Source organism: Ipomoea nil, unplaced genomic scaffold (assembly GCF_001879475.1).
Source record: "Ipomoea nil cultivar Tokyo-kokei standard unplaced genomic scaffold, Asagao_1.1 scaffold3065, whole genome shotgun sequence".
NCBI lineage: Eukaryota > Viridiplantae > Streptophyta > Magnoliopsida > Solanales > Convolvulaceae > Ipomoea > Ipomoea nil.
The window spans coordinates 1,466,325-1,531,762 of NW_017619493.1; the positions used below are offsets into that span (position 1 = coordinate 1,466,325).

General features: G+C 40.1%; 4 protein-coding genes across 4 annotated transcripts; 1 reads left to right on the top strand and 3 right to left on the bottom strand.

The window, feature by feature from the left end:
• Positions 1-10,960: 10,960 nt before the first annotated feature.
• Positions 10,961-12,178, bottom strand: LOC109164455 (uncharacterized mitochondrial protein AtMg00810-like). Its single transcript, XM_019312989.1, has one exon. The coding sequence runs from the start codon at positions 12,176-12,178 to the stop codon at positions 10,961-10,963; it is 1,218 nt and encodes a 405-aa protein (XP_019168534.1).
• Positions 12,179-15,021: 2,843 nt separating this feature from the next.
• LOC109164457 lies at positions 15,022-15,534 on the bottom strand. The gene has a single exon (XM_019312990.1). It carries the CDS (start codon positions 15,532-15,534, stop codon positions 15,022-15,024), a length of 513 nt encoding a protein of 170 aa, XP_019168535.1.
• Positions 15,535-55,361: 39,827 nt separating this feature from the next.
• Positions 55,362-57,469, bottom strand: LOC109164458 (putative F-box protein At3g58860). Its single transcript, XM_019312991.1, has 4 exons — positions 56,258-57,469; positions 55,925-56,116; positions 55,704-55,836; positions 55,362-55,453 (listed from the first exon to the last, which is right to left on the bottom strand). Exons 1-4 carry the CDS (start codon positions 57,467-57,469, stop codon positions 55,362-55,364), a joined length of 1,629 nt encoding a protein of 542 aa, XP_019168536.1.
• A 2,213-nt stretch (positions 57,470-59,682) lies between these two features.
• On the top strand, positions 59,683-60,508 carry LOC109164459 (jmjC domain-containing protein 7-like; the record flags this gene model as incomplete). The annotated part of the gene is made up of 2 exons (XM_019312992.1): positions 59,683-60,329; positions 60,484-60,508. Coding segments are annotated over exons 1-2 (672 nt in total), but the record flags the coding sequence as incomplete, so codon positions are not given.
• Between the last annotated feature and the right edge of the window lie 4,930 nt (positions 60,509-65,438).

Consider the following 65,438-nt stretch of genomic DNA (forward strand, 5'->3'; position numbering starts at 1 on the left):
TTGGTGCAAGTGGGTCTTCCACAAAAAATGGAAAGCTTATGGGTCAATTGAACGACACAAAGCTAAGTTAGTAACAATAGGATTTAATCAGGTACCTGGACAATATTTTTTTTGCATATTTAGTCTGGTGGTTAAGGCTACTATGGTTAGATTACTTTTTTCATTAGCTTTATCTTCTGGTTGGGTTATTAGACAGCTTGATGTTTACAATGCTTTTCTGAATGGAAACCTATCTGAAACTTTGTACATGAAGCAACCGCCTGGCTATATTTTTTTCTCAATTCCCCAACCATCTCTGTCTGCTCAAACGATCCTTGTATGGTTTAAAGCAAGCTCCTGGAGCATGGTTTAACTGTTTGCATTCATTTTTACTATCTGTTAGGTTTCCGGCTTCAAAGACAGATGTGTCTCTATTTTATTACTCATAAAATTCTGCTTATGTGTATCTTTTGGTATATGTTGATGATATTCTTGTGATGGGTAGTGATCAGAATCTAGTGACTCAGTTACTATCAAAACTGTCCTACTTTCAAGACTAGGAATCTTTGTGAACCAGGTTTTTTTACTTGGCATTGAAACTGTTAAATGTGATGATAGATTATTACTGTCTCAACAAAAGTAGATGAATGAAATCTTGAAACGTGCTGGGATGGCAGAGTGCAAACCACTATCTACTCCTATTTCTACTTCAAAGTCTGTTCCATTTTGTGCAAATTTGTATGATGATCCAATATAGTACAAGAGCCTGGCTGGAGCACTGTAATATCTCAGCATCACACGGCCTCATATGTCCTTTGTAGTCAATAAGCTCTATCAACACGTGCATGCTCCTACGGTTTCACATTGGGAACAACTAAAACGTGTATTGAGGTATGTTAAAGGGACAATCACGTTTGGACTGCGTATGAGGCAACCACTGACAAGAGAACTTCATGCCTTTTCTGGTTATGATTGGGTTGGTTCCCTAGAAGATCGAAAATCTACTAGTGGCTATGTTGTGTTTCTTGGGACCAATCTTGTATTGTGGGTCTGCAAGAAATAAAGAACTGTTTCCAGGTCTTCCACTGAAGCAGAATACAAAGCTCTAGCAGATATTTGTGCTGAAGTAATATGGATCCTATCGTTACTTAGAGAGATCAATGTCCTAGGTATTTCTACTCCAAAATTATTGTGTGACAATCTTGGAGGTACATATATGTGTGCAAATCCTATCTTCCATGTCCGCACAAAACACGTGGAAATTGATTATGATCTTGTTAGAGATAGAGTTGTTTCAGGTGATATTCAAGTCAACTTTATCTCAACCAAGGATCAACTTGTAGACATCTTCACGAAAGCTTTACCTAGTCCTAAGATTTTCTTTTCTTAGAGACAAGATACATGTTTCTAGTGTACCCTGTGCTTGAGGGGTAGTATTAGAACTCTATGTATTTGAGTTAGATTATATTATAACTCCCTATCCTAGTCTTCATGTGATTCTCTCTTGTATATATTCTCATAATATGTACCCATTGAAATTCAACTTATTCAATACAATTGATACAATTCTTATCCCAGCAACTGCATTTGTCGCCTTAAACTAGCCCTCATCGTAGAGTCATAGGGGGTAAGCCTGTGCAATAAATCCCTCTTCATAAGCTTCGAGAAGAATTTCTCTGAGTGACTTAACACACCACAACAAAAGCAGAAGGTACTCAATCTTTCATAATTGAAAGATACCCACTAGAACGTACCGTCTTTACGAAACAACTTCATCCTCCACTTCAACGATGCCTGGACATCTACATTCACCTTAATAAGGTAGAAAATTCTCCAGGTCCTCAGAAACGGAAGACCCAACATAACCTCCTATACGAGCAATAAAATCCTGAGACGCATAGATAGCAGAGTGATCATGAACTTGGACCCAAAACGTAATCGTATCCAACTCAACGTCTTCTGGTCACACCCCAGGAGGGACTTTCTTGCAGACAAAAGTATGGTTCTCGAAAGACCATGTGTAACACCCCAGATTTTTGAAAATTTTTAAAGCTTATATAATAAAGGTATTACTATTATTAATACCGAAATAGAGCATACTAAACATCAGAGTTTGGGGTGCTATGCCACATCTGAGCTGGAGAACTCAGATGCACAAGCTATACTAACTAAATATCCTCAAAGCAATGTCAGTACATCATCATGGCGCTCCGGAGTCTACTCATCTGTGCCTGAAAGCCAAATATATCTGTTCAGCGAATAATGCTGGTAACCCACTCCAACGCGTTGAAATACAATATAGGTATATATATAAATATATAGATATAGGAAAACCATTTCGAAGCAGGAAGATATATACTTAGGAGACTCTAGCTTTAAAACCAGGAATAGACTCAAAAAGTAGGGACAAGCATATTCAACAGATATAATCATGCATATAAAGATACTAGCATATATCCTAAGGTCACAAGGTTATTTCACGTCATTCATATCTTATCCAATCATCATCTCAAACACATCAACACACTTTGGTGGTGCCGTAGGACCCTTCACGCGCCCATACACGAAGCGCCAGTGCATATAGCTCTAGCACGGCCCGAAGCACCCTGCCTGTTCCGCAGCACAAGGGGTCGATCGCAACCGACCGATGAACCGCAGCTCATCATAATGTTTGATCACAACCAAACAGTGGACCGCAGCCCAAAAGTGTATTTATGATCGCAACCAGATTATGAACCACAGCTCATGTAAAACGTTTGATCGCAACCAAACGGTGGACCGCAGGCCTATATAATATTTATATACCTGACCGATCGCAACCGGCCTAGTTAACAGTTGGTATGGTTCTCAACCCATCCAACTGCCTGTATAGCTAATTTGATCGCAACCAAATTGGGGTATCATGCACACATAACACATAGCAAGCACATGCAACCCACAGTAGCACATTGGGAAAGGGGAGAGAAAACGTATAATAAACTTATGCGTGGTCATCCACATACTAGGAATAATCCTAAGGGGTTCATGCATCTTTCACCTAGGCCAACGGGATACCAATTCAACTAACATGCAATGCATAAGACTCTTTTATCCTACGAATGGTACTCGAAACATCAAACTAAACTCAGGCACGATAAAAGGAGTCCGTTGGGACACCACGAGGGTCGGGGAAACATCAAACGGGGAAACCACCATCCCACATTGGGATTTTCCAGCGGGTGGAGGACCACCCGCCGGCTGCCCGCTGCTGGCGACGCCCAATAGGGGTAGCGGGTAGGTGGCGGGTTCCCCTACCCCCACTGACTCTTTTTCAATACTTGGGTCCCGGGATCTTTTGTGCAACCCGAAACCATTCTTAGACACTTTTAAACGCAAACGACGACTCCACGTAGTCAAATAATGGATCAAAATCAAGAATCATGTTGAACATATCCTAACATGACTTCTAACCATAATCAACACCCGAACATGCGAATTCCCACCCAAATATACCAAGAATATCACCATATGAGATTCACGATTTAACCTAGGGCTCTAATCATATTTAAATCACAAAATCATACTTTATCTTTAAAATCAAGAATATCAAGTTTTATCAAGAATCAACACACAATTATCAAGATCCTATTATAATCATCAAGATTATCAAGATCAACACATAAGATCATCTCATCAACATCAAGATCATATCATAATCATCATAAAAGATTTATCAAGACACAAGCATAGAGAGGAAGCCAAAGAAGAAGATTATAGCAAAGAAAATAGGCTTTGTTGAGACATGGGTTACCTCTTAGCCTTAATTAGAATCCTTGGCTATAAAGGTTCTTTCTCTAAGATCTGTTCTTCTTGATTTCTGCTAGGGGAATTCTTGGGAATTCTTGTGTGGTGAAAGCTATTGTGGTGTGAGTTTTAGGTGCCTCCTATGTCCTTTTATATATCTAAGAGTCCTAATTAGGGTCTGAATGATATGGATTTACTAATTCTATTTCTTATAGGACTATGGGTTTGGATTAGGGATACGGGTCCATGGTCCATGGTGGACCCTTCCTAGTTAATTAATGGATTTTAATTCTCTTTTTAGGGTAAGCAATTAAATAATTAGTTTGGGTTAGAGGCCGTAACACGGGGTGTTACACCATGGGCCATCATCCACCACCCGATGCATACCTTTGGATGGGGAAACAGGAATAGAAAAAGGTTATCATTGAGAGGCAAGATCCGCACCCCCATAACCGGACGCCACACCAAAGCCATAACCTGTTGCATATGACCGAACTATAACTTATTCTAGATCTTTTTGTCACAATTAGTGTTCTAAACCATTACGCGATCCTCACAAAATTTCAAATAATGTTGAAAATGTTTTTGGAGTTATGCCCCTAAGATTTTGAATGAAAAGTTATGTTGGTATTTAGGTGAAGTTTCTCAAGTAATTTGATATTTCATCAAAATTTGAGTACTACTGACTCTGTTACAATGTAGTATATGTTTTCAAATAGTGTTAAAAATGTTTTTGGAGTTATATATGTCACTAAGATTTTTGATAAGTGTTAAAATGTGCTGCTTTTATGGGGTATTTAGGAGTAATACTTTGCTTGATTAGAGTCATTTAGGCCTTTAATGTTTAGAGTAGCTTAATTTGACTAAAGTTAGGCATAAGAACTAGTTTTGGTTACATTTGTTGTAAATAGCAAAATATTGACAATTTTACCTCATTTCGGCGACAGTTCGGAAGAAATATCATATCTGGAGCTAGGAGTGTCCTATCGAGGTGATTCAGGTGGCCATGGACCGGCATCGAAAGATCTACAACTTTAATGAACACCACGAAGGCTAATTCGGACGTTTAGGCAGTCAAAATCAGCAAAAACCGTGTCAGGATTCCAAGTCACGCGAGGCGTCACGGCGTGACGCCTTAGTAAATGGGAAATAATGAGCTTCTTGGTGAGTTTTTATATTGAAATTTTAGATCTAGATCTATCATTCTTCATTCTTCCTCTTTCAATAATTCTCTCTCTAGAATTTTAGATTAGATTAGGGTAGTTTTCTATCCATCTTCTCTCTAGATGTTAGCCTAGATATCTATCAACTTTGTAAAGAGAAGTGAAGATCCAAGCTCTCATCTCCCTTGCAATATCTTCACCTCTAATACATTGGATTGACAATCTACCTTTGCAATCTTGGGTAAACTCTTGATCTATTTTATTGCTCTATTTTGATGATGTTTATCTTGCATATGTTTAGATTGTTGATCTTGAGCATGTGTGGCTAAATTCTAGAGATTAGGATTGTTGTGCATATTGCATTTGTGATGTTTAGCTTGATTTGATTTGTGACATTGTGGTGATTGAATGTTGTTGTCTTGAATGTCTTGTTGGAAGATGAGTGTTTATAATGACTCTTGTGTGTGATTGCAACACATGCTTGTGGGTTTAGAAATGATTATGTTGTCAAGAGATTGAGACATGATCCTAGACTCATTCTCTTGCAATTCCCGTCCTAGATCCGAGAGGGCAAGGCCCGGAAAGGAATGTAGGCAAGGTGTTTGTTAAAATGCCCCATAGAAGATATGAGCACCTGGGTGTCATATCTATCTATGGGAGGTGGCTACGCACTAGCATGCCATTCCTCTTGACTTGTGTCACAACATGTAATTAACACCCAACCTTTGGACTAGCTAATCACAGATTGAAATTAACACACACAATCCTAATCTGCTTTTCTTTCTTTTGGTTTAATTTCATTTATGCCTTTCTTATCTTTCCTTGTCTACTTCGTATCCGTTAATGCAATTCCGTTCCACACACTTTCCTAGCTTCCTTATGCACTTGTGTGCTTGTGTTTGACAACGCAATACCCAATTCCAAATTGTCCATCCTTATAGAACGACACTCGGAGATTTCACATCTTCGTTCACACTATTCCACCACCTTATTGCTAAATTGCATTCCGTCAATTTTGGATGAAAAGTTATGTTGGTATTTAGGTCAAGTTTCTCAAGTAATTTTAAATTTTATCAAAATTGGAGTACTACTGACTCTGTTACAATGTAGTATTTGTATTCAAATAATGTTGAAAGTGTTTTTGGAGTTATGCCACTAAGACTTTGAATGACAAGTTAGTTGGTATTTAGGTCAAGTTTCTTAAGTAATTTGAAATTTCATCAAAATTTGAGTACTATTGACTCTGTTACAATATATTATTTGTTCATAGTTACTTTCTCAACGTATTGAAGCACAAAAAGTCAATATTGCCCCCACTGGAGTTCAAATCCATGACCTCCCATATACAAAACCACTTCGTGCCACTTAAACCTGGCAATTATGGACACGACCCTTTAACACGACACAAAACCGGATACAAAAATAACGGGTTAGTGTTTAGCCTTAACGTGTGCCGGGTCGTTAACGGGTTGACCCGTTAAGACCCCTTATGTTTCGTGTCCTAACGGGTCAACTCGTTAAACCTATTAAGAACTCGTTTAACCCGTTAATATTATCATGTTAACCGTTAACACGAACCCGTTTACAGAATCTTGTTTATAACCCGCTAAGAATTATTGTCATTTAGGTAAGAACCATTGTCATGAATGAGATTACAAAATATATTATGAACATGACTAAGGATCAATTTACTATATTAAACCAAGATGCTACACCAATTGTTGATGCTTAACAATTTGAAATTTGAATTTATTTTGTGTTTAACTTTATTCTAAAAATTAGTATGTACTCCTTTAATTATATATGCTTTTTGGATGTTATTTTATCATTTTACGAATGTTATGAATTGAATATTTTTAGTTTGTTTGATGGATTGAATTAAGGATGTCAATTGCACCCGCATTCGACGGAGAACCCAATTCCCCGCCCCTACGGGGACGGGGATGGGAATAGAAATAAAGGATCGGGGATGGGGATGGGGGCAATTTTGAATACCCCACCGGGGAAGGGGAGTACTCTCCCCGCTACGCCCCGTCCCCGATATATATATATATATATATATATATATATATATATATATATATATATATATATATATATATATATATATATATATATATATATATGTATGTATATATATATATATATATGTATGTATATATATATATATATGTATATATATATACATACATATATATATATATACATATATATATATATATATATATATATATATATATATATATATACACATATATATATATATATATATATATATATATATATGTATATATATATATATGTGTATATATATATATATATATATATATATATATATATATATATATATATATATATATATATATATTGGGGAAGAGATCAGGTGCATTTGAGGCTTCCCGTGCGATTGTGCGGGTGGATGCACATTAAGCATTAATCTGACGCACTTAAAGTGCACAACACACACACATTAAACACACAAACAAAACACCTTCAGAACACAACCTCATGCATGTTAAGCACAAGCCTCACGCATGTTAAGTACAAGTCTCACGCATGTTAAGCACAGGCCTGACACATGTTAAGCACAAAAACACACGCATCTTAAGTTTTAAAAACAACTCACATTAAGTACACACTCACGCACATTAAGTACAAAACTCACGCACCTTAAGCACACGACTCACGCACATTAAGCATAAAACTCATGCACTTTAAAGTTTCAACAACAACTCACATTAAGTACACACTCACGCACATTAAGCACAAAACTCACGCACATTAAACATTACACACTCACGCATATTAATCACAAATCCCACGCACATTAAGCACAAGACTCACGCACATTAAGTACAAAACTCGTGCACATTAATTACCCACACAACCGCACGGGAAACACTTAAATGCACCTGAACCTATATGTATGTATGTATGTATAGCCATACAACACACACATATGTATTACTTTGTATACAATATATATAATTTTAGAAGAATTCTTGTGATTGTATGTCATGCTTATGAAATGCATATTTAAATAACATGTTTAATTGTAAAATATTGAATTCTACTTTAAATTGGGGAAGAATATATATGCGTTATTTATTTAAATGTTTTTAATGTTTAATTTTAAATTTGTTTATAACTAACGAATGGGGTGGGGATTCCTCGTCCCCGAATAATCCTCGTAGGGATGGTGATGGGGGGATTTTTCCCCGGGACGGGGACGGAGAATGGGAAGAAAGTCGGGGGCAGGAATGGTGGGAACGTCCCCCGCCCCCACCCCGCCCCGTTGACATCCCTAGATTGGATTGTTGGTTTCGTTTTTTGTTTATATAACTTAACTTTAAATTTTAGTTTTTTAAATATATTTATAGAAATAGCGGGTTTAAACGGGTTTCGTGTCGACACGACTTGAAACCTGTTAACAAAACGTGTCTATCGTGTCAGCCCGTTAACAAATCGTGTTCATATTAAAAATTTGAAGCCGTTAACCATAACATGCCGTGTCCGTGTTTAGCCTTATCGTGTTTGTGTCGTTATCATATCGACCCGTTAACGGACTCGTATACACGAATTGTCAGGTCTAGTGCCACTAGACCACAAGGTCATTGGCAAATTTCAGCAAAATTTATTAACATTAAATATTAATGAAATTTAACAAAATAAATAGAGGTCAGAAGAATTCAATTAAGACTTCCAATTTAGTAAGGACCCATTTTCGCTTCTTGTGGGTAAAACATTGCTGTTTATTGTAGCATAATTTTCTCCATAATACACATATCATTAACTATTGTTGCTTCACTTAGATCGACGAACGCAATTGCGAACTCAATTTAATAAGTACCTGTTTTTTCTTTCATGTGCATAGAATATTACTTTCCAGTGTTCACACTTTGAACGTAGACATTAATAGATGACAAATTCAATTTGATTTTTGCTTTTGTTGCTCAAACTATCTCTATGGCCACAAATAGGGCTCTGGAAGCAATATCTTATTGGTTAAAATATCAATAGAAAATGATGGTGAAAACTGAAAAGGACATAGAAGAAGAAGTTAAATTATGATGGTAAAAGGAAAAATAAAAACCTATATGTGACATTCACTGCTAAAAATTATAGAATATTCGACCACCTGAAAGTGATCTTAAATCAAGTTGATACTAAAAAGTGGTCGGAGATAGCAACAAAGGTTTTTCCGGATACCAAAAGTGGTCAGAACAAGACTTTAGACTTGATTTAAGATCACTTTTAGGTGGTCGGAAATTCCATAATTTCCAGTAGTGATTATTAAAAAAAATTATTAATTTAAACAAAACTGTGATTCCATATTGCAACCAAAATTGTGTTTATATATGTTCACTAAGAATTTATACATAAGCATAGTTGTCTTTTTTGATTACTTTATAATAAGATCAACAAATTTACTAAGATGTACAATGGATAAATATGATTCAAGACGGAGTAATATCAAAGATGCATGGCGGCAAACGATCACCATTTCCCAACTATAACTTATTCTAAGTCATATTACAATGTTTGGTACGGTCACATACTGATATTAACAAATTGAGATTGTTTGTGATAAGTTCTATGCATGTATCTAGGTCAAGTTTTCCAAGATTTACATTACTAAGGGTGTGTTTGGTTTGCACATGGGAATCGGGATCAGAATGGTTATCAAATACGTACTTGGTAATAATAATGAATTTTAGTAAAAGTATTTTGCATGTTTGGTGGTAGGGTGGAATGAGAATGGTTATCAATAATGTTGTTTAGTTATGTATGATCGTATAATGGGAATAAAGATTTTCCAAATACAAGAACACAAAATCAAGACAATTGATTCTAATATAAAGATATTCCAAACACCAATATGAACAAAAAACAAAAAAACTAAAAGCACTAATCAAAGTGGATGGGAAGGAATAAGGGAATGAAAGGGGATGATACCCTTATTTTATTTGGGTATCAATTTTTCAGTTAATGGGGTATTTGAAACTCATAGTAGTGTTCTAAAAGCCTATCAACCAAACAATACCAATCACTTTGATACCCATTCCTTATAACTAAACCTGTCAACTAAACACACCCTAAGTGATCAATTCAAATTAATTTTTGTTTCCATAACCCAAATTGTTTTAGTGGTTACAAATAACACTTAGGAAGCAACATCCTGTTGATTTAAAACTCAATTGAAAATTAAGGTGAAAAGGACATGCATTGATTGATTGAGTAGAACTTTTTTCTTTTTTTTTTTGGAATTAGCATGCTCATCCTCTCGAAGTCAAGCTTGACTTGGGATAAGAAAACGTTGCAAATGGTTTGATATGTATCATGCCATGCACTGGGCTTCATTTCATATCAACGATGAAGTCAAGCATATATGTCCAACGCTTTTATCTTCTTCCACACGGTTATTGAGTTGGAAGTAAATAAAAAATTAAAGTGATTGAAAAGAATTCGATTAATTAAATTGCTCAATCTCAGAGTGGCATTTTCATTTTCTAAGTCAAGCTTGACTTGGAAAAACAATGCTGGCAAGTGGTTTGAAGCTAATTTATTTAAGTCTTCTTGTGCTAGTGGCCTGGGGTTGATTAGCATGTGGTCTCATTTGTTTTACTGCTAACTTAGCAATTAACGGTTGTTAACCTAGCTATTAAATGAGTCAATTATTTTATTTAATAACGTGACATATTTTGTAATTATTTAATTGTCAAAAACTTTTTAATAAACTTATAAACTTGTCAATTCTTAACGTGGCAAGTTTTAGTAAGTTTGTATTCTTTATTTTGTTTAATATTGTTTTTTCCGAATCATGTTGGAGGCAGAGTTACGGTGAAGAACAAGAACAGAACTTTTGCATTGAGAGAGATAGTGTTTTCAGTACATTAGAGAGCTTGCTTAACTGTGAAGCCTATACAATGAAGCTAATATATTGGCAGTTAGATGAAGCAAGCAAACAGAAAGAAGGCGCCAAAAACCGTTGTAACAGAGACGGTTGAGGACCTTCTTGATCATGATTGGAGCTCTCATCTCACGTGATACATTTGATACCCCCCGTAAGCTGGGGCATACAAGTCTTGTATCCCAAGCTTAGACACATACTGTCGGAACAGTGGGATAGCCAGGGGCTTGGTGAATCCATCCGCAACCTGGTTTGAGGATGAGACTGGCAGAAGTTTAATGAGACCTTGATGTAGCTTTTCTCGGACAACATGACAATCAATGTCGATGTGTTTGGTGCGCTCGTGGAAGACGTGATTTTCGGCAATGGCTATGGCGGATTTGCTGTCACAAAACAATGTGGCTGGCTTGTCAAATCCGATGTTTAAATCTTGTAGGATATAAGTCATCCATTGTATTTCGCAGACCGTAACTGCCAAAGCTCTATATTCGGCTTCGGATGAAGATCTTGAGACTGTCAGCTGTTTCTTGGCTTTCCATGAGACCAGTGCATCTCCCAGAAAGACACAGTATCCAGTAATGGATCGCCTTGTTTCATTGCAGGCTGCCCAATCAGAGTCCGAGAACACTTTCAATTGGAGTTGAGTGTTGGCTGGGTAGAACAAGCCTTGCCCTGGTGAGCTCTTAATATACCTTAATACACGGTGTGCAGCCAACAAATGTTTTTCTGTGGGAGAATCTACAAATTGGCTCAGTTGTTGAACTGCATAGGCAATATCCGGTCGGGTGGTTGTAAGATATAACACTCGACCAACCAATCTTCTGTAACAGCTAGGATCAGTCAAGGGAGCTCCATCATCATGTGAGAGTTTTAAGCCTTGAGCCATGGGAGTGCTTGCTGGCTTACATTCAAGAAACCCTGCATCATCCAAAATATCTAGAGCATATTTACGTTGGCATAAGTTCAAACCATCACTTGTTCTGCATGCTTCGATCCCCAAAAAATAACCAAGAGGTCCTAAATCTTTGATTTTAAATCTGCTGTCCAGAAACTGTTTTACAGAGTTGATGATTGATATGTTGGCATTGGCAATGATTATATCATCAACATATACTAGCAAAGCAACAAAATCATCATGAGCACCTTTAGTAAACAGTGAAGGTTCAAACTTGGACTGGTGAAAGCCAACTTTGATCAGTGCAGCAGTGAGCTTCTCATTCCATTGACGGCTAGCTTGCTTAAGGCCATAAAGTGATCTTAATAACCTGCATACTTGACTTGGTTTCTCACTTTGGAACCCGGGGGGGTAAGACCATGTAAACTTCTTCATTAAGATCACCATGTAGGAACGCGTTATTAACATCCATTTAGTGTATATTCCAGCCCTTAGAAATTGCCACTGCCAAGAAAATGCGAATGGTGGTTAATCTTGCCACTAGTGAGAAGGTCTCGATGTAGTCCACACCAAATTGTTGGGTGTAACCTTTCGCCACTAGTCTCGCCTTGTGCCTTTCTATAGTACCATCCGCTTTAAGCTTAGTTTTGAATATCCACTTGCACCCAATTGGTGTCTTTCCAAACGGCAATTCTGTTAACTCCCATGTGTTGTTGTTCTGAAGGGCTGTAATTTCATCACTCATGGCCTTTTTCCAACAGTCATGGAGGACTGCTTGGCCATAGCTCCTTGGCTCTTTAATAGATGAGACTGCCATAAAAAGCACCTTGTGTGAGAATGAGAGATTGGCATAGGACACTACCTTGGATATTGAGTGAGGGGATGTCTTGGTGGCTACTGTTGCTTCACAGTAATAATCATGCAACTTTGTTGGAATGTTTCGTGCCCTAGTGGACCTTCTTGGATGAACTGAGGAACCAGGAGATGGTGCTAGTTCTGCTGCCTCACTGACTTCATCAATAGCTTCATGAAATGAGGGCTCATTAAAATCATTTAATTGATCATGTGAGGGGGCACTGAGTCTGCTATCCGGAGTGCTCTCCATGCTGAAGTTGCCTCTTTCGTTGTGAGATTGATCCATACTGCCATAAGTAGCAGTATTAGGCTCATGATGGTGCTCATTGGTATTACGGCAGATTTGAGGTCTGAACTCTGCATCTTCATTGATGGACAGATTTGGCAAAGGCGGCTTGAACAACTGAGTATCTTCTGCTATTTTTCTGATCAGCTAAGGGAAAATGGTCTTCGTAAAAGACTACATCCCTAGATATGAACATGGATTTATCCTGCATGTCATGCACCAGATAACCTTTAACATTTGCAGGTATACCCACGAAGATGCATCGTCTACTACGTGGAGCCATTTTATGTCTTGAGTTGGATGAGGTGGCTGCATAACACAAACATCTGAATACCTTCAAATTCTCAAGGTTGGGCTTCTCTCCATACAATTTCTGATATGGACTAATCCAGTCAGTTACAGAAGACGGGAGTCGATTGATGATGAATGTAGCATACATCACACATAGTCCCCAAAATTCAAGAGGAAAATTTGCCTGAAATCTAAGAGCTCTTGCCACACTCATGACATGTTGGTGTTTCCGTTCAACTACTGCGTTTTGTTGGGGAGTGTACACGCATGACTTTTGATGGATCATGCCATTTTCAGCAAAGAAGTCTACCATGTTGAATTCCATACCATTATCACTACGAATGGTTTTAATAGCTAGACCATGGTGGACTTGAATCTGTTTGTGAAAGTTCTTCAACTTTTCCCGTGTTTCAGATTTATTAGTCATGAGGTGGATCCATGTATACCTCGAATAGTCATCGACTATGGTTAAGAAATATCTCTCTCCTCCCACAGATTTAACTGGAAAGGGTCCCCAAATATCAACGTGGATTAGATCGAAACAAGCTTTTGATGTAGTTTTGCTGAGGGGAAATGGTAGTCTCTTTTGTTTAGCGTAGTGGCATATATCACAGGGATTCATCTTCAACTGGGAATTAGGAACATCACAAACAAGATGTATTTTATTAAAGGGAAAATACCCCAAGCGTTTGTGCCACAACTCAATGTTGACACTGTTACATTGCATAGCAGACTTGTTATAAGAGCTGATCTGTGGTGGTTGAAGCAGCAGATATAGACCCCTTTCCTCCTTAGCAAAACCAGTTGTTCTCCTAAGGTTCTGAATCAGGCACTGTCCAGAATCAAAGACCAAAGTGTGAGATGAATCTTTGAGAAGTTTGCTTACTGAGACAATGTTGAACTTAAACTGGGGAATGTGCAGGGCATTCCGCAGCCATAATTCATCTCCTAATCTGATATCTCCCATGTGCTGCACTGTGACTGTTTCTCCATTGGGTAGATTCACCCTTGCTCCCTCAACAATATGTCACACATCAAAAAAATCATGAGAGCATACTATATAATCAGTTGCTCCCGAATCTAAAATCCAAGTAGTTGAGCCAAGATTAACAAAATTAATGATATGGGAAGCAATGTGAGACTTGCCTGTATTTTGCGGTCCTTGATGGTTGAACTTTGGGACAAGAGATACAGCTGCAGTCGAGGGAGGATGATTTTGCCCCATTTGAGATTGCAAGAGGGAAATCAATTTCTGCATTTGCTCAACTGTCGAACTGCTTTCAGATTTAGAACCAGTATTGGCAGCAATCATGGTGGATTGTTTTCCCTTCGATTTGTAGCCCGGCACCCATCCCGGTGGATAGCCGTGCTTTTTGTAGCATTTCTCGACGGTGTGGCCAGTCATACCACAATATGTGCATTTCACATTCTTATTTCCGCCAGTTCTCTTACCATAGTATTGATTCACTGCTGCAACAACTTCCTCTGATGAAGTCTGACCATGCTGTATGGAGTTGGCATGGCTGGTTTCCATGCTTAGATTGGTGATGTTGAGTTGCCTTTCAAACTTCTCTGCCATCACATACACTTTGTGAATCTCGGGCAGAGGATCCAGAACCAAGACGCTGGACTTCAAAGGATTGTAATCATCGTTTAATCCCTGCAAGAAACGGATTATTTGATCTATTTCACGATCCTTTCGAACTTCATTGATTAGAGCACCTGAGCATGAGCAATGAGGATTGCATTTGCAGATTGGGAGAGGTCTCATCTCGTTCATTTCCTCCCACAGAGATCTGCACTTCGTGTAATAGTCATTGATCGACAAGCTTCCTTGTCTCAATCCATAGATTTCGCACTACAAAGTCGATATGCGATGAGGATCGCGCTGCGAGAATCTCCTCTTCAAATCGTTCCAGACTTCCTCTGCGTCATCCATATATATTATGCTTTGAGCAATCGACGGATGCACCGCCTTGAGGATCCATGACTTGATCATAAGATTGCATCTTCTCCAAGATGCGTAGTGTCCCTGGCTTCTAGCCGGTTTCTCGATGCTTCCATCGACAAGAGACCATTTGTTTTTCACTTCCAACGCAACCTGCATTGAAATGCTCCACAAGCCATAATTGGAACCCCCTGTGAGAGGAGGACTCCCCAATATGTTGTTTGGATTTTCGTTAGTGCTGAGATGCAGTGGATTCTCTATATCTTCAGTTGCGTTCCTTTGCGGAACGACTTGAGGCATGGAAGTTTGCGGCGTTGCTTGAATCGGAGGCTGATTCATCGCCGGTGTGCGAGACGGCTGGCCGGTCTCACCGGTGCCGGAAACAGCGGCGGCGTAACTGATCTTCCATGGCTCTGATACCATGTTGGAGGCAGAGTTACGGTGAAGAACAAAACTTTTGCATTGAGAGAGATAGTGTTTTCAGTACATTAGAGAGCTTGCTTAACTGTGAAGCCTATACAATGAAGCTAATATATTGGCAGTTAGATGAAGCAAGCAAACAGAAAGATGGCGCCAAAAGCCGTTGTAACAGAGACGGTTGAGGACCTTCTTGATCATGATTGGAGCTCTCATCTCACATGATATCATTTGATAAATCACTATAAAACTAACATCAACTAAATTTCTCCGATCCATCCCTTACTCTATTTAATTTTTATTGAGCTAAATTCACATACACTCACATTTTCAAATACATTACAAACTATTTCAATGGAAGCTAAAGCGCATTTCACCGTGCTTCAATCTCTTAAACCTTTTTGTTTAAAAAGTCAAATAAACCCCCTCCCCCCTCCCCTCTCCTTTCCCTTCCTCATCAAAATTTGAGTCCTAGTGACTCTGTTGCAATATATTATTTGTTCATAGTTACTTTTTCAACGTATTGAAGCACAAAAAGACAATATTTTCTCCACTGGAGTTCAAATCCATGACCTCTCATATAGAAAACCACTTTGTGCCACTTAAACCTGGCAATTATGGACACGACCGGTTAACACGACACGAAACCGGATACAAAAATAACGGGTTAGTGTTTAGCCTTAACGTGTCCCGGGTCGTTAACGGGTTGACCCATTAAGAACCCGTTATGTTTCGTGTCTTAACGGGTCAACCCGTTAACCTATTAAGAACCCGTTTAACCCGTTAATATTATCGTGTTAGCCCGTTAACACGAATCCGTTTACACAAACATGTTTATAACCTGCTAAGAATCATTGTCATTTAGGTAAGAACCATTGTCATGAATGAGATTACAAAATATATTATGAACATGACTAAGGATCAATTTACTACATTAGACCAAGATCCTACACCAATTGTTGATGGTTAACAATTTGAAATTTGTATTTATTTTGTGTTTAATTTTATTCTAAAAACTAGTACGTACTCCTTTAATTATATATGCTTTTTGGATGATATTTAATCATTTTATGAATGTTATAAATTGAATATTTTTTTTAGTTTATTTGATGGATTGAAATCTTTGAATTGTAGGTTTTGTTTTTTTGTTTATATAACTTAACTTTAAATTTTAGTTTTTTTTTAAAAATATATTTATAGAAATAGCGGGTTTAAACGGGTTTCGTGTCGACACGACTTGAAATAATCGGTTAACAAAACGTGTCTATCTTGTCAACCCGTTAACAAATCGTGTTCGTGTTAAAAATTTGAAGCCGTTAACCATAACGTGTCATGTCCGTGTTTAGCCTTATCATGTTCGTGTCATTATCATGTCGACCCGTTAACGGACCCGTATATACGAATTGCCAGGTCTAAATTGCCACTAGACCACAAGGTCATTGTCAAATTTCATCAAAATTTATTAACATTAAATATTAATGAAATTTTACAAAATAAATAGAGGTCAGAAGAATTCAATTAAGACTTCCAATTTAGTAACCACCCATTTTCGCTTCTTGTGGGTAAAACATTGCTATTTATTGTGGCATAATTTTCTCCATAATACACATATCATTAACTATTGTTGCTTCACTTAGATCGACTAACTCAATTGCGAACTCAATTTAGTAAGTACCTGTTTTTCTTTCATGTGCATAGAATATTACTTTCCAATGTTCACACTTTGAACGTAGACATTAATAGATGACAAATTCAATTTGATTTTTGCTTTGTTGCTCAAACTAACTCTATGGTCACAAATAGCGCTCTGGAAGCAATATCTTATTGGTTAAAATATCAATAGAAAATGATGGTGAAAACTGAAAAGGACATAGAAGAAGAAGTTAAATTACGATGGTAAAAGGAAAAATAAAAACCTATATGTGACATTATTCAAAAAAAAAATTAATTTAAACAAAACTGTGATTCCATATTGCAACCAAAATTGTGTATATGTACACTAAGAATTTATACATAAATATCAGATAATCGCATAATTGTCTTGTTTGATTACTTTATAATAAGATCAACCAATTTACTAAGATGTACAATGGATAAATATGATTTAAGACGGAGTAATATCATAAATGCATGGCGGCCAACGATCACCATTTCCCAACTATAATGTATTCTAAGTCATATTACAATGTTTGGTACGGTCACAGACTGATATTAACAAATTGAGATTCTTCGTGATAAGTTCTATGCATGTATCTAGGTCAAGCTTTCCAAGATTGACATTACTAAGTGATCAATTCAAATTAATTTTTGTTTCCATAACTCAAATTGTTTTAGTGTTACATCTTTTTGATTTAAAACTCAAATTGAAAATTAAGGTGAAAAGGACATGCATTGATTGATTGAGTAGAACTTTTTTTTTTTTTTTTTTATTTGGAATTGGCATGCTCATCCTCTCGAAGTCAAGCTTGACTTGGGATAAGAAAACCATGCAAATGGTTTGATATGTATCATGCCATGCACTGGGCTTCATATCATCCAACGATGAAGTCAAGCATATATGTCCAACGCTTTTATCTTCTTCCACACGGTTATTGAGTTGGAAGTAAATAAAAAGTTAAAGTGATTGAAAAGAATTCGATTAATTAAATTGCTCAATCTCAGAGTGGCATTTTCATTTCTAAGTCAAGCTTGACTTGGAAAAACGATGCTGGCAAGTGGTTTGAAGCTAATAATTTATTCCCTGTTTGGTAAAATGGCTGTTAGCTGTTAGCTGTTAGCTGATTGTGTTAATTTGAGGGTATAAATAGTTCATAACATTAGCTAATTGTAGAAGAGTGTTTGGCAAGTTAGCTGTTAGTTGATAGCTGTTTGATATAATTTCTTTTCTCAAAAAGCTAATTGAAAAAGTTGCTTAGAGTAGCTTTTTGAATTTTAGCCTTTTAAAATTACAAAAAGCTAATTAACCAAACATTTATATTGTTATTTTAACTAAATCAAATAATTAATAGTAGTCAAATAAGCCAAAATTGACTTATAAGTAAATTTTTTACCAAACCGGGCCTCAAGTCTTCTTATGCTAGTGGCCTGGGGTTGATTAGCATGTGGTCTCATTCGTTTTACTGCTAACTTAGCAATTAACTGTTGTTAACCTAGCTATTAAATGAGTCAATTATTTTATTTAATAACGTGACATATTTTGTAATTAATTAATTGTCAAAAGCTTTTTAATAATAAACTTATAAACTTGTCAATTCTTAACGTGGCAAGTTTGAGTAAGTTTGTTTTTTTTTTTTTTTTTCTGTTTTTTTTTTTTAAATTGTTTTTTCCGAATCACTATAAAACTAACATCAACTCAATTTCTCTGATCCATCCCTTACTCTATTTAATTTTTATTGAGCTAAATTCACATACACTCACATTTTCAAATACATTACAAACTATTTCAATGCATGCAAGCTAAAGCGCATTTCACCGTGCTTCAATCTCTTAAATCTTTTCTTTTTGTTTAAAAAGTCAAATAAACCCCCTCCCCCTCCCCTCTCTTTTCCTCTCCTCCTTCCTAGACTTTTACTTACCCGAGACAAACACTAATAGAGATAAAAGATATGTTGGATCTTCATCAATCTTCATCAAATCAATGTGTTTTGCTCCTGATTATTAATTATGGTTAAATCATATCATGTCTGATCTAGATTTTGTACGTAGTAAATGTATTTTAATTATTATATTTGACAAAACAAACTCGTGTTAAATTAAATTAAACTAATTTTGACAAATTATTGAAAATAACTCTAATCTAAAATGATTAATATTAATTAGACAAATCAATAAAAATATAAAACATGTCGTACGTTTTAATATGTATATTTGGGAGATAATTGTTGATGAATGTATTTTATGTTTTCTGAGTGAAAATGTAAATTCAAAAATAGTTGTTCATCATGAACATTGGTTTTTAATTTTCTATTATTGAAAAAAAATAAAAAAAAAATCTATTATTGAAAAATAAAAACTAGAAATATTGGAAAATGAAAAATAAGGACAGTACAAAACAGATCCCAGTTCTTGAAAATAACATAATTGCATTTTCCTTAATGGATGGATGATTAACTAACTCTCCATATTATTACACTTCACAATACATTTGATCACATTAAAAAGTGTATGAGTATTTAGTTTTTGCCTTAGAAAAACCACATATGTACAATAGCCTCAATCAGCTGAAACCATGTGTTTCTCCAGTATGGATAAATATATAACACTAGTTCTACTCCAAAAAAAAAAAAAAAAAAAAAAAACAAAAAAAAAAAACAAAAAATCAACAACATAAGATACACCAAAACTCATGCAGAAAACTTCAATATCAACATCTTGCTTTCTTCGGACAAACTGGGTTGTTCCAAACTTGTTATGTGTTGAAATTAACAAAAATAAGAAACAATAATAATTGCAGAAAAAGGTAAATAAGACAAGATTTACGTGGTTCGGTGCTTACAGCTACGAGAGTGAAAGTATTCTTTTGTTCATAGTGATGGTGATGGTGGTGATACAACCCTCTAGAATACAACCAATATATTTATAGGCATCTAATCGTGTACAATGGGTCTACCTGTTTCACTCTGGTATGAGACAAACTCAACAATCTCCACCTTGGTGAATATGCTCTTTAGGAGAAAAAAGATAACTGAACAAATCTCTACCTTCGCGAATAGGCCCTTTAGGTGAAAAAGATATATATCACGATCTCCACCTTCAAAAATATACCATTTAGGAGAAAAAGACTTATCTCACATATACACATGGGTAGGAACAACCTTGTTCATCCCAACTAGCTAGTCACATGCATCATGCACCATCAAACGTTTCTCAGTGCATATACACGAACCACTTTGTCCCAAGCCATTTGCCCTCATCCGTCACCTGTTATACTAGTCGTGACTCATGCTAACTGCCACATTCAGCTGACTTCCTGCATCTGCCCCATACCAGGTCCATGTCCCCTCTTGGTATCCACGCTGCCCCTAACACAACAGGGCCCCTGCAAAGTCACACTAAACCCGTGTGCCTTGCCCAATGCTCCACTAACTAGCAATCGCCACTGATCAGCAATACGCACCACGCAGCATCAAACATTTCCCCATGCATGTTCACGAACTACTTCGTCCCAAGAAATCTGCCACCAGGGACGGAGCCAGAAAACTTGAGTTGGGGGCCGATGTACTAAAGAAAATTAACAATGTTAGTCGACATTATAATTAATCACATCATATTATTATATATACCATAAATTATTGTATGTGATTAGTATTGATAATGATTTCTAATTATACTATGTGTAATAAAGTAGGAAATACATAATTATATGAGTACGATCGACACAGGTGTCAATCATTACTTTAGAAATTTTTCACATAACACAAAATATAATAACAACAATATCTATTTAAATATAGATTGTCAGTTAAAATCAAATAAAAAATGTTGTCAATTATTTTGTCACCAAATTTTTTCATAATTAACTTATATTCGTTTTACTAGTCAACTGAATATTTCAAAATTTAAGAGATAAAGACAAAAAACAAGACGAATTAAATAATCAATATTAATTTTTGTCAATTTCAAAACTAATCATTTAAACTAAAATGTAAATCTTAAACATGTAAATAAATATTTAAAACACATAATAAATCAATAATTAATTAATCAACATATATAACTAATAAAATCAAAGCATATATCTCAAAATTGGAGATTTTTTAAAATTAAATTGTATACTTGATATCGTTCATTATTAAAATCTTGATAAAAGAAATAAGATAATAAAGAAAAATGGTCACTTTAATTATTTGAATTTTTTCTTTTTATTTAATGAATTTGAACTTTAATATATGTTTTGAGTGCATTTAATATAAACATAATAGATTATTTTTTTCAAAAAATAAATTAGAGGGGGCCGGGGCCAAAAGTGTATTTTATTCCTACTATATTAATATATACATACATATTTATTAAAAAATTTAGGGTGAGGGTAGGGGGGGGGGGGCCAGGCCCCCTACCCCCTAAGGTGGCTCCATCCCTGTCTACCACACTAGCCATGACTCATGCCAAGTCCAGCCCATACCGGCCATGACTCATGCCAAGCCCGGCCCATACCATGTCCGCTATTGCGCTGCCCAACACTACAGCGCCCCTCACCATCTTTTCATCTAGCATCTAAATACATCCAACAAGTCCAAACAATGTTCGATCTTGTTACTAGTAACTGCTAGAACAGCACTTTTCACTATAATAAGAGTTATCAGTAACAACAACCTCTTCCAGGTTAGCTCGCTTTTCCGCCATCAAAGTTTTCAGAAGACCCTATAAAGCAACAAGGAGAGTAACAATGATGAGAAAGAAAATTTCTGTCTCTATTCTATAAAAAAAAAAAAAAAAGAATATCAATATAAAACTTATAAAGATAGAAATACAAGGGGATAGATATAAAGAGATGTGAGTTAAAAATACAAAGGGATGATTGGATTAATACAATTAACTCTATTTCAAATATTCAATAGATATTTATATTATTATTATTATTATAAATATTATTATTATTATTATTATTATTATTATTATTATTATTATTATTATTATTATTATTATTATTATTATTATTATAATAGTAATAGTAGTAATAATAACTTTAACTTTTACAAATTAATTTTTAATTTTATATACCTAAAATTAAAAATAACTTATAATTATGTTGAAAAATAAGAGTTAGGTTTATCTATAGGATTGTGTCTGTTTATGAATATGTGTTAGTTATGGGTAGTTACTTACAATGATGCGTTTGAATATATATATATATATATATATATATATATATATATATATATATATATATATATATATATATATATATATACTATGTTTCTTTGTTAGAAACACAGATAATACTAATATATTTCAGTCTTATATACATTTTCTATTCTTTGATTCTTCATCATTGAACAGTAGTACACATAAGTAAGTTACTGTAACCCTAATTTTTCAACATTGATGTATTTTTCCGATGAAGATTTTCCAGATTGTTGTTTTGCCCTTCTTTGGACCTTTTGGTGAAGTTTTAAGGCTTTTTGGGTTTGTTGTCAACTTCTTTCCGGGGTGCTTTTAGTATAATCGTATTTGTTTCTTTATTTTCGGTATACCATATTTATTCCCTAGGGTTTTCAAGTTTGGTACCTTTTGTTTATTTCCAAAAGCCTCTTTTGTTATTCAGTTATCCTATAATCCTATAAGGGGTATAAACAACAATCATGTGGTGTTCTCGGTATTCATACTTTATTCTTTGGGTGCATTTGTCATTACTTTGGACTCTATTACATCCCCTTGCTGCTCATGCTTTGTTTGCTCTGCCGCTCTTGATGTAGATTGTTGTTGGCAAATCCTAGAGTTTTTATGTTGTTGTGAGGGTGTTCGTGTTAATCTTTACCCTTTGTGCCTTCATTCCAAAGGTTGTTCGTGACAAGCTTCGCCCCTGGTGCCTTCATTCCCAAGGGTTGTGTATAGCATTGTCCCTCCGAAGCCATCCAACACTGTTATTCTCTAGTCACTTTTAATCTTCATTTGTAATTTAAAGTAAGGTAGGGTGTATGTTTTAGTCCAAGCTTGGAACTTCCAGATGTTCCAGCTTGAGGGGGAGTGTTGAAAAGTAAAGAGTTAGGTTTATCTATAGTAGGGCTGTGCAAAACCAACCCTACCCGAAAAAACCCGCCCGACCCGAGATCCGTTGCAACGCTTCCGAACCCGAGCCGAATCCGAGATCAAAAATCCGATCCGCCAAATGAAACGACGCCGGATTACGTGGTCGGATAGGGTAGGCAAAAAACACATCCGACCCACCCGAACTATCCGATCTTTCCTAGGGTTTGCTAAGGTTTAGAGTGGTACGACGTCGTATAAGGCTGTTATATATGTAACCCTAAGCTACTGCGCAGCCATACGCTCCACTCGCTGAGACCCTTCACCCTAACCTAATTCTCTCAACCTCTCATTCTCTCTGACTTCTCTCTATCTCCGATTCTCTCTGTGACTCTGTGAGACTCTCATACTCTCAATCTCTCAATCTCTGAGAATCTCAGTCTCTCAGAGTCCTCTCTTCTTCTCTAATCTAGTAATCTCAGTGACTCACTTACTCGTTGAGTCGTTGAGACCTATGCACTGTCCGACTGTGTCTGATTCTCCGGTGGCCGTTCGAGGCTTAGAGTGGTGGAAGCCCTTCTCTCTGGTGATTACTGGTTAGAGACCCTTGTTCTCCGGGGAGTATTTGGGGAAAACAAGTAAATCGCTAACCCTAGTTTTTATATTTATGATTATTCACTGTATTTTGATCTATTTGTGTTATATGATGATATATGTGTTATAGTGTGATCTATTTTGGTGAAAGCTGTTTTAAACCGAAACCCTATTTCTGTGATTTATGTGATATATTCTGATGTATTTTGGTGGAAGCTTTTTAAACACAAACCCTAGTTCTATATTTGTGATTTATGTGTTATATTCTGATGTATTTTGGTGGAAGCTGTTTTAAACCCGAAACCCTAGTTCTATATTTGTGATTTATGTGTTATATTCTGATGTATTTTGGTGGAAGCTGTTTTAAACCCGAAACCCTAGTTCTATATTTGTGATTTATGTGTTATATTCTGATGTATTCTGGTGGAAGCTGTTTTAAACCCGAAACCCTAGTTCTATATTTGTGATTTATGTGTTATATTCTGATATGTTATGGTTGAATCTGAATTCTGATGGCCCTTAAACAGTTAAAGGCTTAAATGTGAAATGGTGGAAGCCCTTAACTGAAATCCAGATAGTGATGAACTGGATACAGTTTCTGAATCTGGATTTCTTTGTGAATTTGTTTATGGATGTATGACTCTTAAATGTTCTTAACTGTTTGTGTAACACCCCGAAATTTTGAAACTTTTAAGACTTATATGATAAAGGTAATTTCTCATTAAAACATAACATAAGAGTACGGGGTGCTATGCCACACTTGAGCTAGAGAACTCAGGTGTACAGGCTAGCTAACTAATATCCTTAATAATGTCAATACATAAGCATGACACACAGGCCGAAAGGGAAACTATCTACTCTATGCTCCAAATCTCTAGCGCGCTCCAGTGTCTACTCATTTGTGCCTGAAAGCCAAATATATCTGTTCAGCGAGAGATGCTGGTAACCCACTCCAACGCGTTGAAATACAGTATAGATAGATATACATATAGATATACGAAAATTCATTTCGAAGCAGGAAGATATATACTTAAGAGACACTAGTTTTAAAACCAAGGACGGACTCATCAAATAGGGTAAGCACACAATCAATAATAATAGTTAAGGAGAATCATCATAAAGAATACGCAACTAAGGTCACAGTCTATTTCCATATCAATCATATCATCATCCAATCATCATTCAATCATCACTTAATCATCATTTGTGACACTCAATCACACTGAGCTAGCGCCACGAGACCACTCGCATGCCCCGAACATGAGGGTTAATGCTAATAGCATTAACATGGCCCCGCAGCACCCTACCTCAGTACCGCGGTACGAGGGGAGTTGATCGCAACCAACCCTTTGAGAACCGCTGACGAACTCAACGTCGGACCACGATCCGAGACACCGCTGACGTGCCCAGTCGGTGGACCGCGATCCCCTTTACAAGGGGGGACTTACGACCCTATACACCGTTTATGCGCACAATCGGTGGACCGTAGCAGATCAAGCCCGACACACCGCTGAGCTAAACTCAGTCGGTGGGCGAAGATCCTCGGAGACTACGGCCCTACATACCAATGTCCCATCACTCGGTGGATCACAGCCAGCCGTAGCCCTACACACCACCTGATTACTCAGGTCGGTGGACTACAACCTTCCTCGGCTTGTTGGCCCTACACACCGCCTGGCGCGTCCAGGTCGGTGGGTCATATCACCGAGGCCCATGTGGACCTTCAGTCCTATGTAATCTTTATATACCTACCCGATCTCTACCAGCCTGGTTAACAGTTGGGATGGTTCTCAGCCCATTCAACTGCCCGTATAGTGGACCTTCTGTCCTATATAATCTTTATATACCTGACCGGTCTCTACCAGCCTGGTTAACAGTTGGGATGGTTCTCAGCCCATTCAACTGCCCGTATAGCCCACTTGATCTTAACCTAGTTGGGGTCATGCATCGCACAATAGCACATAATAACACATAATAACACATAGGGGAGGGGAGACATGTAATTAAGATTACGTGTGATCATTCATATACTAAGAATCGTCCTAAGGGGTTCATACGACTTCCACTTAAGTCAACGGGTTACCGATTCGACTAGCATGCGATTCCTAAGATTCACTTATCCTACGAACGGTTCCCGAAACATCAAACTAGACTCAGGCACGACAAACGGGGTCCGTTGGGACACCACGGGGAGTGGGGAACATCAAACGGGGAAGCCGGAGACCCGGGATGGGTCATGGACCAGCGGGTAGCCGGTGGGTGAGGGATCACCCACCGGAGATCGCTGCCCGGCAGCGGGTGGCTGGCGGGCGGACGCCTGCCCGCTGCCCGGCGGTGATCTTCGGGCAGCGGGTACCCCTACCCCCACCTACCCCCCACTGACTCATTTATCACAATTTCGTCCCGGGATCCTTTGTGGAACCCGAAACCATGCTTAGACACTTTTAAACGCAATTAACGACACCACGTAGTCAATTAATGGATCAAAAGCAAGAATCACGTATAACTTATCCTATCACGACTTCTAACATAAACAACACCCGAACATGCGAATTCCCACGCAATATATATATCAAGAACATTATATCACAAATTCCCAATCCATCCTAGGCTCTAATCCCTCCCAAATCATCAAAATCACAATTTATCTTTAACATCAAGAATTATCAAGATTCGTCAAGAATCATTATATCAATATCAAGAACCTCTTCTCATCATCAAGATTATCAAGAATACCACAAGTCATCTTATCAATAATCAAAAATATATTTGTAACACCCCGTGTTACGGCCCTTAATCCCGAATTAATTATTTAATTAATTCCATTAATAATAATTAAAAAGGATTTAATTTGATTAGAAATCCCTTTAATTAATTAAACGTGGTCCACCACGGATCATGGACCTTTGCCTAAACTAGAGTCATAAGCCTATTAGGAATAAAGAAAGTGTACCTTTACTATTCAGATTATGGTTTGGATTCTCTTTAATTAATTAATATGGTCCACAATGGTCCATGGGCCCTTATCCCTAAAGCCAACCCCTTAGTTCTATAAGGAATAGAATTAGTAAACCCATGCCATTTAGACCATAATTAGGACTCTTAATTATATAAATAGGGACATAGAAGGCACCTAGAACACACACCACAAATAATCCCTCACCACACAAGAAAGTTCCAAGAACTCCCGTAGTAGAAATCAAGAAAGGAGAAATCTTAAAGAAAGACCCTTCATAGCCAAGGAAATTAATTAAGGCTAAGAGGTAACCCATGTCTCAACAAAACCGATTTTCATAGCTATGATTCCCCTCTTAGGATTTCCCCATATTATTGTGTATTGATGATTTGTGATATTATTATTGATGATTGGCGGGGTGATTCCATGGGTGATCTTGATGATGGAAGGTTCTTGATAATTATGGTGTTCTTGATGATTATATGACGTTCTTGATGATTATATGATGTTCTTGGTGATTGTAGGATGTTCTTGATGTTTATGTGATATTCTTACCGAATCTTGATATTAGAAGATGAATTGTGCCCTTGTTGATTTAAAAGTGATTAGAACCCTAGGTTGTATCGTATGGAATATTTCTTGGTATATTGGGTGGGAATTCGCATGATTGGGTGTTTATTATGTTTAGAAAAGCATGATAGGTTATGTGCCATATGTTTCTCGATCTTTGATCCGTTAATTGTCTACGTGTGTTGTCAATTGCGTTTGAAAGTGTCTAAGCATGGTTTCGGGTTCCACAAAGGTTCCCGGGGCGTTTTTGTGATGAAAGAGTCAGTGGGGGGTAGGAGACCCGCCACCTACCCGCGGCCTTCTTGGGCAACGCCGGCAGCGGGCAGCCGGCGGGTGATCCCTCACCCACCAGCTACCCACTGGTTTGGACCCCAATTTGGGATTTCGGCTTCCCCGTTTGATGTTCCCCCGACCCCCGTGGTGTCCCAACGGACTCCGTCTATCGTGCCTATATCTAGTTTGATTTTCGGGTACCGTTCGTAGGTCGTATGAGTCTTATATATTGCATGCTAGTTGAATTGGTATCCCGTTGACCTAGGTGAAAGAAGTATGAACCCCTTAGGAAGATTCTTAGTATGTGAAGGATCACGCATAGGTTTTGTTATACGTTTTCTCCCCCTTCCCAATGTGTTAATGTGGGTTGCATGTGCTTGCTGTGTGTTATGTGTGCATGTTACCCCGACTTGGTTGAGATCAATCGGGCTATACGGGCAGTCGGGTGGGCTGAGAACCATACCGGTTGTTAACCAGGCTGGTAGAGACCGGTCAGGTATATAAATATTATATAGGACTAAGATCCACTATACGGGCAGTTGAATGGGTTGAGAACCATCCCAACTGTTAACCAGGCTGGTAGAGACCGGTCAGGTATATAAAGATGATGTATAGGACTAAAGGTCTACATGGGCCTCGGTGATATGGCCCACCGACCGGGATGCGCCAGGCGGTCTGGGGCCAACAAGCCAAGGAAGGTTGTAGTCCACCGACCTGAGTAATCAGGCGGTGTGTAGGGCTACGACTGACTGCGATCCACCGAGTGGTGGACATCGGTATGCAGGACCGTAGTCTCCGAGGATCTTTGCCCACCGACTGAGTTTAGCTCAGCGGTGTGTCGGGCTTGATCCGCTACGGCCCGCCGATTATGCGCACCAACGGTGTGTAGGGTCGTAAGTCCCCCCTTGTAAAGGGGATCACGGTCCACCGACTGGGCGCGTCAGCGGTGTGTCGGATCGTGGTCCGATGTTGGGTTCGTCAGCGGTTCTCCAAGGGTTGGTTGTGATCAACCCCCCTCGTACTGCGGTACTGAGGTAGGGTGCTGCGGGTCCGTGTTAATGCTATAGGCATTAACCCTCTTGTTCGGGGCATGCGATTGGTCCCGTGGCGCCATCGAAGATTATGTGATATAAATGATGAATGAATGATGATGTGTTTGAATTGAAAAGTGATCTGTGACCTTAGATGCGTATTCCTTATGATGTTATCTCTACTTAACCGTTTATCATTGATTAATGTGCTTGTCCCTATTTGCTGAGTCTATTCCCGGTTTTAAAGCTACAGTCTCCTAAGCATATATCTTCCTGCTTCAAAATGGTTTTCCTATATCTATATCTATATATATACCTATATTGTATTTCAACGCATTGGAGTGGGTTACCAGCATCTCTCGCTGAACAGATATATTTGGCTTTCAGGCACAGAGAAGTAGACACTAGAGCGCGCTAGAGATTTGGAGCGTAGAGTAGATAGTTTCCCTTTCGGCCTGCGTGCCATGCTCATGTATTTACATTATTGAGGATATTAGTTAGTTAGCCTGTGCACCTGAGTTCTCTAGCTCAGGTGTGGCATAGCACTCCGTACTCTATTATATTATGTTTTGGGATTTAATGAGAATTTACCTTTATTTTATAAGTCTTAAAAGTTTCAAAATTTCGGGGTGTTACAATATCACAAATAGCATAGAGGAATTAATCAAGACACAAGCATATACAAGTAGGCCAAGGAAAGAGATTATAGCGAAGAAAATAGGTTTTGTTGAGACACGGGTTACCTCTTAGGCCTTAATTAATTTCCTTGGCTATGAAGAGTCTTTCTTTAAGATTTCTCCTTTCTTGATTTCTCCTAAGGGAATTCTTGGAACTTTCTTGTGTGGTGAGAGATTATTTGTGGTGTGAGTCCTAGTTGCCTCGTATGTCCCTATTTATAGAATTGGCTACTTCTATTTCCTATGGGACTAAGGGTTGGATTTAGGGATAAGGGTCCATGGGCTTATGGTGGGCCTTTCCTAATTAATGAGAGTTTAATCTTTCTTTCTGGGTAATTAATTAATTGGTTTATGGGCCGTAACACGGGGTGTTACACTCTCTCCCCCTTATCATATGCTTTTGTCTTGGTTACCTGGTGTGAAGTGTTCGGGGTAGCGTTCTTTCATTGTGTCTTTGAGTTCCCATGTTGCTTCTTCGGAACCATGGTTGGTCCAGAGGACTTTTACCATTTCTATGGCCCGTCGGTGGGTGGTTCTTGTCTTGGTGTCCAGGATTCTTACGGGTTTCTCTTCGTAAGCTAGTGCATCGTCAAGGTCCACGGTCTCGGGTTGTTGTACATGGCTCGGGTCGTGTACATATTTCTTTAGTTGGGATATGTGGAATACGTTGTGTACCCGTTCCAGTTCGATGGGTAGGGCGAGGCGGTAGGCCAGGTTCCCGACTCTTTCTATGATTTCATAGGGGCCGATAAACCGGGGGCTGAGTTTTCCTTTTCTTCCGAACCTCATTACCCCTCGTGTGGGCGAGATTCTCAACCAGACTTTGTCTCCGGGGGTGAACTCGGCTTGTTTTCTTCCTAGGTCGGCGTAGGATTTTTGGCTGTCTTGGGCGGCCTTCATTCTTTCTTGTATGTGCTTGACTTTAGCTATGGTGTCTTGTAAGTATTGGGGTCCTAGTGTTACTGGGCCGACCATGTCTTCCCAACATAAGGGGGTTTTACATTTTTGACCGTACAGAGCTTCGTAGGGGGCCATGCGGATACTTGCGTGGTAGCTGTTGTTGTAAGAGAATTCGATGAGGTCTAGATGTTCCTCCCATGTCCCTTGGAAGTCCAACATGCAATGCTCAGGTTCAATTGTGTCCCCAAGGCTGTTTGTAGAGACTTCCAGAATTGTAAGAGGAACTTGGGATCCCTATCGGACACAATGTTTCGGGGGATCCCGTGGTATTTTACTACTCGGTTTAGGTAGGCCCGGGCTAGTTGCGTCATTGTCCATGTTTCTTTCATAGCAATGAACCGTGCTGTTTTGGTTAGCCGGTCTACTATTACCCTGATCTTATCCTTGCTGGTTGGTGTTGTGGGTAATTCTCCGACGAAATCCATGGATATGGAGTCCCACTTCCCTTGTGCTATTTCAAGGGGTTGTACGAGTCCTTTGGGCTTGCACCGTTCGGCTTTTACCCTTTGGCAGTTCAGACATTTGCCCACGAAGTCTGCGACTTCCTTTTTCATGTTGGGCCACCAAAACATCTTTTTCACATCTTGGTATAGTTTGTCGCCTCCGGGGTGCACTGAGTATGGGGAGTTGTGTCCTTCTTTCAGGATTTGTTGTTTCAGGTGGGGGTGTGTTGTGGGCACGCACCACCTCCCTTGATAGCGGAGGCTGCCATCTTTGCATATTTCGAAGGGTCCGTCCTTTTCCTGAGTTAGGTCGAGCCGAATTTTATTTAGTTTCGAGTCATGATGCTGTCCGGCCTTGATTTCTTCGAATAGTGTGGGTATGACTCGGGTATTGAATAGGCGGATCTCGGAGTTGGTTCGACCTTGCTCTACTACCTCCAAGTTCAACCTCTGGAAGTCCTTGTATAGCTGGTCTGGCAAGATCCAGGTGGCGTTGAGGGAGTGGTTAGCCTTTCGGCTTAGGGCGTCTGCCACAACGTTAGCCTTTCCTTCGTGGTACTGGATATCTAGGTCGTAATCTTTTATGAGTTCCAGCCACCTTCGTTGTCGCATGTTTAGATCTTTTTGGGTGAAGATATTGTGACACCCCAAAAATCCACATTTCAATCCATGAATTAATTGAGTAATTAATTCTAATTCTTTTGAGGAATTGATTCCTAAAATCCTGATTTTTAATACTCAAGGACTAGTATTTGACTAGTCAATCTTTAAGTTGTGTTGTACTGATTACTGTAATTTGGGGCAAACAAATAATACCCGGAGTATTCGGGTTGTCGAACCACAGGGAGATGGTGTACTAAATACTAATTACTTGCTTACTTATAAGAGCTAGTCTGATCGAAACTTGATGGTTGATTGGTTGCATAAAATAGCGAGCAAGAAATTAAACAAATAATAAGGTTTCGTAAACAATAGAGCAAAATGGGATTCTTGGGATCACAATGTTTAATCACCTAGTGCCAATTAACGTTTGTAATGTTTGGTTCGGAATTAAGATCTGTGTGGGAATGCAAAGTGGAATCGAATTACTCCCGTAATCTCTATTCCTAGTGAATTTCCACTCCCATGGCTTGAACACCCAATAAGATCAAAGATCAGCATTCAATTATTCCTAATTACTACCAATCTGGAATTAACTTCCCCTAATAAGTTCCCCTTTCCCAAGGTCTAACTATTAGGTGCAATCGTGTGTGCCCTAATTTATGCCCCAATTCCCATTGGTGACACAAATTTGACTATGAAGCTAGTAATTTAGGCCTTTAATTACCAACAACAACAGGTTAAGACAAGACTGCAACACAAATCATAAAACCAAACATAAACATATTAAGAAATTGACGAACAAGGCACATAGGTTCATAAACAAATTCACCCAAAAATCCCTAAGGAATCTAGCCACTCATGGCCATAATAACAGTAAATTCAATGCTCAAAGATAAACAAATACCAACGAGGATAAGAGTAAGAGTGAAAGAGTTCTCCCGAATCTTTCTAGCTAGTTCTCTATTCCAAAGCTAGTTGTAAATCTTCAAGTTGGTCCTCTTTGTGCTTTGCTCTTGATTGCCTTCAAAACACCCAAATCGCAGAAGAAGAGAGAAACTAGGGTTGATAGAAGATGGTCCCTTTATAGTAGAACCCTGATGGCTTCAATTTAAGAGTCCTTTAAGTCAACAGCTGCCCGCGATCTCGACGCGTCGAAAATCTGCTCGACGCGTCGAAAATCTGCTCGAAGCGTCGAGCCTCCAACCTGTGCGATGTTTGAGGCTACTGGAAATTTTTGACGCGTCGAGGCATGGGCTCGACGCGTCGAATTGCTGATGCTTCGACTTCTTCCTCTTTTGATCATTTCGTGCTTGAAATTCTCCCCTTGCTCTCACGCTCACCCTGTAATGGTGAAGAAAAACACTACCGAACACCGTAAGACATTCAAAACAAGTGTAAGAACATAATCTAACGAGAAAGCAAGGAAAACAAGCAATAAATGGACATGATTCAATAACTTTGTTTCTAAAATGAATCAGAAAAGTTATAAAAACATGCACAGATGTGATAACATCATGTACCTTGTGCTTTGAGAGGAGTTCCCTTGTTCCTTACACTTTCTAAAGCTTAGTAAGGGTATCCTTGTCTTTTCATCAAGAGTTAGTATTGTAACCTAAACCTAGAAGACTTCTTCATTTCATTCCTTACAATCCTTAGAAAATATCTCCATCTTCTCTCTAGAAAAGAAGAGTAGCTTATTCTTCAAGCCAAGTTGAGACCCTTGTCAAGATTCCAAGTTTTGCTTCCAAGATTCAACCTTTCACCTATTTGGCCATCTAGGAGGGTAAGATCTAAGTTTGTCTAATCTTTTTGGTTCCATTTTAGTTGTCTTTTTCTTAAAGGTAGGATCTTTATGATCTTTTGGTTTGATCTTGAAGTGGGTTTGAGAAGTAAGCTTTGTGGGGAGCTTGTTGTGGTGTAAAGTGAAGTCTTTTGGTCTACAAGAGGTAACCCATGCTCTACAAAACCTATTTTGCTTACCTATATGTGATTTCTTGGATTCTACTTGTGTTTTGCTATGAAATGTGAGGGTTTATGCATTTATCTTGTGATATTGCATATCTAGAGCTTGTGTTTAGGGTTCCTTTGTGCCATTGCTTGGCATTTTCCATGGTTCAAGTCATTTTGTTGTATTTGGTGAGATTTGGCATGTTTTGGACTTGAATTTGTGTTGGAGAAGAAAATCCCCGAAGGGATTAGTTGTGGAACAGGTATGTTCCCGCGGGCGGAACGGCGGGAGGGGCACCACCCGCCGGCCTACCCGCGGGTACACAGCCTCGTGGGATATTGTTCCCGCGGGCGGAACCACGGGTGGGGCACTACCCGTGGGTCCACCCGCGGGTACATGGTTGGAGTTGGAGTGGGATTTGTTCCCCGTGATTCGGTTGTCTCGGTATTTGATCTTTTGACTTCCCGTTGTTCTTTTGTGGAACTATTTGAGCGTCTTCTTGATGTTTCGTAGGTCTAGAATTATATGGTAGGTATCCATGTAGGCTCTTTGGTGTCTTGAATCATGCTAAGTGTTCAACATTGTGCTTCGTTGAACCAAGAGGTGTCTTGTGTGTTCCTCGGAACTACCTTGAGTTTCCCCGTTGTTAAGCATGCTAGTTTGTTGTCTTAATGCTAGCGTGTGTGTTGTTCGTACCTTCCGTGTGGTTGATGTTAACTTGTGTTATACATCGTTGTTGTCGTTGGGTGGTGACCCATTCCTTGATTGAGTATGTTTCATACCTTCGTTGTAATCCGTTGCTTGACTCGTGTGAGTTGTTGTGCGTGTGTGGCTTTACCTGGATTGCACGATTAGTGGTATGGGACGCTAGTCACCAAGGTATTGCAGCGGTCCTCGTGGTGGCCGTGACATGATTATGGAGCTGTGTTCCTTCGAGAAAGGTTCACGTGATTGGGGGATAACATGTGTTATCCGGGCTTGTGTGCCATGTGTGTGCACGGTACCTCGTGTACTATGAAATTGGTGGTCTTATAGGCGGGTTGTTGGTGGGGGACGACGGTCCCGGCGGAATAAGGTTGGTCTTGGCTGTACAGGGGTCCTGGAGGTAATGGTGGAAGAAGGTATAAGGTTGGGGGTAGCCATAAGGTTGGAACAGGGCATAAGGAAGGCATATCAACTCGTGATGGGTGATGTCGCGAGGGCTTGTGTAGCCATTGTGGTGAGTTCTCTTTCTTGTGACGTGTGTAGTCACAAGGGCATGTGTTGCCATGGGTGAGTTGTATTTCCTTCGTGTTGTGGTAACCTTTGTGGTTTGGGATGTGTTCCCGGTGTTATCTTTGACAGTGATGAGTCTTGTGTTGTCTTTCGATCTTGGCTTTTAACTTATATACTTATGTATTCCGTTTCGAAAATGGTTTTCTATCTTATATCTACCTATATATGATACTTAATGGTATTGGTGTGTTACCAGCATTATCGCTGACCGGGCGTCGTCCCATGTTTATCTTTGTATCTTTCAGGTGATGTTTAGACGAGCACGATGTCTAGAGCCTGGTAGCTTAGCACCTTTATCTTGTGGTTTTTGTGGCCTGTGCGCCCAATGTAGTTAGATTGATGTTTTGGGATAGTTTTATACACTTGCAGATTGTTCGCCGTAGCGTTTACCGGGTTTGGTAGACGTGGCATAACACCCCGTCGGATTTCTTTTTATCCAGTTTCCGTTTTTATCTTCCGCTGTGCTAGTTTTGTTGTTTAATCTTCATGTGTTAGGGCTTTTATTGGGCCTTGTTTGGGGGGTGTTACAGATATACTTTAGGCTTTTGTGATCCGTATAAATCTTGCATTGTACTCCGTATAGGTAATGTCTCCAAATTTTCAGGGCGAACACGACGGCGGCTAGCTCGAGGTCGTGTGTGGGGTAATTTTCTTCGTGGGTTTTGAGTTGTCTAGATGCGTATGCTATTACCTTCCCCTTTTGCATTAGTACGCATCCCAGCCCCTTTTTGGAGGCGTCGCTGAAGACCTCGAATCCTTCCATCCCGGAGGGAAGGGCTAGGACGGGTGCCGTGGTTAGTTTCTCTTTCAATTCTTGAAAGGCTGTGGTGCAGTTGTTGTCCCAATGAAAAGGGGGTTTCCTTTTTCATGAGCTTGGTGAGAGGTTGAGCTATTTTGGCAAAACCGGGTACAAACCTCCTATAATAGCCAACTAATCCTAGGAAGCTTCTGACCTCTGAAAGCGATTTTGGTGTGGGTCATTCCTTGACGGCGTGAATCTTGGTGGGGTCCACCTTGATTCCTTCTTTGGTTATCACGTGACCCAGGAAGGCTACGTTGTCTTTCCAGAATTCACACTTGGAGAACTTGGCGTATAGTTGGTGTTCTCTCAGGGTTTGTAAGGTTGTGCGGAGGTGTTTTTCATGTTCTTCCTTGTTTTGGGAATAGACCAGGATGTCGTCAATGAATACAATAACGAAGTCATCTAGGTGGGGCCGGAATACTCGATTCATGAGGTCCATGAATATAGCGGGTGCATTGGTGAGTCCGAAGGGCATCACCGTGAATTCGTAATGGCCGTAGCGTGTTCGGAAGGCTGTTTTCTGGATATCTGGGTTGGCTACTTTTATCTGATGGTATCCGGATCTTAAATCAATTTTCGAGAACACCCCTGCTCCTTTAAGTTGGTCGAACAGGTTGTCGATTCGGGGAAGAGGATATTTATTCTTTATTGTAACTTGGTTTAGTTCCCTGTAATCGATGCACAGGCGCATGCTCCCATCTTTCTTTTTAACGAATAATACTGGTGCACCCCATGGTGAGGTGCTGGGGCGGATGTATCCTTTATCTAGTAGTTCCTGAAGTTGTGTTTTCAGTTCCTTCATTTCCTTTGGTGCCAGCCTGTAGGGTGGTTTAGAGATCGGGGCAGCGCCAGGTATTAGGCCTATCGTGAACTCGACTTCTCTGGTTGGGGGTGCCCCGGGGATTTCGTCTGGGAAGATGTCGGTGAATTCGTTTACCACTGGGATGGTTTGGGGTTCGGTTATTTCGGTGTTGAGGTCCTTGACCGAGCATAGGAAGACTTCGTTTCCTTGGGTTAGATATTTCTTCATTTTTATCATGTTTACTAATTTGATTTTCGGATCCTTGTGGGTTCCGTGGTAGGATACCCTTTTGCCGTTTGGTCCCCGTAAGACCATCTTTTGTTCACCGCATAAGATTTGTGCTTGGAATTTCCCTAGCCAGTCTATGCCCAAGATCACTTGTACTCCATCTAGTCTGAATTGTATTAGGTTGCTAGGGAATTCCACTCCTTTGATGGTGATTATTATGTTTTTGTACATGTGGTCGCATTTTATGATTTCACCGGAGGCCACCTTGACCTGGAGTTGTACCCTGGTGCTGGTGTTAAGACCGAGTTGAGTGGCGAATTCGGTTGCTATAAATGAGTTGGTAGCCCCTGAATCAAATAGTACGGTGGCGGGGGTGGTGTGTACAAGGAAGGTTCCGGAGACTATGTTGCTATCTCCGATTTTGGCTTTGCTTATGGTAAGGATCCTTCCTTGAGTGGCCAGTGTTACGGCTTTGTGGGGTGAGGTGGCCCTGGCGGTTTTAGGCTCCCGGAGGGGGTTTGTGTGGCTCGCTTTAAATTTTCTTTTGTGTCCCAGGCGCGTTTCCTGTGGTTCGTCTGGTATTTGTTGTAGTTGGAATGCCTTGGCATAGGCTTCTTCGAGGGTTCTCGGTTCTCGTATGGTTAGGGCCTTCTGGTTTTCGGGATTGAGGCCCTTTATGAATTTCTTGATTTTGATTGTCTCCGTAGGTACTAGTTCGGGAGTGAGGCGAGCTAGCTTAAGGAACTGCCGGTAATATTCTGCGATTGGGATTGCTCCCTGTTTTAGGTGGAGGAATTCCTCGTATATGGTTGCTTTCAGGTGACTGGGGTAGAATTGTTCTCGTAGTCGCGTCTTTAGGGTTTCCCAGTTGAACCCGGGGCTTTGTTCGCAATTGAGTTTCTCGTGGACCCACCAGGTGTCGGCCCCGTGCCTAAAGTAGAAGGAGGCCGCCTCTACTTGGTGGTTTTCTGGGCATCCCGTTGCCCTGAATATTTTGTCAAAGGTCCTGATCCATTCTTCGAGGATCGTGGGATTTTCGTCTCCTGAGAAGGTGGGCGGTTGGTGTTCCGAGACTTGGCAGTGGATTTCCAAGTTTCTGTTTGGTGGTAATGGTTGGGGGACTGCATCGTTTAGAGCCTAGGCAATTTGGGCCAGACGTTGTAGATTTTGAGTCAAGAATTCCTGTGTGGGAAGTTTCGGTGCCTTTGCCTGTTTCCTCTTTGATGCCATCCAGCAGTTCATAGGTTGATATTATTTTGCATCCTTACCTTGATGCTATGAGTGTAGAGGAAGTTTATTTAAATTATGTGTGAGTTGGGGTGAAGGAAGTGTAAGGTCTCACGATCTAACCGCGCGTCCTATGATCCCTAAATCCTATCTTACTGAACTTCTAATGTTTTAAGCCTATTGTCCTAAGGTCTTGGTCTTAAGAGTCTTATCCTATGGTCATACTTAGGCTCTGATACCAACTGTAACACCCCGAAATTTTAAAGGTAATTTCTCATTAAAACATAACATAAGAGTACGGGATGCTATTGCACACTTGAGCTAGAGAACTCAGGTGCACAGGCTAGCTAACTAATATCCTTAATAATGTCAATACATAAGCATGGCACGCAGGCCGAAAGGGAAACTATCTACTCTATGCTCCAAATCTCTAGCGCTCTCCAGTGTCTACTCATCTGTGCCTGAAAGCCAAATATATCTGTTCAGTAAGAGATGCTGGTAACCCACTCCAACGCGTTGAAATACAGTATAGATATATATATATATATATATATATATATATATATATATATATATATATATATATATATATATATATATATATATATAGATATAGATATAGATATACGAAAATTCATTTCGAAGTAGGAAGATATATACTTAAGAGACACTAGTTTTAAAACCAGGGACGGACTCATCAAATAGGGTAAGCACACAATCAATAATAATAGTTAAGGAGAATCATCATAAAGAATACGCAACTAAGGTCACAGTATATTTCCATATCATCATCCAATCATCATTCAATCATCACTTAAATATCATATGTGACAGTCAATCACACTGAGCTGGCGCCACGAGACCAATCGCATGCCCCGAACGTGAGGGTTAATGCTTATAGCATTAACATGGCCCCGCAGCACCCTACCTCAGTACCGCGATACGAGGGGAGTTGATCGCAACCAACCCTTTAAGAACCGCTGATGTAACACCCCAGATTTTCAAGACGTTTAAAACTTATACAATAAAGGTAACATCTCATTAAATCCCAAAGCGTAACATAAGTGTACGGGGTGCTATGCCACACCTGGGCTAGAAAACCCAGGTGCACAGGCTGTCTAACTACTATCCTCCGAAATATAAATGCATAACATGGCACGCAGGCCGAAAGGGAAACTATACTACTTCTACGCTCCAGTTCTAGCGCGCTCCAGTGCTCTAATCCTCTGTGCCTGAAAGCCAAATATATCTGTTCAGCGAGAGATGCTGGTAAGCCACTCCAACGCGTTGAAATACAATACATATAGAGATATATATATATAGATATACGAAAACCATTATGAGCATGAAGATATATCCTACGAACTCTAGCTTTTAAAACCGGGAGTGACTCGACAGATAAGGTCAGACACAAGCAATAATTATAACGAGCATATGCAGTTCACAATAGATAAGGCAGATAAGGCAAAGCATAAACAATAATCACAACCATCATAAACAATCCCCAATATAAATCCCATAGTCACATCCCAAGGCACTCATAATCACAACTCGTCCATATCACACACATAACGCACATTGTTGGCGCCACAGGACCGATCGCATGCCCATACATGAGGGTCAGCGCATATAGCTCTGACACAGCCCCGCAGCACCATGCCCCGTATCGCAACACGGGGAGGTCGATCGCAACCGACCGATGAACCGCAGCTCATCATAATGTTTGATCGCAACCAAACAGTGGACCGCAGCCCAAGAGAGTGTCATCTGACCGCAGCCAGGATAAAGGACGAACCGCAGCTCGTATAGAAACGTTTGATCGCAACCAAACGGTGGACCGCAGCCCAAGAGAATGTCATCTGACCGCAGCCAGGAATACCAATCTGACCGCAGCCAGCTTCTGAACCGCAGCTCAGGATAACCAATCCGATCGCAACCGAATTGGGGTAGCACACACACATAACACATAGCAAGCACATACAACCCACATTACACATTGGGAAGGGGGATAAAGCGTATAACAAACCTATGCGTGATCCATCACATACTAAGAATAGTCCTAAGGGGTTCATACTTCTTTCACCTAGGTCAACGGGATACCAATTCAACTAGCATGCGATACAACGGACTCATAAACCTACGAATGGTACCCGAAACATCAAACTAGACATAGGCACGACAAACGGGGTCCGTTGGGACACCACGGGGATCGGGGAAACATCAAACGGGGAAGCCGGGATCCCGAGGTGGGTGAAATTCCAGCGGGTAGCCGGTGGGTGGGGGTCCACCCGCCGGCTGCCCGCCGGCTGACACTGTTCCGGGCAGTTGCCCGCCCGCCGGCTGCCCGCTGCCGGAGCTGCCCGAATTGCCGCGGGTAGGTGGCGGGTCCCCTACCCCCCACTGACTCTTTTCATCACTTTTCGCCCCGGGAACCGATGTGGAACCCGAAACCATGCTTAGACACCTTACAACGTAATTAACGGCAACACGTAGACAATTAACGAATCAAATACGAGAAACGAACGCCACATAACCTATCATGCTTTTCTAAACATAATCAACTCCCAACATGCGATTTCCCCACCCGACAATCCAAGAATGATATCATACGATACAACCTGGGGTTCTAATCACTTTTATATCAACAAGAACACGATACGTCTTCTAATTGCAAGATTCAGTAAGAATAACATATAAGCATCAAGAACATCACAAAACTATCAAGAACATCATATAATCATCAAGAACTTCATATAATCATCACGAACACCATAATTACCAAGAGCAACACATAATCATCAAGAATCCCAATTAATCATCAAGAACACTATAATTATCAAGAAACTCCCAATATCAAGGTTATCAAGATTCTTCATGGAGTCATTATATCAACATCAATAATAATCGCAATAATTCGCCATTCACAATAATATGGGGGAAACCCTAAGGGGGAATCATAGCTATGAAAATAGGTTTTGTTGAGACATGGGTTACCTCTTAGCCTTAATTAGTTCCTTGGCTATGAAGGGTCTTTCTTTAAGCTTTCTTGCTTTCTTCTAAGGGAATTCCTGGAGCTCTCTTGGAGAGGTGGGGCGTTTAGGCATGTGGGAAGTTCTGGGTGTCTCCTAAGTCCCTTATTTATATATTTAGGAGTCCTAATTAGGAATTAATACTATAGGCTTGCTAATTCTATTTCTTTCGGAACTAAGGATTGGGTTTAGGGGTTGGGTATATATATGAGGGCCATGGACTATGGTGGGCCTTTTTCCCTAATTAATCATTATGATTTATTCTTTCTCTTGGGCTATTGATTAATTAATTAAATGGTTTTAGGGGCCGTAACACGGGGTGTTACACTCTCCCCCCCTTACAAGGGGCTTCGTCCCCGAAGCCCGGTGTTATAGTCCATCCTTTCACCCCTAGACACCTCGTAGCTCGGCCTCCTGATTAGGGTTGCGGCCTTACGTTTGTCTTGGCTTGGGGTAGGCTGAACTTTTGATTGTGTTATGATAGAGAATTTTTCGGTTGTACCTCGGTTTCCTGCGCTGGAACTGGATGCACCGCGAGTGCCCAAGGCGGCCTCGATCGCTGCTACCCTTTGGTCGAGTGCGTGTGTGGTGCGAATCAAGGATGAGAACCCTTCTTCCATGATTTGATTCTGCTGGTCGAGCTGGGCGAGTATGCGTTCGTTGACCGAACCCTCGTTTTGTCCCCTCGGGTTCCCTCCTGGCTGTGGGTGCACTGACGGGTTAGGCCCGTCTTCCTCTTCTTGTCCCTCATTTCCCTCCGTACCTCCGCAATCTTGCATGGCTCGCTTGAGCTTTTTGTTGGAGATGTCCAATCGATCAACCAATTCCCTACGTTCCTCTTCGGGTTTTTGGCAAATTTCTTCGAGGGTGAGATAGTGTCCTCCCTCGGTGTAGTAGATGTCGTTGCGGCGGAGGTTTTGGGCATTGAAAACCATGCCATTGGCGGTTTTGACCTCGGTGTGACTTAGGTCTACCCCCTTTTTCTCCATGATCCAGCTTAGGATCATCCCGTAAGGTAGGCTAAGCCGGTTGTTTGTTTTGCAGAACTCTATGTGCTTTAGCATGAGTGCCGGCAGGTTGAACTTGATTTTATGTTTTAGGAGATACGCAAAGGTGCACTCCAAGCTTCCCACATCCTTGCTCTTATTATTGGTGGGCAAGAGGCTATCGGTTACAATCATAACCAATATCTTTTGCTCCGCCGATAGCCATTTCCGGTTTGGTCGGGTGGCCGAGGTGAACCCATCCTCTTTCCCGAGTAAGTACCCGAGATAGTCCTTGTATCCCGTAGTTTGGGTGCCAATCCACCCCTTCCGGTCGTAGTCGGACACACCCGTGGTGGTCAATTTCAAGAGCTTGGCCAAACGGCCTTCGGAAAGCACAATTTCCTTGCCGCGGACTTTGGTGGTGATTTCTACCTTGTCACCCCATTGGGTGGCTACAAGGTGTCGATAGAACTCCTTCACCAATTCGGGGTACGTATCCCCTTTGATGGTGAGATACGTATCTAAAAGTCCTTGGTGTTTAAGCATATCAACCAATTCCGGAGAGAATTGGTCGGGTTCAAGTGTTTTACCTCCGATCACGGTGTAATCGGCACTGTTCCACTCCGGGGTGCGGATTCCGAGAGGTTTCTTTGGCATCGCGATAGGTGGTACTTTTCCGGTGGATTTTCCGGCGAGGTTTCCGGCGAGATTTCCGGCGAGCCTCCGGCGAGGTGGGCAGTGCTCTGGTGTGTTTTTCCGGCGGGCGTTGAGGCGGCGTCTTCCGATTGCGGGGGAGGCGGCGGCGAGGCGGGGTTCACGACGAGGGGAAGGTGGCGTGGGAGTGGCGTTCGGGTGGAGGCGGCAGCGGGTCTCGGCTGGGCGAACTCCGGGCGGTTGGCGGGTGGTCTCCGGCGGCTCGGTGTGGACGGCGGCGAGGCGAGTGGCGAGGCCGGGGTGCGTCCGGGCGGTGGCGGCGTCGGTGGGAGATGGTGGCTGTGGTGGGGCAGTGGGGTACGCAAGAGGGAGGAGGAGAGGGTGTGGGGAGAGGGAGAGAGAGAAGAAGAAGAAGAAGAAGGTAGAAGAAGGGTTTTTGATTTGGGGATTTTGTGGGTGTTAAGGATTTAGAGGGGTTTAACAAGGGAGTGACCCCTTGAGGTTTCAAGAAACACTCATGGCTTAGTGGTTGGGACTTGGACTTGTAAATGTGAGGTCTAGAGTTCAATTCCTAATGGTGACATTAGGCATTTCTTGGTGGTGTGGTCCTCCTTTGTCTTTTCCTTATTTCGTCTTTTAGCGAGGAAGGGTTGGGTGGATGGCATAACTTGTGTTTTACTCTTGAACGAAAAGGAATTTTTATTCATAATACTTTCTAAGTAGCTAGCTAAGTAGACATAATGCTCTTGAAGTAATTAAACTAAATAAGGGGTCTATACGATACAGGGGGCGGTTACAAGGGGGTGATGGCTTAACCTAGACAGAATTCGCTTTCGGGGTTTTCTTCGGCGGGGTCCGTATGGTCCTCGTCTTCAGGGTTTGGGTTTTCCCTTTCTAGGCCTTCTTCGTTTCTGAGGTCGGCTTGCGTTTGGCTCATGACGAATACTTTTCCGGGAGCGCCGTAGCCCCCTTGGTGACCGGTACCCCCGTGTTGGCCCGTGGTGGTGGGACGCGGTCTTTGGGGCCGAGTGCATTGGAAGGCCTTGTGTCCTTCCTCCCCGCAGTTGAAGCATCGCCAGGGGTTGCCTGCGCAGTCCTTGCCTCTGTGACTTTTGTTGCATCTCGGGCAAGGAAAGTTTCTTGGGTTCGCTTCGTTGCTTCCCGGGGGCGGTCTTGGATTAGTCGGGTTGCTTGATCTCGTGCCGATGTCGTTCCTTGTTCTTTTCATCGGTGGTGCCCCACTCCCGGTGTTCCTTCTTCGCATTTGTTCCTGAGCTCCGCGTTGAAGTAGTTGGATCCGATAGAGGTTCGCGGCACTGACGTAAGCCTCGTTGAGGGTCCGGGGCCTACTTACTACTAGCGCCTTCCGGGCTTCGAAGTTGAGGCCCGATACGAATCTTTCTACCTTGGTCACCTCGGTGGGGACAAGTTCGGGTGCGAAGCGCGCCAGTTCGAGGAATCGTTTATGGTACTCCACGACGGTGGCCGTTCCTTGCTTTAGATGGAGGAACTCTTCATACATGGATGCTTTTATGTGGGTTGGGTAGAACCGTTCACGTAATCGTGCCTTGAGGCTTTCCCAGTTGAACCCTGGTTCTTGTCGGTGGGTGGGTCCTTCGTGGATCCACCAGAGGTCGGCTTCGTGTCCGAAGTAGAACGAGGCTATTTCTACACGACGCTCCTCTGGGCATTCTACTACCCCTAGAATCTTGTCAAGAGTCCGAATCCATTCTTCCAGGACTGCGGGGTCTTCTTCTCCGAAGAACGTGGGTGGTCGGTGATTCGAGACTTGTCGAGCGACGTCAGAGTTTGTATTCACCGGAGGCGGTAGGGGCCTGGCATTGCGAAGGGCCGCGTCGCTTAACGCCTGCGCGACTTGTGTTAGTTGCTGTAGGGTTTGGGTCAAGGGGTCGCTGGTGGCGGGTTCCAGAGTCCTTGATTGCCTTCTGTTCGGCGCCATGCTATCGTCTTTCTGGTCAGTGTTTATAAGAATGTTAAGTTAGAGTTCGACGCACTTCTGGTGAAGTGATAAGTGGGGAAGGGTTTTAGAATGGGGAAGGGCAACGTGTATGGAAGTTATGTGTAGGTTTCACAATCTTACCGCGCGTCCTAAGATTCCTGAGTCCTATGTTCCTAGGTACTTAGAGCTCAAGCCTAATGTCCTAAAGTCCGGTCTTAAGAGTCTTTTCCTAGGGTCAAACTTAGGCTCTGATACCAACTGTAACACCCCAGATTTTCAAGACATTTAAAACTTATACAATAAAGGTAACATCTCATTAAATCCCAAAGCGTAACATAAGTGTACGGGGTGCTATGCCACACCTGGGCTAGAGAACCCAGGTGCACAGGCTGTCTAACTACTATCCTCCGAAATATAAATGCATAACATGGCACGCAGGCCGAAAGGGAAACTATACTACTTCTACGCTCCAGTTCTAGCGCGCTCCAGTGCTCTAATCCTCTGTGCCTGAAAGCCAAATATATCTGTTCAGCGAGAGATGCTGGTAACCCACTCCAACGCGTTGAAATACAATACATATAGAGATATATATATAGATATACGAAAACCATTATGAGCATGAAGATATATCCTACGAACTCTAGCTTTTAAAACCGGGAGTGACTCGACAGATAAGGTCAGACACAAGCAATAATTATAACGAGCATATGCAGTTCACAATAGATAAGGCAGATAAGGCAAAGCATAAACAATAATCACAACCCATCATAAACAATCCCCAATATAAATCCCATAGTCACATCCCAAGGCACTCATAATCACAACTCGTCTATATCACACACATAAAGCACATTGTTGGCGCCACAGGACCGATCGCATGCCCATACATGAGGGTCAGCGCATATAGCTCTGACACAGCCCCGCAGCACCATGCCCCGTATCGCAACACGGGGAGGTCGATCGCAACCGACCGATGAACCGCAGCTCATCATAATGTTTGATCGCAACCAAACAGTGGACCGCAGCCCAAGAAAGTGTCATCTGACCGCAGCCAGGATAAAGGACGAACCGCAGCTCGTATAGAAACGTTTGATCGCAACCAAACGGTGGACCGCAGCCCAAGAGAATGTCATCTGACCGCAGCCAGGAATACCAATCTGACCGCAGCCAGCTTCTGAACCGCAGCTCAGGATAACCAATCCGATCGCAACCGAATTGGGGTAGCACACATACATAACACATAGCAAGCACATACAACCCACATTACACATTGGGAAGGGGGATAAAGCGTATAACAAACCTATACGTGATCCATCACATACTAAGAATAGTCCTAAGGGGTTCATACTTCTTTCACCTAGGTCAACGGGATACCAATTCAACTAGCATGCGATACAACGGACTCATAAACCTACGAACGGTACCCGAAACATCAAACTAGACATAGGCACGATAAACGGGGTCCGTTGGGACACCACGGGGATCGGGGAAACATCAAACGGGGAAGCCGGGATCCCGAGGTGGGTGAAATTCCAGCGGGTAGCCGGTGGGTGGGGGTCCACCCGCCGGCTGACACTGTTCCGGGCAGCGGGTGCCCGGCGGGCAGCTGCCCGCCCGCCGGCTGCCCGCTGCCGGAGCTGCCCGAATTGCCGCGGGTAGGTGGCGGGTCCCCTACCCCCACTGACTCTTTTCATCACTTTTCGCCCCGGGAACCGATGTGGAACCCGAAACCATGCTTAGACACCTTACAACGTAATTAACGGCAACACGTAGACAATTAACGAATCAAATACGAGAAACGAACGCCACATAACCTATCATGCTTTTCTAAACATAATCAACTCCCAACATGCGATTTCTCCACCCGACAATCCAAGAATGATATCATACGATACAACCTGGGGTTCTAATCACTTTTATATCAACAAGAACACGATACGTCTTCTAATTGCAAGATTCAGTAAGAATAACATATAAGCATCAAGAACATCACAAAACTATCAAGAACATCATATAATCATCAAGAACTTCATATAATCATCACGAACACCATAATTACCAAGAGCAACACATAATCATCAAGAATCCCAATTAATCATCAAGAACACTATAATTATCAAGAAACTCCCAATATCAAGGTTATCAAGATTCTTCATGGAGTCATTATATCAACATCAATAATAATCGCAATAATTCGCCATTCACAATAATATGGGGGAAACCCTAAGGGGGAATCATAGCTATGAAAATAGGTTTTGTTGAGACATGGGTTACCTCTTAGCCTTAATTAGTTCCTTGGCTATAAAGGGTCTTTCTTTAAGCTTTCTTGCTTTCTTCTAAGGGAATTCCTGGAGCTCTCTTGGGGAGGTGGGGCGTTTAGGCGTGTGGGAAGTTCTGGGTGTCTCCTAAGTCCCTTATTTATATATTTCGGAGTCCTAATTAGGAATTAATACTATAGGCTTGCTAATTCTATTTCTTTCGGAACTAAGGATTGGGTTTAGGGGTTGGGTATATATATGAGGGCCCATGGACTATGGTGGGCCTTTTTCCCTAATTAATCATTATGATTTATTCTTTCTCTTGGGCTATTGATTAATTAATTAAATGGTTTTAGGGGCCGTAACACGGGGTGTTACAGCTGACGAACTCAACGTCGGACCACGATCCGACACACCGCTGACGCGCCTAGTCGGTGGACCGCGATCCCCTTTACAAGGGGGGACTTACGACCCTACACACCGTTGATGCGCACAATCGGTGGACCATAGCGGATCAAGCCCGACACAACGCTGAGCTAAACGCAGTCGGTGGGCGAAGATCCTCGGAGACTACGTGTAACACCCCAGATTTTCAAGATATTTAAAACTTATAAAATAAAGGTGAAATCTCATTAAATCCCAAACAGAGTACGAGAGTACGGGGTGCTATGCCACACCTGAGCTAGAGAACTCAGGTGCACAGGCTAACTAACTAATGTCTCAATGATACGAATGCATAAACATGGCACGCAGGACGAAAGGGAAACTAACTACTTCTATGTTCCAAGCTCTAGCGCACTCCAGTGACTTAATCTTCTGTGCCTGAAAGCCAAATATATCTGTTCAGCAAGAGATGCTGGTAACCCACTCCAACGCGTTGAAATACATTACATATAGAGATATATATAGATATACGAAAACCATTTTGAAGCATGAAGATATATCCTACGAGACTCTAGCTTTTAAAACCGGGAATGACTCGACAGATAAGGCTAGACACAAGCAACAGTTATAACAGGTGTATACAATCCTCAACAGGCAAGACAGATAAAGCTGAGCACAATTAATAATCATAACCCAATGTAAACAATCCCCAGCATAACTTCCATGGTCACATCCCCCAATATACTTATAAACACAACTCATCCATATCTCATCACATAGCACACTTTTTTGGCGCCACAGGACCAATCGCACGCCCATACATGAGGGTCAGCGCATATAGCTCTGACACGGCCCCGCAGCACCCTGCCCCGTCTCACATTACGGAGGAGCCGATCGCAACCGACTGATGGACCTTTGTCCTACATAATATTTATATACCTGACCGGTCTTTACCAGCCTGGTTAACAGTTGGGATGGTTCTCAGCCCATTCAACTGCCCGTATAGTGGACCTTTGTCCTATATAATATTTATATACCTGACCGGTCTCTACCAGCCTGGTTAACAGCCGGTATGGTTCTCAGCCCATCCGACTGCCCGTATAGTGGAACTTAGTCCTATATAATATTTATATACCTGACCGGTCTCTACCAGCCTGGTTAACAGCCGGTATGGTTCTCAGCCCACCCGACTGCCCGTATAGCCCGATTGATCTCAACCAATTCGGGGTGACACGCACACAAAACACGTAACAAGCACATGCAACCCACCTTAACATATTGGGAAGGGGAGGAAATGTATAACAAAACCTATGCGTGATCCTTCACATGCTAAGAATAGTTCTAAGGGGTTCATACTCCTTTCACCTAAGTCAGCGGGATACCAATTCAACTAGCATGCAATATATAAGACTCATACAACCTACGAACGGTACCCAAAATATCAAACTAGACATAGGCACGATAGGCGGAGTCCGTTGGGACACCACGGGGGTCGGGAAAACATCAAACGGGGAAGCCGAAATCCCAAATTGGGGTCCAAACCAGCGAGTAGCCGGTGGGTGAGGGATCACCCGCCGGCGGTAGCAACTTCGGGCAGCGGGTGCCCGGCGGGCAGCTGCCCGCCCGCCGGCTGCCCGCTGCCAGCGTTGCCCAAGAAGGCCGCGGGTAGGTGGCGGGTCCCCTACCCCCCACTGACTCTTTCATCACAAAAATGCCCCGGGCACCTTTGTGGAACCCGAAACCATGCTTAGACACTTTCAAACGCAATTGACAACACACGTAGACAATTAACGGATCAAAGATCGAGAAACATATGGCACATAACCTATCATGCTTTTCTAAACATAATAAACACCCAATCATGCGAATTCCCACCCAATATACCAAGAAATATTCCATACGATACAACCTAGGGTTCTAATCACTTTTAAATTAACAAGGGCACAATTCATCTTCTAATATCAAGATTCGGTAAGAATATCACATAAACATCAAGAACATCCTACAATCACCAAGGACCTCATACAATCATCAAGAACGTCATATAATCATCAAGAACACCATAATTATCAAGAACCTTTCATCATCAAGATCACCCATGGAATTATCCCATCAATCATCAATAATAACACAAATCATCAATACACAATAATATGGGGGAAATCCTAAGAGGGGAATCATAGCTATGAAAATATGTTTTGTTGAGACATGGGTTACCTCTTAGCCTTAATTAATTCCTTGGCTATGAAGGGTCTTTCTTTAAGCTTTCTTGCTTTCTTGATTTCTTCTAGGGGGATTCTTGGAGCTCTTTGGGGAGGTGGGGCGTTATTCTTGTGGGGGGTTTCTAGGTGCCTCTTAAGTCCCCTATTTATATATTTAGGAGTCCTAGTTAGGAACTAATATTATGAGCTTGCTAATTCTATTTCTTTTGGGACTAAGGGTTAGGTTTAGGGATAAGGGCCCGTGGACTATGGTGGGCCTTTCCTAATTAATTATTGTGTTTTAATTCTTTCTTTTGGGTAATTGATTAAATGATTTAATTGATCTTAGGGGTCGTAACACGGGGTGTTACACTACGGCCCTACATACCGATGTCCCATCCTTCGGTGGATCGCAGCCAGCCGTAGCCCTACACACCGCCTGATTACTCAGGTCGGTGGACTACAGCCTTCCTCGGCTTGTTGGCCCTACACACCGCCTGGTACGTCCAGGTCGGTGGGTCATATCACCGAGGCCCATGTGGACCTTCAGTCTTATATAATCTTTATATACCTGACCGGTCTCTACCAGCCTGGTTAACAGTTGGGATGGTTCTCAGCCCATTCAACTGCCCGTATAGCCCACTTGATCTTAACCAAGTTGGGGTCATGCATCGCACAATAGCACATAATAACACATAATAGCACATAGGGGAGGGGAGACATGTAATTAAGCTTACGTGTGATCATTCACATACTAAGAATCGTCCTAAGGGGTTCATACGACTTCCACTTAAGTCAACGGGTTACCGATTCCACTAGCATACGATTCCTAAGATTCACTTATCCTACGAACGGTTCCCGAAACATCAAACTAGACTCAGGCACAACAAACGGGGTCCGTTGGGACACCACGGGGAGTGGGGAACATCAAACGGTGAAGCCGGGGACCCGGGATGGGTCATGGACCAGCGGGTAGCCGGTGGGTGAGGGATCACCCGCTGGTTGCCCGCTGGAGATCGCTGCCCGGCAGCGGGTGGCCGGTGGGCGGATGCCTGCCCGGCGCCTGCCCGCAGCCCGGCGGTGATCTTCGGGCAGCGGGTAGGTGGCGAGTACCCCTACCCCCACCTACCCCCCACTGAATCATTTATCACAATTTCGTCCCGGGATCCTTTGTGGAACCCGAAACCATGCTTAGACACTTTTAAACGCAATTAACGACACCACGTAGTCAATTAATGGATCAAAAGCAAGAATCACGTATAACTTATCCTATCACGACTTCTAACATAAACAACACCCGAACATGCGAATTCCCACCCAATATATATATATATATATATATATATATATATATATATATATATATATATATATATATATATATATATATATATATATATATCAAGAACATTATATCACAAATTCCCAATCTATCCTAGGGCTCTAATCCCTCCCAAATCATCAAAATCACAATTTATCTTTAACATCAAGAATTATCAAGATTTGTCAAGAATCATTATATCAATATCAAGAACCTCTTCTCATCATCAAGATTATCAAGAATACCACAAGTCATCTTATCAATAATCAAGAATATATCACAAATAGCATAGAGGAATTAATCAAGACACAAGCATATAGAAGTAGGCCAAAGAAAGAGATTATAGCGAAGAAAATAGGTTTTGTTGAGACACGGGTTACTTCTTAGGCCTTAATTAATTTCCTTGGCTATGAAGGGTCTTTCTTTAAGATTTCTCCTTTCTTGATTTCTCCTAAGGGAATTCTTGGAACTTTCTTGTGTGGTGAGAGATTATTTGTGGTGTGAGTCCTAGGTGCCTCGTATGTCCCTATTTATAGAATTGGCTACTTCTATTTCCTATGGGACTAAGGGTTGGATTTAGGGATAAGGGTCCATGGGCTTATGGTGGGCCTTTCCTAATTAATGAGAGTTTAATCTTTCTTTCTGGGTAATTAATTAATTGGTTTATGGGCCGTAACACGGGGTGTTACAGTTTGTGCATAATGTAAATATGTAAATGTAGTATTATGAAATCTTGATAGATGATGACACAAAGAAGTGTCTGAACCTGGATTTCTTTTCAATTGTTCATTTGTTTGTATGCTTGAATGCTTGATCTGTTATTCTGTATGACAAACAATTGTTTGAAATCTGAATGTTGATGCCCATCTTTTTAGATGGAGAGCATCAGTCAACCTAGTTCTGGACCCCAACCTTCAACTCAGGAGGTACAAGGACAACCCCAAGGCACTGAGATACCTCAGCAGTCTCAGGTGACTCCTGTAGTTCCAAAGAAAAGGAGAAAAGAGGTTGAGTCCAGATCCAGGGTGTGGGAGCACTTTGTAAAGATATATGATAAAGAGGACAATCTGATTGAGGGGAGGTGCATATATTGTGCTAAGATCTTTTGTTGTCAGCCAAAAAAACATGGCACTTCATCTTTAAGAAATCATATGGTGGCCTGTCTTAAAAATCCTCACTCGAAGGATACAAGGCAGTCACTTCTGACTTTCAATGTTGTCTCATCCTCTGCACCATGGGGTTCTGAAGGGGTAATGGGGGAATTAGGCACATGGGTGTTTAATCAGGAAGCCATTAGGAGGGCTTTGTGTGAGATGATTATAATAGATGAGTTGCCCTTTAGGTTTGTTGATGGGATAGGGTTTAGGAGATTTATTCTAGTTGCCTGCCCAAGGTTCCAAATTCCTTCTAGGTGGACAGTTTCAAGGGATATTTTCCAAAGATACCTAGATGAGAGATCAGTCCTTAAACAAATTTTTAAGGGTTGCTCCCAAAGAGTCAGCTTAACCACTGACACATGGACCTCTGTACAGAGGATAAACTACATGTGCATTACTGCACATTTCATTGATGATCAGTGGAAGCTGAACAAAAAAATCATAGCATTTGTCCCTGTTTCATCTCATAGGGGAGAGTATATAGCCAAGGCCTTGGAGACTTGTCTGGTTGAGTGGGATATTAAGAATGTTTTTACTGTCACAGTTGACAATGCCTCTTCCAATGATACTGCCATGGGATTTTTTAAGAGTAAGTTGATGTCTTGGGGTACCACTTCTGTAAGGTCTAAGTACATGCACATGAGGTGTATAACCCACATTCTGAATCTGATGGTGCAAGATGTGTTGAAGTTTACTGATACTTCAGTTAATAGGGTTAGGGAAGCAGTTAGATGGGTTAGGAACTCCCCTGCAAGGCTAAAAAAATTTAGAGATCTTGCTGAACTTATTGGGATGGAAGCCAAATCAGCTTTGCAGTTGGATGTTCCTACAAGATGGAATAGCACATATATGATGTTGAACACTACAATCCAGTACCAGGCAGTCTTTGATGCCTATTTGGGAAATGATCCCTCATTTTCTGATGACCTGGGTACCTCTGTGCCTACTTTTATGGATTGGTTTGATGTGAAAAGTTTGGTAACTCTGCTAAAAACTTCCTATGACATGACTGTGAGAATTTCTGGTTCTCTTTATGTTACATCTAACACTTTCTTCAGTGAGATCTCTGATCTTAGTTGCATGTTAGATGACATGACTGGTGGTGAAGCTAGTTCTGAAAAGGTAAATTACATCCCTTAACTAAAATGTTTACTGTTTAACAAATGTGTATATTAACAAGTCTTTAATTATTTGTTTTTTTACAGGTAATGGGCACCCAAATGAAAACTAAGTTTCTGAAATATTGGGGGGACCTTGAAAAAAATGAACTGTGTGATCTTCTTTGGCACTATTTTGGATCCTAGAGATAAGGTTGAGTACATGCCTGCCCAGTTAACTCAACTTTATGGTGATGATAAAGGCAAATCCTGTTTTGAGAAGATCCAATCTGCACTTCTTGAGCTGTACAATGATTATGCTGCCACTTACTCTGTGGATGTGAACCCTGAACCAGCTGTTGTTGCCCAACCTTCTCAAACTGTCTCTGTGAGTGTGCAGCCTAGTGCTGTAACTGTTGGTAGGCCACAAGGTAAGATGAAATCTCAATTGAAAAGGCAAAGGATGGAGGGTGGTGGAAGCCTAAAACAGACTGACCTGCAAATATATTTGAGTGAGGCCATTGTGGAAGATAAGGTTGATTTTGATATCCTAAAATGGTGGAAGGTGAACTCTGAAAGACTGTCAATTCTCTCTAAAATGGCAAGGGATATTCTTGCAGTTCCAATATCCACTGTGGCTTCTGAAAGTGATTTTTCAACCAGTGGTAGAGTGTTGGATCCATTTAGGAGTTCCTTAACTCCTAAGATTGTGGAAGCTTTAATTTGTACACAGGATTGGTTGAGATTACCAAATCAACCTATTCAAATTGAAGAAAATATTGATGATTCCGAAAGGCTTGAGAAAGGTAATAGTAGTTTACTTAAATACTTTCATTATTGTGTATTTATTTGTATGATAATTAATATGTGTTTTTTATTTGCAGAGTTGCCAACTGGAGTTAGGATTGCTGGAACTTTCCTACCAACCATTGCAGTAATGTTCATTCATTCTGCTCTCAGTTTTATATTTAGTTGTTATTCTGTTCTCTTAGAAAATTAGATTACCATTCTGTTTTTATTTATGGCTTATGAATTCAAATATTCAATTATGTAAGTGCATTTTAGTGCCTCAGCCCCTTCAACAGTTCCACTTGATTGAACATTTGAACATCAGGTTATAGCTTGACAGGTATGTGCAGTAGTATGTGCTATGATGATGCTTCCACCCTTGTCTGAATTAAAGGATTGGGGTTGGTATGTTGCTCAAGTTTTGGATTTAGTTCCAAAACTTTAGAAGCAATTTCCCTCAAATCTTAATGATATGAAACAACAGCAATCTGAGCCTATTTTGGATTTTTGAGCAAATAATGTTAAACTGTTATTCTTTTCATTTTTTTTCTTTTTGTTATTTGCTATTTAAATTTGCACCTTAAGCAGGAAGATGAGGAATGCTGAGTGCCTGAGTTGCTGGTTTGTTGAGTTGCTGTTGGTTGTTGCTGCATTTGGTTTTTGAATGGTGCCTTAACACTTAACAGCTTATTTTTTGAGAATTTGAATCTATAAACTGTTTTTGAATTGTAACTTGTAAGTAGTAAGCTGTAAAGTTGTTAGCTACTTAGCTTCATTAACTTGTAACTAGTTAGTAAGTTACTTTGTAGTTGTGATTTGTGAACTTGTAATTTTGAAGTTGTAAATTGTTAACTACTTAGAAGTTAACAAGTTACAACTTATTTAGTGTTGATTTACTTATTCAGTAGTTAATTTGTAGTTTTTATGAATTTTTATTTCATATCCAATTTAGTCCGTAATCCGATGCAAACCGTCCGATATCCGAGATTTATATATCCGAAAAGTTTACACTTAGAAATTACACGAATAGGATTTAATAGCTGTAATCCGAAAACCGAACGGATTCCCATTCCCAAAAATCGAACCCGCCCGAACCGTCCGATGCATAGCCCTAATCTATAGGGTGGGTTGTGTCTGTTTATGAATATGTGTTAGTTATGACTGTTTATGAATATGTGTTAGTTATGAGTAGTTACTTACAATTATGTGTTTGAATATATATATATATATATATATATATATATATATATATATATATATATATATATATATATATATATATATATATATATGTATGTACTATGTTTCTTTGTTAAAAACACAGATAATACTAATATATTTCAGTCTTATATACATTTTCTATTCTTTGATTCTTCATCATTGCTTCTGCCTAACTGGCGGGTGGTGTTATTCTCCACCAGCCAGGCCATTTCATCTTCCAAATTCAACAAATTAGTCACATAAATAGAACAATCAATATTAGCAACTATAAACAACTAATACTACCAACAGTCCAACACTAACACAATTAGTTACTAGCTATTCACTAACAAAATCAACTATCATCTAATTGTAACCAGCTTGGTTGGCGTGAGTGGCCGTGCATTCTCATCCCTTAAGAAAGATCAGGAGTTGGAACCCCCTCTCGTATGGAAAAACGATTGGCCCGATACGAATGGAGATTAGTCTGAGTATGGTACAGAATTAAAGGTGTCTCCTATAGTTAGGGTCTGCTCAGGACACCTCATAGTCTAACCAAACTATCATCTAATTGTCAAACAACTTCAAATATTAAAAAAAAAATGAAAAGCTCTGAACTTATTACTCAATCTTATTGGTATTTATAAATAATTTAAGTTTTAAAACTTTAAAATAATCTCGGTCACGCATCACTATTTTACAAATCTAATAACATAAAAAATTCACATCTTACATGCAAACTCCAAATCATCATAAAAACTATTGCCACCATTGTCATCATCCATGAAAAAAGCAAAATTGGAAGAAGAAACACCTACAAGAACCCGTCTGAAAAGAAAAGAAAAGAAAACAAACTTCAATTGGGTAACTCTCCTATCCCTTCTTCCTTGGCAAACATCTATATATAGAAGGGATAGAACCCACAAGGAGAGTTTAGGAAATGGGGGAGATTGCAAAAACCCAACTAATTGCAATGATTTTAGCAGTAGCTTTCTCAAATGATCTACTCTATCATCATCTCTGAACCCTCTTATCCAAGAGGATTGCAGCATTGTGGTTCTTACCTCTTGAGTTAGACTCCATAAATGATACCCAGGCCGGAGTCGCTAGTTGCTTTACCTTACTTGGAGACACCAACAACTCACAGCAATAGTTGTCATTTACAGCAGTGCAATTACCAAGTTTCTTATAAAAAGACTGCAATTGCGGTAAGGAAAATCATCAACAGGACACAATATTGCACTGTACTACAAATGTCATTTCAGAACATAAAATAACTACATACCTCTGCGAACTTAGGAGAAGAGCGTATGAAGTATATAGTAGTTTTCACTATAGAATATGATTCTAAAAGCCCACACACCATGGAAGTTTCAGTCTTCAAGGATATAAGAATTCTTATACTTCTTGACTTTCCTGCAAAACGCTTAAGAGAAGAAAAAGAGACAGCTTGCCATTTTTCAATCATAATGAAGCCCTGCACAGAGAACAAGAAGCCATTAAAAAAGTAACTTACCAAGAAATTTTCTACATAATACAAACTAGCTAGGAGGTTGCAACATGTAGTTGAAATTAGTTTGCAGAGGGGATAACCTTGTAAGAACATGAAATAACTTACACCATAATTAGGGTCAAAGATAATCCAGTTGGCATCCTCATAATTATGTAATTTCAGGATGAAATCCTCTAGCCCTGCCCTGCATGCTTTTCGAAAACTATAGGCTGAAAACATCATGTTAATATCATCTACTTTTGGAATACTCCAGAAACAGAAGTTGAATTCTGAACTCAAGTTGTGAGTAAGGGAAAACTCAAAACTCAGTAAATTTGGAGCATCAATTTCCACACCAGGGAAATAATCCCAACCATTGAGAATGAGTCTCTTAAGACTTTGGCTTGAAATCTTGTACATACTTGGTAAGTAACGGGCATTCACCTTCAATACTGGAATGCTAATAAATATAGACCAAAAGCGTTCCAAATCCATTCCAATAACACCGTCCAAGTACAACTCCCTCAGATTTGTGCAACCGGTCACATCAATAGCACATGCAGCATTTTCGGATCCAAATGAAAATGTATGAAGACTCGGCACATTAATTTCAACCCTCTCAAACTCGTTGCTGCTTTTCAAGAAAAAACATGTTAACTGAGATTTACATGAAACAGATAGAGAGCGCCCTTCACCTTTGCACTGAGAAATTGATAAGTGTTTCATCTTAGGGAAAGCACACACAATCTTTTGTAACAAATTGTCACCTATAAATCTGCATAACGAAAGAGAGAGCTTCTCTAGATTTGGGAGCTCAATACGAACAAAGCAATTTTCTTCTATGGTACAACCAGACAAATCCAAAACCTCAAGTGTCCTTGCAACAAAGACTTGCTCAGGAACAGAATAAGTAACAGGGGGTGTCAATACCAACCACCGAGTATTAACAATATTCAGCACTAGCTTTGAAACATTCTTGTCTAGAGCAAGACCTAACCAACGGTCTAACTTTGGTGTCAAAGTCTTCACTTCTAACCTTGTTCTAAGTTCTATGCAGACTTCTTTTATGAAACGCCTCCTAGCAAGGCACTTACCCAAGGAATTCTCTACGCGATCCAACAAAGGATGCTCTGGATTTTCTACCTGATTATCTAAGTATTGATAAAGGTATTCATCGGTTTCATTGTCCAACAAACAGAAATTCAGATTAGGGTAAATGCACCAAATGTCATTCCAATACTTGGATAAAACACAAGTACGACCTATTTCCTTAAAAGGAAGGAATGACAATATATGATGAATCAACGATTCAGGAAGCTTCAAGAAGTCGTCCGCCATCTCTGTCTGCCTCCCAAGTTTATGCTAAGCAACATATACTAGCACGAAAAGCTTGGAGTAGAAATCCAAAAGGAGTACCTGAATGTTCCGAGCAAGAACTCTGGAGGGCAAGATGATCCGTCAGATGGAGTTCAAGGCGACATAAATTTTGAATGTTTGAAATCCAGCGAATTTTGTGTTTGTGAATTGTATATTTTTTAATTTTTAGAGTAACAAACAGTATAACACAAGGTTTTAGGGGTTTTAATGGATGATGATAGAGATTAGAGAACCTCAAGGATAAAGGCAAATTATATCATGCACAGGATCCCCAAAATAATATTTTTGTTATAAATGATATTCAGGACATTATAATTAGAGATTATAAAAGTTATAAAGATTGTAACCGTTAACATTATTATTGTCATTATTATTTGGATATTATATATATGTTATACCCCTATTTGTAAGAATGATGATGAATGAATGGAATGATTGTCACTTGTCTCTACATTACTACTATTCTTTTTTCCTTTTCTTATTTATATTACGAATACGATCTGTTTTTTTAGGGTTGGCTATGAGCTAAAGGCAATAATCACAACATGTTATCAACACAAAATATATTTTCGATGAATAATATGCTTATTTTCTAATTAACGTTTGGCCAATAATTATATATTTGCATTATGAGATCCTGTTGATATTGAGTAGATGCTTTAAAATATACATGTAATTTGTATTTGTAAATTATGAATATTAGTATATATGCTATGATATATAAATATGCTTTTTCTCTGTATCATACATGAATATACACTATAGCAAACCATCATCAATATATGAACGGAGGTCCAGTCCTATCATTTTATAGGCCCGGGACGTAGCAACAAAAATAGGCCCTATATTAAATTAATAGATATTTTTATAACTAAAATTTGAATTAAATAATTAAAAAATACTAATTTCAAATAATTTGAAATAAAATCCACAAGTTTTTAACATTTATACATACACATGAAAATAAGTCTAGATACATTTCTAAATTTAAAATAATCAATAATCGCATCAGTGCTTTCATAAATAAATAAATAAAAACTATAGTTTATAAAAATGAATAAATAATTTAAAACCAAATGAGCTTATAGAAAATGACATTATTATTTTAATAAATAATAAAGTAACTTTTAACAGTTTATAAAATAAAACTTACAAATAAGAGCATAGCATAAAATCTTAATTATTGGGAGCAATAAATCAAAATACTCTAAACATGATTAAAGATATTTATAATAAAATATGAAACATAATTAATTGGATAAAAGATTAATTTGATCGAATACGATGACGCATAATATGACTTCTAAACTACATTGACTAGATAATTTATAGAAAAACTAAACTATCTTTTAAGATATTTTTCATAACTAAATCACAAAACATATTACATATAATAAATCATTATAAAGTTCACAAAATAACACATATTTTAAATATAAGTAATAAATTACTCGAATAAAAATAAATTCAAATTTTAATATAAATCACAAAACAATATATAGTATAAATCTCACTATAATTATAAAAAATTAGAAATTAAATTTTTTTAAAAATTCAAATTAAAAATATAAATAAATTTTACAATTTTAATACTATAAAGGCACATTTTCCAGATTCAATCCCTAAACATTGAGCACAGAAAACAAGAAACTAACCAACTCAACAGACCTTCATTTCATGAATATAAATTTATACTATATTATTATATTGAAGATCTATAATGTATATTAAAGGTAATAACATAAGGTGGAGGGCCCCTTCCAAGCATGGGCCTAGACAAGGGCCCAACCTGCCCTTGCCCAGGGCCGGGCCTGTATGAACGTACACACACACACACACACACACACACACACACACACACACACACACACACACATATATATATATATATATATGAGTAAATACCACCTATGGTCCCTCGAGTTTGGTGACATCGCCATCAATGGTCCCTAACTTCCGTAATTACCATCCATCATCCTCCGAGTTGTGAAAAGTTACCTTCTAGCGTCTTTCCGTTACTTCCTCCCATCTCAGCCATCAAAATAGAGGGTAATATTGTCATTTGACTTATACGAAAATAGTTAATACTAGCCAAGGTCCCTCGAGTTTTGTGGTTTGGCCATCTTTAGTCCCAAGTTTGGGTGCTTAAGGATGGAATTGGATATCTTAGCAAGATGCTGTTGTCAAACCAAGGTCCCTTGAGTTTAGGCGCGACCTCTCAAATCGACCGCCTCCTTTGTCCACCTACGCCTCTTCATTTCCTCCGCGACTACGTTTCCCCCAACAAGCCATGCCTTATCTCCTCCGACATCAACCACTGGCCGGCCACCACTCTCTGGCACTCTACCCAGTACCTCCTCGACGCCCTCTCCTCCTCCACCGTTTCCCTCCACCTTACCCCAACCGTTCGAGCTGACTCCGTTACCTCCCTTCCTACCTCCCCTTCTTCCCTCTGCTTCGCTTCAGCACATGTCGAGCAGCTCTCTTTCCCTGACGCTCTGTCAAAGGTTCTCCAATCCGATAACAGTTCCACCGTCGCTTACCTGCAGCAACAGAATGATTGCTTCCGTTCGGAGTATGAGGCTCTCGGTTCGGACTATGAGCCCCATTTTTCCTGGGCATTTGAGGCCCTGGGATGCCTTCCTGATGTCGTGAACCTCTGGATTGGGAATGATTTGTCGGAGACATCGTTCCATAAAGATCATTATGAAAATCTATACTCCGTGATCACTGGGGAAAAGCATTTTCTGCTTCTTCCTCCCACGGATTTCCATAGGATGTATATTAGAGAGTATCCGGCTGCTCAATACCACTATTCCCAGTTTTAAATTTCTTCTCTCATTATCATATCATAATTTTTTTTTTGTGGGAATATATATGAATTTTGCTAATATGTAGGCAATGGCGTTGAGAGAAATTGAAGAGGATAATACTATACATTTGTAAATTTTCTTTAATATTGTATAGGAGAATAGGGAGTTCGAGTTGGAAGTTGAGAAACCATCAACTTTCTTTAATATTGTTTGGCCAAGTTTGGGACTAAAGATGGCCAAACCACCAAACTCGAGGGACCTTGGCTGGTATTAACTCTTTTCGTATAAGTCAAATGACAATATTACCCTCCATTTTGACGGCTAAGACGGGAGGAAGTAACGGAAGGACGCTAGAAGGTAACTTTTCACAACTCGGAGGATGACGGATGGTAATTACAGAAGTTAGGGACCATTGATGGCAATGCCACCAAACTCGAGGGACCATAGGTGGTATTTATATATATATATATATATATATATATATATATATATATATATATATATATATATATATATATATATATATATATGTTAGATATACAATAGTCTAACTATAATAAACCATAGTATACGAGAAACCTGACCTCGTATGATAGCGGAAGCGTAGCCGTGTTGATCTCCAGCCATAGTTGATGTTCCTGTTGTGTTGCCTCTTAACGGTAGACCGTTAGCCATGTTTTGCCTCAGACCTGACTCAGAACCCTAGATGGTGTATTGGTGTCTACTGAGCGGTCTGAGTACCGTAACTGAATGTGCTATCTAATCCATAATCCTGTATCCCATCAATCCAGGTTATATTAGGCACAGAGTTTGGTTGACTAACAACTACTAGTTATTAAGTCCAACCAGACCACTTAATAAGCCTAGTCAACTTGCACCACTTAATTAAGGCCCTAATATATAATATATAATATATATTATTAGGGAAAATCTTACAATATATTGATATGGATATTTACATACGATTTTCGAAATTTTGTATACATATTCTGTATATGTATTAAAAAATAATTATTGGTATACAGAGATGAGAATATTCTGACAAAAAGAATTGAGAAGAAGGATTTTACCTTTTATCGGTATATAGATTTATTATTCGAAATACATATTCATATGCATATAAATTTTTCTGAAATTTTTTTGGGAAAAATTATATGTGTTTTTTATCGAATCATTTTTTAATTAAAAAAAAATAGAGAATACCTCCCGGATTATTGTTAGTTGCCGGAATTTGATGTTTATTGGTGTGGTCTGGGTTCCACCTTGAATAAAAGATCAACTCTCCCTTCATTAAAACTCTACATGGTATCAAGAGTCAGAAAATTCTGAATTAATTTTTTTTCCTATACATTTTATTCTTGTTCCTCATGTCGAATGGAACACTAGCACCAGTTACCACTACAGTCACTGTGACCAGCTCTATCATCCAGTTAACTGCTCGTACAAAATTTTCAATTCGACTTACAAACTCCAATTACTCTTTATGGAGAAAGAAAATTCAAGAAACATTGATTGGTCTCTATTTGTAATACTCTACTAGTATACCACAAATGTAGTTTACTTGTAATAGGACTTCTCTACTTGTGTATATATTTTGTATTCTCCTACTATGAATAATATTCCAGAAATATAGTTCGCGTATCAGTTGCTTCTAGTTCTCTTTCTATAGAGGCTCCATCACCCCAGGATAGCCCTGCTAGGTTTTCTTCCAAGTAGACTATCTCTGATACCGCCATCTTTGTCCCAGTGGTTGGTAATAATTCTATGTCCATTGCGGATCACTTTGTTTCTATCAAGCTTACAACACAAAATTATCTCTTCTGGTGCACGCAATTAATGTCGTTCTTCCTCGACCGTTGCTACTGTTCCGACACCGGTCTCTCTCTCTCTCTCGTGCTGCTTGGATCCAACAAGATAAGGCTATCCATTCATGCTGATCTCCTCTCTCTCTCTCTCTGAGGACGTCATACATCTTGTTGTTGGGAGAGCTACGTCCAAGGCTGTCTGGTCGTCTATCGAACGAGCGTTTGGATTAGTGACGTGTGCTCATACTCTTTGTTTACTCGGACGACTTCAAGGTCTCTGGAAGGGAGATGAGTCCATCGCTACTTTCTTGGGCGTGCACAAATACTGGTGAAAATCCTTGCTCTTGCTGGCCGACTAGTAACCTTGGACGATTAGAATCTTTATGTCTTCCAGGTTCTTCGACTAGAGTATCGTCCGTTGGTTGCTTCACTTAGAACGAAGGGGGCCCCGGTCACGCTTGAGGAACTCTTGGATTTCTTAGTTGCACAAGAGTTTATATGTGCTTAGGCCTTTGTTGTTGTAGCAGGTTTGATGCAGCCCACTGCCATAGCCGTGAGTCGTGATGACAACTCCAGAGGAGGTGGCCGGGCTGGTTCTCTTTCTCAACGAGGACGTGGACGATGGCAGTAGCGTGGTGGTCGCGATCGAAGGCAGAGGTCTTGGTCGTTTACTTTGCAATGTCAGATTTGTAATGGTCAAGGGCATACGTCGTTATCATGTTACCGTTGGTACTCTAAAAATCCTAGTTCTCAGGCTCATATGGTTTTTCAAAGTGGTGATGACTTACCTCGTTGGGCGGTTAGACTTGGTTCCCCGATATGAGTGCTACAAATCATGTTACACCGGATATCTCTACCTTATCATCTTCTTATGGACATACTGGGTTTGACACGTTACGTGTTGGTAACGACTCAGGTTTGCCTATTGTTAGTGTTGGTCATGCTTGGATTTCCACTCCTTCTATGTCTTTCCAATTATCAAATGTTTTACATGTTCCGGGTTTTTCTATGTCATTGTTGTTGTTCAACGATTTGCTGCGTATAATAAAGTAGTTTTTGAATTTCACGCCTCTTTTTTTCTTGTGAAGGATCTTCAAATCAAGGCGGTCCTTCTTAGAGGAAATAGTCCTGGGGTCTCTATTCGCTACACGTGTCTCGTAGTTGTCTTGCTGAGCTGCTGTCTGCACGTGCGTCTCTCTCTATATGGCACAATTGCTTGGATAACCCTCATGAGAGCGTGTTGCCTCACATTTTGCAATAATGGGTTACGTATTTTAATTTGACTTGATAATTGGAGTAAAATCCTTTGGTTATATTGTGTGCAGGGGATTATGCACAATTGGAACGATGAAGAGAGCGTGAAAATACTGAAGAAGTGCAAAGAGGCAATTCCAAGTAAAGAATCAGGAGGGGAGGTGATCATACTAGATATGGTGATGGAAGATCCAAAACAAGACGCATGTGGTAGCAAGGCGCAGCTTTACATGGACATGTTGATGATGGTTCTGTTGGGCAGCAATGAGTAAAACAAGAAGCGATGGGAGAAGAGCTGTTCTGGAACAGTTTTGCAACATCAGAATTAAGGGAGGATGTTAGTATATTTAATTCTGATGTTAAGTTTAAATTAGTATTCTTTTATTATTTAGGCTGCGCTAGTCAATAATACATATTTGTCTTCCTATTTTTATGCTAGTCCTCATGCACATGAATAGAAGTGGAGAAGCGATCTTAACTTTTTGTGCATGATCTTTGATCTTTAGCCTATATAATTAAAGATATGCATCAATGTAATCAAGTATGTCATTAATGAAGATAATATCTTTCTTCTCTTTTGCTATAATATCCAGCTCCTACGTTAGATATATATTTTATTTCCTTCTTCACACCCAATAGTAATCATAAGCCTTTAAAAAAAAAAAAAAAAAAGAATAAGATGAGGTTACCGCGAAAGGGTCGTGGATACCTATTTAATAGGCTCGTGGATTCTTGATTTTTCGCGATCCAATACAAAGGGTCACAGAAAGCTCAAATTTTTTCGCAACCCCCCTCATATGCGATGAGAATTGTATAAACTGTATTAGATGAACAGTAATTACAATAGTACAGGCTGTGGGAATATATACAAGAGAGAGTCATAGGGAGACTAGGATAGGTAGTCATAATCTGACTCAAATACATAGAGTAATAATACTTCCCCTCAATCACAGGTTATACTAGTAACTTGTAGCTTGTCTCTAAGTGTAACACCCCCGAATTTACCAACATTTTTAAACTTAATTTAAAGGAAACAGTCTAACATTAAGCATAACATTAAGCATAACATAAAGTGGAAGCTAAATATAATTCGGGTAGTACTATGCCACACCTATACCAAAAGATAGGTGCACAGGCTACAACTAAAATCATTGTCAGAGTTCTACGGCTCACGGGCCAACAACATGCTAAGGCAAAACAAGAGCTACACTAACTACGGTCCACATCTAGCGCGCTCTTCAATCAAATCAAAACCTGTAAAGACAAGGGATAACACCCGATCAACGAATAAAACTGGTAATCCACCAATACGCGTTAAGTATCAATATATATACATAGATATAGGGAAACCATTTGAGACTGAGGAATACAGTATATAGCATTTGAAAACCAAGAGACGAGACAACAATCAACAACACATCACGCTCTCAATAAAGATCAAGACCAACAACTTTAATCAAAGCAATAGAGACCACAAACAACAAGCCGACAACTACAACTCTAGATGCAACCTACCATTCACAAGGTAGAGTTCATCATAGACATGCTCATAAGCAAGGATTAAAGCAACCACATAATGACAAGACACACATTTCAAGTTCCAAGTTCCAACCTTATGCCCGCTTCCAACATTATGGCTACCCCCGACCTTATAACTAGTTCCAACCATTACCTCCAAGTGCCACCCTGTACTTCTGAGTCCAACCTTATTCCGCCTGGGAGTGGGACTGTCGTTTCCCACCAATCTCATAGTATTACCACCGATCTCTCAGTACACGAAGGTACCGTTAAATAACACAATATTACCACCAATCTCGTGAGCAAAGCTCAATAATATTACCACCAATCTCATTCATAGTTACACATAGTCATTATCAAGAGGATTGAGGCTCATCAATAGCCCAATCAAGTATCAACAAAGGGTACAACGATTTGTACAAGATCACACCATAAGAATCAATCAAGAGATTTCAATAAAGACATGAAGCAATACTCAACAACAATGGACTACAACAATAAAGGTAATCATCGGTTTCATTGTCCAGAAAAACAGAAATT

Excerpts from the sequence above, each read along its gene's own strand:
- LOC109164455 (XM_019312989.1), bottom strand. The coding sequence starts at position 12,178 with ATGGTGATCTTAATGAAGAAGTTTACATGGTCTTACCCCCCCGGGTTC.
- LOC109164457 (XM_019312990.1), bottom strand. The coding sequence starts at position 15,534 with ATGGTATCAGAGCCATGGAAGATCAGTTACGCCGCCGCTGTTTCCGGC.
- LOC109164458 (XM_019312991.1), bottom strand. The coding sequence starts at position 57,469 with ATGGCGGACGACTTCTTGAAGCTTCCTGAATCGTTGATTCATCATATA. Across the intron at positions 55,837-55,924 it reads CTTCTCCTAAGTTCGCAGAG|TCTTTTTATAAGAAACTTGG; the intron begins GTATGTAGTTAT and ends CCGCAATTGCAG. Across the intron at positions 55,454-55,703 it reads TATGGAGTCTAACTCAAGAG|GTGTTTCTTCTTCCAATTTT; the intron begins GTAAGAACCACA and ends GGGTTCTTGTAG.